This window comes from Microtus pennsylvanicus, chromosome 13 (genome assembly GCF_037038515.1).
Source record: "Microtus pennsylvanicus isolate mMicPen1 chromosome 13, mMicPen1.hap1, whole genome shotgun sequence".
NCBI lineage: Eukaryota > Metazoa > Chordata > Mammalia > Rodentia > Cricetidae > Microtus > Microtus pennsylvanicus.
The window spans coordinates 59,118,972-59,189,611 of record NC_134591.1 but is presented as its reverse complement, the minus strand read 5'-3'; the positions used below and the strand labels follow the sequence as shown (position 1 = coordinate 59,189,611).

General features: G+C 50.2%; 4 protein-coding genes across 5 annotated transcripts; all 4 read left to right on the top strand.

Annotated features, from left to right (window-relative positions):
* The first annotated feature begins 13,203 nt into the window (after positions 1–13,203).
* Positions 13,204–16,329, top strand: Gjb5 (gap junction protein beta 5). The gene is made up of 2 exons (XM_075945037.1): positions 13,204–13,365; positions 15,137–16,329. The coding sequence occupies exon 2, from the start codon at positions 15,161–15,163 to the stop codon at positions 15,974–15,976; it is 816 nt and encodes a 271-aa protein (XP_075801152.1). The 5' UTR covers positions 13,204–13,365; positions 15,137–15,160; the 3' UTR covers positions 15,977–16,329.
* A 1,153-nt stretch (positions 16,330–17,482) lies between these two features.
* On the top strand, positions 17,483–20,102 carry Gjb4 (gap junction protein beta 4). Its single transcript, XM_075945225.1, has 2 exons — positions 17,483–17,541; positions 18,719–20,102. Exon 2 carries the CDS (start codon positions 19,049–19,051, stop codon positions 19,847–19,849), a length of 801 nt encoding a protein of 266 aa, XP_075801340.1. The 5' UTR covers positions 17,483–17,541; positions 18,719–19,048; the 3' UTR covers positions 19,850–20,102.
* A 20,723-nt stretch (positions 20,103–40,825) lies between these two features.
* Gjb3 (gap junction protein beta 3) lies at positions 40,826–46,450 on the top strand. Its single transcript, XM_075946176.1, has 2 exons — positions 40,826–41,261; positions 44,904–46,450. Exon 2 carries the CDS (start codon positions 44,944–44,946, stop codon positions 45,748–45,750), a length of 807 nt encoding a protein of 268 aa, XP_075802291.1. The 5' UTR covers positions 40,826–41,261; positions 44,904–44,943; the 3' UTR covers positions 45,751–46,450.
* A 12,649-nt stretch (positions 46,451–59,099) lies between these two features.
* Positions 59,100–61,659, top strand: Gja4 (gap junction protein alpha 4). Of its 2 annotated transcripts, none has more exons than XM_075944958.1 (2): positions 59,100–59,178; positions 60,117–61,659. In XM_075944958.1, exon 2 carries the CDS (start codon positions 60,134–60,136, stop codon positions 61,133–61,135), a length of 1,002 nt encoding a protein of 333 aa, XP_075801073.1. In that variant the 5' UTR covers positions 59,100–59,178; positions 60,117–60,133; the 3' UTR covers positions 61,136–61,659. The 2 variants fall into 2 exon arrangements, with proteins under 2 accessions (XP_075801073.1, XP_075801074.1); XM_075944959.1 differs by lacking the exon at positions 59,100–59,178 and adding an exon at positions 59,197–59,385.
* The last annotated feature ends 8,981 nt before the right edge of the window (positions 61,660–70,640 follow it).

The following is a 70,640-nucleotide window of genomic DNA, read 5'->3' as shown; positions in this document are numbered from 1 at the left end:
TGAGTCCAGCCACTGCCCACGCCCATGTATTTGTGTATATGTGTATGTGCATATGTGTGCACACGCATGCATGTGTGTTTTCCTATGCACATGTTCATGTGTGTGCACCTGTGTACGGATGCATATGTACGTGTGTGATATGTGAACGTGGAGGCCAGAGGTCAGTGCTGGGTATCTTCCTCAGTCACTCTCTATCTTCTTGCCATTATTGCTGTTTTGGACTTGTTTTTTTATTTGCATGAGTGTTTGGTCTGCATGGTTGTCTGTGCACCATGTACATGCAATACCCACAGGGGCCAAAAGGGGGCATCAGATCCCCTGGAACAGGAGCTTCAGAAGGTTGTGAGCCACCATGTGAGTGACTGAACCCAGGTCCTCTGCCAGGGCAGCCATTGCTCTAAGACATCTCCCCTGCACCTTCACCTTGGTTTTTGAGGTCGAATCTCTCACTGAACCTGGGACTCACCAGTTGGGCCACACAGGCTGAGTAGTAATCCCCCAGCAGCTTCCTTTCTTCCTCCTCCCCTCCCCACAGCACTGAGATCGCAGTACTCCCTGGTGCGCACTGCTTTTTTTTATACACAGGGACTGGGGATCTGCTCCTAGGTTCTCATGCTTGCATGGCAAGCACTGGATTGGCGAAGCTGCCTGCCCAGCCCACAGTGCCTGTGTCTTATAGTCAGAAGTCCCACGGCTGCTCAGCTACCTAAAGAGACTCTCTCCAGCCCTTGTCCCATAGTGGTCTCAGCCCCACCCAAGACTAAAACAGAGACTCCAGACTGGGGGGAGGGGGACCCTGCAGTCTAAATTTCAAAAAACTCTCCTGCACAACAAGGAGTCTGAACCCCTTAGGCTCAAGATGTCTTTGAAGCCTCATATTTCCCCCTTAATAGTCGGGCCAGCTTGGCATTCTCTGCCATGTGGTGGCAGGGTTTGTTTCAATATAAAAATAATGCCTATTGATTGCATTTGACAAGGAACATGTATTACTTTTGTAATGTAAAATATTCAATTAATAAGTGAATATAGCGCTTCTAATTCCTTACCATCAGGTAAAATTGATGATCCGGAGAGATGCTAGGTTTGCTTTGGGGTTTTATGAATTCCCAACACACAGGAAGTCCCCAGCGGCATCCATAACTCATTCTGTCTCTCTTCCTCTCTGTCAACAAATATCTTTAAAGCATCTACTGTGGCCCACGCATGGGGGAGAGAGCCTAAGAATACAGAGATGAATGCTTCCTGCCTTCAGAGACCTTGCAGTCTGTTCTGGGGGTTCGGGTGTTAACGTGCACACACAAACACTCTGAAACACAACGGCAAGAATGATGAATGTGCCCGAGACAAAGCAAAGGGCACTTGGAGGAAGAATAATGGGGGTTAAGACTGTTTCCAAGGAAGTGGCATTTAAACCAAGGCATGAAGATGGGAAAAGGCTAGCCAGTTATCAGGAAGCACCTGGAGATGCCCCAGACCCAATAACATAAAAAAGGGGGCGGAGCACATACCCAAACCCTTCCGGAGGCTGGGCTGTGAATCCCCATAGGCAGAAAGCTTGGAGGCAAAAAACAGGAAAAAACTCGCTGTCGCCCACTCCCGAGGCTCTGGGAGGCACCAGGTGCTCTGCTAGCTGGAGCCCCTCTTCAGTCTCTGAGCACAAGACTGTGATCACGCAGCCACCTTCCGGCCTACAGCACGCAGGGGAAGGACCTGGGGCCTGGCAGAATGAGGGCAGAATGAGCCAGTGCTGTCCCTTCTGAGGAGGGGAAGCAGTGAACTGTGGTCAGGTCTAGTGTAAACCAGTCCTCTAGGTCTGCCTCCGTATCTGGTGACAGCACCTTTGCAACCCCTAGCCATGGGGTGGGGGGGACATCCTGTAGGTGTAGGGTAGGGCTGGCTGTCCTTCCTAGCCCGGGTGTGGTTAGAGATTGCCCCTGGGGCTGAGACCCACACATTTTGAGCTATAGCTATGGGCTCCCAGCCCCTGTTCTGATTCCCATCTTTCCTGGTGAATTGAGGACCACCCGTTCCTGCCACTCCATGGAGGGAACCTAGGCTTTGAGCCCAGTCCCTCCTGGGACAGCCTTGTATCCCAGTCATGGGTAGTGGCATCAGCAGTGTCTGGTGTTCTCGAGATGCCTCCTGTCCCTCTGTGGGGTCTTCCTGCTATCTACCATCCAACTAGAAGAATTCAGAAGTAATAATCACACCCTTGGACCCCCGTATCTTTGATCCAAGGGCCACCTGGCAGGAGGCGGAACTGGTAGCCCAACAGAGCAAGCCAGGGGTTTTGACTGCAGAAATTGGAGAAAGTAAGCTGCAGCCAAGCCTGGGCCTCTGCTGCCACCCAGAGGCTGAGCCAATCAAGGCAAGCGGGTAAACCTGTGGCCCAGCCTATCTCCCCCAGGACTCATGAATCCCTAGCACCCTGGCAGACAAGCAAGTGACAATCAAGAGAGACGCTAAAGGCACCGGCATTGGTGGACAGCGACTGTGTCATGTCCCAGCCTCATGGGTCCTGGGTACGCGACAACCGGGCACCTGGCATAACTGGAAATTTACCTCTTTCTAAATCTGACCCTCCTCCTCCCTTAACCCCCACAAGCCGGAGTCCCTGCTCACAATGTCAAGTCAGCCAGCCTCAGAGGGTCTCTCATGCTGGCCAGTCAGCTTCCTCTCTGACAGGACCTTCTCCTAAGTCCCCAGGTACAGAAACTAATTGTGTGTGACATTAGTCTCTTCAAATACTCCCCCCTCTGCCTGGGTGACGCCGGCTCACGTGTGCTCCTGTGTTCACCATTTGTTCACTCGTTCGCCCACCAAGGGCTTTATCAAGAGACTGATGGGCGTGAGCTTTGCACTAGGATCCTGAGGCTGCGGCGGTGAGCACAGACAGGCAGGCAAGGTCCTCTGTGCAGCTGACCGTGTACGTGGGGCAGACAGACAAGGAACAGGGCAGTTCCAGACAGTGGGAAACAGGGTGATGTCAGAGGGAAAGGAGAGGGTGGTGATGGGGTGGGGTGGGGTGGGGCTGGCTAGGCCAGGGAAAGTCTCCAGAGCGCTGGTAATTATGGTTTTAAAATATGCCCCCAGATTCTTTGAAATATGTATTATCTTCCAAAAATTAAAATATAACTGGGCTCCCTTAAGTCCCTGAAGAGAGGTGGTGTGTTTGGTGGCTTGGTTGGGAATCCAAAGCACGCGGCAGAAGCGATGGCGTGTAGATTATGTGGACTTCCAAGAAGGGACAAGACCAGCATTTTATTTTTTAAATATTTATTTATTATGTATACAATATTCTGTCTGTGTGTATGCCTGCAGGCCAGAAGAGGGCACCAGACCCCATTACGGATGGTTGTGAGCCACCATGTGGTTGCTGGGAATTGAACTCAGGACCTTTGGAAGAGTAGGCAATGCTCTTAACCTCTGAGCCATCTCTCCAGCCCCCAAGACCAGCATTTTAAATGGATTCCTTTCCTCTTCCTCTTCCTCTCATTTCTCTCCTGCTCCCTCTACTTGTGAGACAGACTCCCTAGCCAAGCTGACCTCAAATTCAGTACGTATCAAGACTGACCTTGGATTTTCCATGTTGTCTCTACCTCTCAAGTGCTGGAATTACATTCCCCACCCACTGTACCCAGTCCATGCCGTGTCGGGGAGTGAACCCCAGAGCTGAGCATGCTAGTCAGGAGCTCTGCCAACTGTGCTACAGATTCACAACTTGTTCACAGGCTCTCCCCACCCACCCTCCATACTCAGAGGAAGCCTGCTGACAATCCCGCAGACACCCGGGGAGCCCCACAGAGACACTGGATGGCTGGGAAAAGGGACCTTGTGCGGCTTGCCCTGTGCCGTGTTAGCAAGCCACCTTGGAGGGAACCTCCCAGCATCCCCCATGCCCTCAGAGGACTGCAGACTGGGCCAACGTTCTTCAGCAGTTGCAAGAGAGAGCCCAAGCCAAACCAGGCCACGCCACTCAGGACCCACCTGAGACAGGCAGGGGACAGAAAGTGTGGAGCCTACCCTGTCTTCACAACTCACAAAAATGTTCTCGTTTATTTTTAAGTTTTTAAGTTAGAAGAAGGGAATCCGAGTCAGATTGATTAATATATTTCTATTCCTCTCATATTTATAATATATTTGTACTTATAGCAACACATCACAAAAATGCAACTTTTTATACTCTGTTAAGAGATGAAGTCAAAACTACCTAAATCCCATGTGTCACAGTGTGTGCCTTGTCCCTGTCTCTGTTTCAGGAGTGCTAGCAGCCTGTCTACAAGAGACAGGCTGGGAGCAGAGGACATAGAAGTCATCCCTGCAGGAGATGCTGGGCATGGCACAAAGGATACTGGGCAACCAGCAGAGCCAAAGCACAAGAAGGAATGGGCATTGACCATTCTTTAGCCCTGAAGAGGTACCCTAGAGTTCTGGGGGGAAAGGGTGAGCTGATCCCCATCCTGTTGGGGGCCCAGACCTAGAAAACTGAATTCCTGCTTATCTCTGGTAAGCCTCCTTAGAGGAATTAGCTTTAGAAGTTTGTCCTGGTTATCAGAGAAGCTCCAGCTAAAATATGCTGTGTGACCTTGAGTAAGTTACCTAAGGTCTCCAATCCCAACTCCTACTCCACGACGTGAGACTTCACATGAGTGCAAATCAGTGATACGTGTGAAGAAGCAGTAGAATTCTGAGGGTACAAGCCTCACTTCTGCGTGACTCCAAGCAGGTGTCTTGACCTCTCTGGCCTTCCATTTCTTGGCTCTCGCCTTCCATCTCTGAGTCAGATTATGGTTTTCTAGCTTCTTCTGCCGGACAGACTCTACCTGTGTCTGATTCCTCTCCGAGCCTCTCCCAGCCTCTGCCCTTCCCCCATCCCAAACCCCTTGGAGTCCCATTAATTTTGAGAGGTTGTCTGTGTGGATGGCCTCCTGGCCCAGTCCTGGGGCTCTAAGAGCTGTAATTATCCACTTGGAGCTGAGGGAAGGTGATAAGCAAGCCCAGAGGAGCCTGTCTTCCCTGACTCACCACCTTCTACTTCGGCCCAGCCTCCCCAGGGAAGCTGGCTGTGGAGGGGCCTCTGGATAAATGGGGTGGGGGTAGCTCATTACTTTCTGGAAACTCAGAGAGAGGGAATTCAGGGGTCCCCCTCCAACCTCCACCAAACACAGGTGCCACAGGTAGGCAAGGACTTCCTGTCTACGACAGGCTTCTGAGCCACTGTCTCCATCTGGAAGACAGACCTGCCTGTACTCCAGACCTGCCTGGCTCACTCCTCTGGGCAGCTCCAAGCATGTCCCCCACCGAGCCTGATGCACCAACCCCTTATCACCCTTCTCCTTCTCTTCCCCAAAATCTCACCTGCTGGATCCGTAGGCGCCCAGGTCATCCCCTTGATTAAACAGCCACCAAGTCCCCAAGGCATCCCTAATGACCACCTAGTGCTCAGGTTATGAGTCCTGCTGGTTATCAGGCAGTGAGCTCCTCCCGGACAGCCCTGATCCCTGCAAACTGATTATCAGCTCTCTGCCTCAACCCAGTTCCATCTGCTTGGTAGGTGACCAGGAAAGTCATCAATACCAAACTGTCCTGTCGCCCCTGTCCCACATACAGCCCAACAGTCCAATCTGGGGCATCCTCTGCCCGTATGCGATGGGGCAATTACTTTACCCCCCGAGGCTCAATCTTATCTATATGATAGGACTGAGTAAACCCATTATGTACAGCCAAGAAGATCGGCCAAACGCACCTGGAGTCCGACCCCAATGACCGCATGACCACGCAAGTAGCAGATATGACAGCCTTGCAAGGGACTAGAAAACGAAAGAGGAATGTCCCAGAAGGGGACATCTGCTCATCACCTCAAGCTACTGATGGCACAGATGTGATAGTGTCCCCACCTTGCCAGACCCTCCAGTGTTTCAGAACACCCCCTCCCCTGGAAACCCATTTTCACCGGGATTCCCCAGCTTTAAATTGAACTGTTTCTTACGCACCACAGGCCCAGAGGAAATGTTTGCCTTGGGGGCAGAGGCCTGCATTCGGAGATGTGTGAGGGGGTGGGCCAGATGCTTGCCACCCAACAGACACTGGACATTCCTTCCTTCTTCTGGCCTTTGCATTGATTCTCTCAAAGGAAGGAGAAAAATAAAGCTCTCCCAAGCTGTACCCTGTTTCCATGCAGACCCGTGTCAGCATGGTCACAAGGCCAGGACAGGCCAGCAGCCCCCACACCCCACATCCTAAACTACTGAGTTCCTCAACCAAGAGGTTGATTCCCACAGTGCTTGGGTCTGACACTCGGAGTGGCAAAGCCTTTGCTAGGATTTGAAGGTGTCCTCCCAAATTCAAGGGTCAGGAAGTTAATCTGTAATGTCACAAGGGAGCCGGGTTTGGGAGGGGGGCTGTGGAAAGGTGCAGGAATCGTGAGGCTTCTACCCTCATGATATACACCATCATCGATGAAAGCTCTCCCCCCTTTTTTGTCCCTCCACCCACCCTACCCCATATAAGCACACAGTGGTCTCCCCTCCAGAGAAGGCAGCATCCAAGGGGCTGCTTCGGAAGCAGATACCAGACCCTTCCCAAAGTAACGCCTTATCTTCAGATTCCCAGCCCCCAAACTGTGGAGAAATGAATTTCTATTCTTTATCAACTACCCAGTCTGTGGCATTATGTTACAGCAGCATACTGGGATAGCCTGTTGCCTTTCACCATCTCGGTTTATCCATACAACACCCCTAGAAAGTGTTATTATCACCACCAACAGGCAATGAGAGAAGTGGGGAACATGGCTAAGTCTATCAACAAAATGCTAATGCCTGCCGTGCATGCAACAGCCACAACATGCAATGGTAAACCCAAGGTCACGCTGAGACACGGCATCAGCCATACCGTGCAGTGACAAAGCCAAAGTCACACAGAGAATTTCTGGCTTCACCCAGAGAAACAGACTAGCATGAAAGAATGGTATAGGGGCTTCCGTGCACACAGGAGAGGAAATAATATTGAGGGCCCCAGCCGGGCGGTGGTGGCATACGCTTTTAATCCCAGCACTTGGGAGGCAGAGGCAGGCGGATCTCTGTGAGTTCGAGTCCGGCCTGGTCTACAAAGGGAGTTCCAGGACAGGCTCCAAAGCTACAAAGAAACCCTGTCTCGAAAAACCAAAAGAAAAAAAGAAAAAAAATATTGAGGGCCCCAAAGATCAGCGGGGAACAAGCACACCTTCAGACTGCTCACTGATCAGCACCCTTTACGTAGGAGGGTCCAGCACACCTCAACTTTGACCCAGCAGGCCATCCTCAGGTCTAGAACCTTCCTTCTGCTAGCTGAAGACAGACACTCTCCATCCCCGGTTCGAAAGCCCCACAGAGGTTGTCCTGGCACAGCCCGAGGACTTCAGTGGTCGCACTGAACCCAGCAAAGCCAATGCATGCACTAGGCTTAGAGTCCCTTTCAGCCCAAGGACAAACCAGCCACAGCCAACTAGAAAGCAAGATCTGTGAGGAGTGGTCGCCGGTTAGAGGCAGGCAGGAGGGGTCCTGAGGAAACACTATGACTGCATTGCCCACCCCAGAGGTGTCTTACTGTAGGCCCAAAGCCAGGCTGAGACAGGTTCTATAATGGTAACCACTGTGGGGAATGGTGTGATCCCAGGGAAACTCCAGATGGAGATGGAGAAGGAGGCAGAGAAGGGAGCTAATGAAGAATGTGCTATGGCCCAAGAGAGTTTTTTCATAAGCAACTAAGTCTTCTCCTGCCAGGGACCTCCAGGGGGCAGTAAAGCACAGCCCCGAGATTCCTTTGAAGGAAAAGCAGGGAAGCTGGAGGTCTGGTCCCCTAATTCCCATCACTCAGAGCCTAAGGGTCTTCCAGTTAAGCTACCTGCAGCCTACAGCATTTGCTGGTGGTGAGGTTCAAAGAGTCCAGAGATCTCCGAGCAGTGAAGCTGACGGTGGCAACTGGATGCCTGATCTAAGTCGACATGTCTGAGCCAGGACCTGCCTTCCACTAGAGTAGCATATACAGAGAGATCTGGGGCAGGAATGGTTTGCATCAACCACTCATGGAACAAGGTTGACAACTCGGATCTGAGCTGGGGGGGGGGGGGAACACTCTTCAAAAACCTAGTACTCGGGAGATAGAAACAGGAGAGTCAGAAGTCCAAAGCTAGCCTCAGCTACTGTTTCAATTTTTTTTTTTAACTTTTTAAAGCGTAAGATCTGATTGTTTCTAGAAAACCATGGGATGGCATCATGGCTGTGAATGAGAAGAGACACGAAGCATGTAGCTGAGGAGTCCAGAAACTTCTAGAAGAGGCTCAGGGACACAGCCCAAGTTCCATCCCCATAGGTTATGCTCAAAGCAGAGTCAGAACTCAGGTTTTGTGGGGTAGATCCAGATAGTCCTAGGAGGAAGCCATCTGACCCCCACCTGCAGCCCAAGGGGAAAGCAAGAGCATCCCAAGCACAAACAAGAGCCCTGGCCCCAGAGCAGAAAGTTAAGGAATGACAAGGGGTGCCCTGTGGAAGCCCTGGCCCTTGTCTCCCAACACCCTCTCCCTGCCTCCGCTGCACCCCACAGAGAAGAAGCTGTGCCTGGAGCACACTCTGTGCAGGTCCTGTCAGTCACACCGTTCTTCCTACAGATTCCCGCCTCATCCCTCCTGCCCACTTCCTTCCTGAACTCTATACCCCCTGACCCCTGCCCTCCAGTGAGACAGCAGCCCTGCTGCCTCCCACCCACTTCCCCTGGGATCTCAGGGAAGTTTCTTCGCTCCTTCAGAGTCCAGGAAAAGCCAAATTGCCTCCAGTTCTAAAATGTGACCTCTGGAAGCCACCAGCCTCAGGATGCCAGAGGATATCAGAGGAGCGGTTCTTCCCTGTCAAGGCTCGGCTGGGACTGGGCTCTGGTCTTCCGAGGCTCCCTGGCTTAGCTCCAGGGCAGAAATGGGACTGTGAATGACCTATGGCATCCCATGCTCCCCCAACCCCAGTGCTGGAGGACTGGACTTGGACTACTCAAGCCTCTTGTCCTAGAACCCCACAGAGCTGACATGGGTCTGTTCCAAACCTCACCCCACACCTGAGGAAAGAAAAGGGAAACAGCCTCCCTCCCAGACTGTCCCCTCTGAAAATGATGTCAGTCCCCAATGATAGGCATGTGTGATCTGGGGGACCCCCATTTTGCCTCTTCCCACCCATTCCATCCTCACACTAACCCTACTGAGTAGAAACTAGTTTCCCCTTTATTACAGATAAAGGGACAGAGGCTCAGAAAGGCTGAGATGTTTGCAAGGATGAGCTGATAAGCCGGTCAGCAGGCAACACCCTTGCCCCAAAGCCTGAGGGTTCAGTCCCAGGAGCCTACTTAGGTGGAGGAGAGGACCAACTCTACAAAGCTGTTCCCTGACCTACTCATATACACCATGGTACACATGCATGCACACACGCATACATGCACATACACTCACACACACACCATGGTACACTGCATGTGCACGCGCACACACACACCATGATACACACATATGCGTACATGCACACACGCACTCCATGGTATACAAGTGTGAGCACACACACTCCATGGTACACATATACACATATGCAAGTAATAATAAATATTTTGTTTTATAATTATTATCTTATTTTTTGTTGAGAGTTTTATATGTTTTGATCACTTTCATCCTCCCTCCCCCAGATCCTCCTTCCCAGATCTACTCCCCATTTCCTACCGATCCAACTTTGTATCCCTTGGGTTTTTGTTTTGTTTTGTTTTTAATCCTTCAAGACCACTTTATGTTGCCCAAAATATCCGTGGGTGTGCAATCTTCAACTGGGGCATGGTTGACTCCCAGAGGCCACACTGTTCGGGAAGTCTCTCCCTCTCCTAGCAGCTAACCGTAGCTGCATGGCTAGAGGTGGGATTGTGTGCCCAAAATAAATTATTTAAAACCACAAAAAGGGATGTGCAAGGTGTTGCCCAGCCAGGAAGCAAGACAGCCCCCATGAGGACTCAGGCAGCTGGAAGCAGCTGGCTTCCAGAATACCAGCTCTGCTTATCTAAGGCCTCAGCACCCTGTGCTCAAGGCCTGCTGGATGCTGCAGCTTCTTGCCTCCTAAGAAACATTCATTCTTGACCATCCAGCGTTCACTAGCACCTGTGTTTCAGGTGCTACCCCTGATGCTGGAGACAGAATAGTGTGGTGCCAGCTCCTTCAGCTGCCAGGCTAAGGAAAGAGAGAAGACACTGACCACCCATGGATACCCAGGGCACTATAAGAGCAGTTGTGCCTGTCCCTTGTCCCCAGGGAATGCATAACAGAACCAGAGCCAGTTGTTCCTCAGAAAAGGTTTCCCTGGCTTTTCTGAGGCAGTTACACTTAAATAAGTCTCAAGGCGGAGTGGGCACTGTGTTTGGGAAAACAAAGAGCTGGACATGGTGGCGCACACCATTAGCTGGACATGGTGGCACACACCTTTACCCCCAGCACTTAGGAGGCAGAGGCAGGTGGATTTCTGAGTTTACATAGTGAGTTCCAGGCTAACAATAGCTACATAGTGAGACCTTGTCTCAAAGAAAATAAAAGGAAGAAGAAACAGGAAAGGAGGAGGAGAAAGAGGAAGAGGAAACTATAAACTGGAAAGGTACACAGGTCCTAGGGCCCCGAGGTAGGAAGGAGAGTCTGGTGGTCTGGTGGAGGAGAAAGTGAGCAAAGGGCAGGGTGCTGGATAAGGAAGACTGGAAGGAAGGGGCGGAGGGTGAAGAAGGTGACGGAAACTAGATTGTGCCAAGTGCTACAGGCCACATTAGCAAGATGGGCCTTTATTTCAAGAGCATCAGGAAGCCATCGAAGGCCTTCAACACCTTTTTTTATTTTTTGATATGATCCGTGTTTTCCTAGGACTGCTGTGTTGGGAAGCGGCCCAGAGAGAGAGGTTGCTACATTGATGATACATGTAGGTCGGTTGATGTGCTCTGACTAGGAGAAAAGAGCCCAACGACAGAGCTGATGTTATCAGTCCTTGTGGATTTCCAGCCCTGCCCCCTTCCTGAGTGGATGGAACAGGCACACAGAGCAACCGCTGCTGTCCTCGGGAAGCAGGGGTTATCAGGGTCAGCAATTGGGCCAGGGCACCCAGGCATTCCTGCCGCCTTATCAGAGGGGCCCCAGGTCCTGAATATCTCCAGAAGGCAACCCACCTCCCATCCACCCCCCTGCTGTTGATATCAGCTCCAGGAAGGAGGCCAGAAGGGATGACCCAGCAGGAAGACCAGGGCCACCTGGGCCAGGAGTGTGTGTGGAAGGTGGTGAAGCCAGATAACTGGAGCCAGAAAGAGCCCGTGGGGAAGGAGATGGATGAGGAGGGAGGTGAAGCAAGACCAGGTGCGAGTCACAGCCCTCCCTCTGGATAGGCATCTCTCCTGAAGGAGCAAACCCCACACTCCCTTCAGCCCTGTCCCTCCACCTACAGCCCCGCCTTGCTCCTTCCCTTGCAATCAAGAAAAGGGACCAATTGTGCTTTCTCCATCCACACCCTCCAGTTTCTGTTCCCACCCCACGAGTGAAATCGCTCTGGTGCAAGTTCCAGAGTGCTCTGTTGGCTTCCTTCTGGGATTCCCCTATCCCGCTCCTGCTGGCCCTATCTGGTTCTCTATCTGCTTCCTTCTCCACCGGTGCCCCTTCCTCTACCTGCTCTCTACCAGGCAAGTGCTCCTGAGATCTCTGCCTGGCCCCAATCCTCTGGTGCTGTGTCTCCAGCGGAACTCCCCAACATCAAGACCCCTGCAGGAAACCTTACACCTCGCTCCCCACTTGTTCCTCCTAAGCCCCTCCCCCACTCCCCATCCCACCCCACCCTCGCTCTCTGTCAGTGGCCTTGCAACCAAAACAGAACCCACCAAAAGTACCACAGTTGCTTACCATGTCCCAAATGCAACCCATGTGCCATAAACCATTGCAGAAGCTGGTTCCGACCAGCCTTTCTCCTCCATCAGGGGGAGCCTCACACCAGGTTTAGTCACGGAATTCACCTGCTCTTTAGAATGCGTGTGTCACACAAAAATCTAGACTAGGGCACCGTGGTGGCCACTCACACAAGGACTGATAGAAATGCTGAGCAACCCAGCGCTGCTTGGGCGGCTGAAACCAAGGGAGCCAAGCCTGCCGGCTTGCAGATCGCTCTCATCCTATAAACCCTGCACGTGTCTGTCTCATTTTTATGCTATTTGTTTTGTGACAGTTTCGTCTAGCCCAGGCTGACCTCAGACCGGTGACGGAGAGAGGAATAACCTTGAACTCTTCACCCTTGTGTCCCTAACTCTCAAGTGCTGGAATTCCAGGCACGCACCACCCACCACCACACCCGTTTTATGTCTTGGTGAGGATCTCACCCAAGTCTTTGCTTGCTAGGTAAGCGCACTGTTGACTGAGTTACACAAATGCTTCGTTTCCGTGGTGTTCGTTTGCTTGTTTTTTGGTTTTGTTTGTTTGTGTCTGGTAATTTGGGTGCTTAAAAGGTCTCAGAGCCTAGTGCCAAGATGCTGCCTCGTTCTCCAGGGCTCAAGACGGCAGTTGGGAGGGAAAGTATTGTATGGCAGACACGCTTCATCCAGGCAGGAGCTACAATGGGCTGGGTGTGTGGTCAACATTGAGCACTCAAGAGGCTGAACCAGGAGGATCCAGAGCTGGAGGCCAAGCTGGGCTGTATCTGAAGGCTCCATCATACCAAAGCAACCAGGAGCTGAAAAGGGGGAGTGAGAGTCAAAACCAGGGTGTGAGGCACAGACACGAGGATACAGGACGTGAATGCAGGGGTGTGGACTTCTGCTGCAAGAGAGAGGAGGCAAGAAGGAAGGAGGGGGAAGAGAGGGGGAGGGGGGCAAGAAGGGAGGAAGGAGAGAGAGGGGAGGGGGAGAGGGAAAGAGAGGGGGAAGGAAGGAGAGAGAGAGAGAGAGAGAGAGAGAGAGAGAGAGAGAGAGAGAGAGAGCAGAGTTGGTCCTGGGGAATTCTGGAAGAATTTAAAGAGGGCAGGGCAACGATGAAAAGATGAGAGTGTAGAGATTCTTCTAGAGGATGCCAGGATTCTCACTCCGAAAGGACGAAATTCCTAGGTTTCTCAGCCTCCTGGGAGGCAGTCTTTGAGAGGCCCAGGACCTAGCCAATGACTACGCAGTCCACAGCTCCTCCCCTCCCCCCCATCCCTCCTGGCCAACAGGACGCGCCTGGGCTGCTCAACAGCCTCTGCCCTAAGTATGAGCTTCCCCAGAAACCCTTCCCTGATTCTGACATGAATTCTGATGCTTGCTGAACCTCAGCTGCTGGCTTCCAGGAGCGGTACTAGGGAGCCCTGAGGAGTCGCTGCTCAGGTAAAGGCCTCTATACTCAGATGTGCCCAGGACTCGGCACGCCTCGTAGGGAAAAGCATACCAACAGGGACGGGTTCTCTGGAGGAGGCTGGAGGGAGGTTGCCTGAATGAATGGGCCATCCCTGGTTCCTAGGGTGAAGGGAAGCCCTGCTCCCTCTGTTCTGGGCTCTTCCTCCTGCCCCCAGTGGGCAGAGGTGACAGAACCGGGGGCCTGGAGCTGAGTGGGAAAGAGGCTGAGCAGGGCGGAGCTGGGCTGCAGACCGAGCAGCAATGCCTGAGCCTGCAGAGCCCTGGGGTTAGGGCTAGGCTTCCCTGGGTGTTTCCTAAGTCTCTGCCAGCTCCACCCACCGGAGACGGGACTGGGCAGAGGAGCCAGTGACTCAAAGCAAGGCCACCATGTGGCCAAGTGGTGAGTGATGTAGACAGATGGCGTGAGGAGTTGAGACACCCCCAGACGCTCTCACCCCAGACCAATCCGGCAGAGAAAGGAGATGAATCGGAAGAGCAAGCAGTCCCCTAATACTTAAGGAAAGGACCCCAACTCAAAACTGGACAGTTTGCAGAGTGAACTTGGGCACCAGCCTGCCTAGCAGCGAGTCCTGACTCTGTTACTTACTAGCTAGGTAAGGCCAAGGAACTGCTCAACCTCTCTGACCTCCTCTAGGTAAGAAAAACACCATAGCCCTGGCCATGGAGGGAATAATACTGGTTTTTGCAAAATGCTTTGAGCAGTGCCCCTTACTGCATAAACACGATCTGAGTTGGCTGTGGCCACACCCTGCTTTGCAGCTGCCCCTTCAGCTCACATGGATCGTGACTTTCCACCCAGGCCAGTGTGTGTGACTCCCTCCTTTAGTCAAAACTTCTTAGAGTGTGCCCACTGTGCCTTGGCCTCGGTGGACCCCCATCATCTCCCCAAGAATCAGAAAGAGAGTGCTCCCTAGTGGAGAAGTAGGAACGCTTTGGTTCAAAAGATGAATTGGCTTCCGTGGGTCATTCACGCCAAGTTCACCAGCAGAACCCACCCAAACACCATTTTCCATGCTGGTGTTTGGACAAAGCTGTCCAACAAGCTGATCAAAGCTGTATCCGGATGAAAGGGGGCTCTGTGGTCAGAGGAGTTTGGGTAATGCTGCCTTGTTTCATCCCTCTGTGAGGGAGTCACAAAGTGAATTTATTAGCATGGGTGAGTAAAGGGACCTACTTAATTTTGCTGAACCCAGCTATTTGCCAAGTTGCCTTGAACACAGAATCGTTTTCTCTCGCAACGCCTGTTGTCTGCCTCTGGACCAGGGTGCCATGAAACAATAGTTGGCATTGGCCCATCTGCTTGCTCTGGAGAACCTCTGGTATAAAGAGCACCGTGGTTCCCTATTTTAATCTAAATTGTCCTGCCTTCAGGTAAGTGGCACCTAATTGCCTGGATATTTGCAGTTCCGTCCCCTAAACCAGCAAAGGACAGAGAGTAGGGTCCCCGGGGGGGATCTAAGGGGGACTATCCCAAGAATCAGGGACTCAGGATGACTGGTTCCTGGCCTCAGCACACACCCACTTTTATGAGCAGGCCTGCTCTGATTTAATAACCTATGCCGCCATGCCAGCTCTGCATCTAATAGTCACGAAACTTCATAAACGCCTCTAAACCTCAGTTTCTCTCAGCTGTAAAATGGGGGGTGATTATGGTACCCAGTGCTGTGATGACCCATTTCTGTGAAGTGCTCAGACTGAGCATTCCATAACGTGGGAAATTCACATTCTCGTTCCTCTGCAGGAGCAGCCCACCCTTGCGTCCATCATGAACTGGAGCATCTTTGAGGGGCTCCTAAGTGGGGTCAACAAGTACTCCACAGCCTTCGGTCGCATCTGGCTGTCCCTGGTCTTCGTCTTCCGAGTGCTGGTATACCTGGTGACAGTCGAGCGTGTGTGGGGTGAAGACCAGAAGGATTTTGACTGCAACACCAGGCAACCAGGCTGTACTAACGTCTGCTTCGATGAGTTCTTCCCTGTGTCTCATGTGCGACTCTGGGCTTTGCAGCTCATCCTGGTCACATGCCCCTCCCTGCTTGTGGTCATGCATGTGGCCTATCGCAAAGCTCGAGAGAAGAAGTACCAAGAAGAGGTAGGCATGGGACACCTTTACCTGTACCCTGGCAAGAAGCGGGGTGGACTCTGGTGGACGTACGTCTGCAGCCTGCTGTTCAAGGCCAGCATAGATGTTATTTTCCTCTACCTGTTCCACGCCTTCTACCCCAAATACACCCTCCCTTCTGTGGTCAAGTGCCACGCAGCACCGTGTCCCAACACAGTGGACTGCTTCATCTCGAAGCCCTCAGAGAAGAACATCTTCATCATCTTCATGCTGGTCACGGCCGTCATCTGCATCCTGCTTAACATTGTGGAGTTGGCCTACCTGGTGATAAAGCGGTGTTCTGAGTGCATGGCTTCGAAGCGAGCACTCGCTGCACACCCAGAACACGACCCAAGCTGGGTCAGCTCTCCAGGCAAACAGAAGGACCTCCTAGCAGGCGACCTCATCTTTCTGGGCTCAGACTCTCACCCACCGCTCTTACCAGACCGTCCCCGTGCCCATGTGAAGAAAACCATCCTATAAAGGGTCCCTAGGCTGGACTGGCAGGGTGGGCATGAACTGGAAGGTTCCAGTGTCTCTCATGGGTGTATCTGGTGGGGAGAAGAGCCGAGTTGGAGGCAGGTCAAAGGATGGACTCCCACAGCTTGGGATGCACCCGTCCCTCAGCTCTAGGCCACTTGTCCTGGCTGAGTGGCCTTCACTGAATTACCCCTCTATTTTGTACCTCAGTTTCCTTTTCTGTTAAATAAACACACTGAGTGCCACTTAACTGGGCTTCACAAGGGGGAGGAGTTTCATGAGGGCACAGATGAACAAATGCCTTCCACGTGTGTGGCCCAGGGTGAGAAATTAATAAAGATAAATGTGTTCACAGATTCAAGGCGCCCTTTGGTCTTGGCCTTCATGGAGTCGAGGGGTCATCCTCTCCTCCAGAAAAGGGGTCTCTAGCTTTTCCTGGGGACTGTTCCAAAGCTAACCTTTTGCCCAAGCTGGAAGCGTGGGCTGTGGGTGTCTATAGAGATGATGGAGTTTTGGCTCATGAAGAACTGCATGTTGCGATGCAATGCGCCTAGACTCTGGAGTCGGTGTGGCTGCTTCAGAACGCAGACAACTTCAGCTCCTCCTCAAAAGGAGCTATCAAATGCATAGCCTGTAGGGGGTCACTGTGAGCATCGACAAGCTCCTGGCAGTACCAGGGTTAGCCAGCCAAGAAAGGCCACATCCATGTGAATCATCGCTATTAGGAAGTGTTCAATAAATGCTTGTATGAAATGAGGCAGGGGCCCCTCCCTGGGTGCACACTAACCTTCACTGTCCCTGCGGGACACGAGCCCAAACCCTCCGCCCCCCCCCTCCCCACTGTAAGCGCCTGCTGGGTGGCACTCCGGCTTCCCCAGGGACATTTCCAACAGGCAGGCCTAGGACACAGAGGGCACACAACAAGCCTACATGCTTGGCCCCAAGCCAACAGCAGCGCTTCATGTCACCAACCTGCATTCCTTGTCTTCAGCAGGGCAGTAGGTGCCCTGGTCTAGAAAAGCCAGGTGGCTTGTCTAGTTTCCAAGACAGAGCAGCCTAAGATCCTGTCCCCAGATACAGCCCCAGCAGGGACAGGGATGCTCACAGTCCTGGGCTGAATCAAAGGTGTCCCTTTCCATAGAAACCAGCTGCTGAGGACCTCAGAACCAGTCGCCTGAGGGCTGGGCAAAAGAGAGAGTTGGGAGCCAGGGGACAGATAGGACAAGCTGAAAGGGGCAGGCACAGGATCCGTGACACTCGTACCATCCTGCCCCTGGACGATTTGACAACAGACTCTGCCTCCTCCATCACTATAGTCCCACCCACATACCTACCAACCCAGACGGGCTGGAGGAGCAAGGTGTGAGCCACAGGTGTTCGCTCTGCCTTGTGCCCAAGGAAGTCCTTCCGCCCAGCCTGCCTACCCACCCCAGCACTCTCTCTCGGCTCATTGGCTCAGAAAGCCCCACCCTGCTTGAAAATAAGGAACAAAAGCTGCCTCCAGGAGGCCCTCGGGCAGACAGACAAGCCGGCACCGGAGAGTGAGGACCCACGGGGACCCAAGAAGGGTGAGGATCATAGAGAATTGCAGACATCTGGGGGAAAGGTCCCAGGGAACCTAAGCCTGGAGACTTAGCTCCACAGAGGGGGCAGGAGAGGGCAGGGTTCCTGAGGGAACACTAGGAAGCCTCCACAGAGGGGAAGAAATGTTGTGCTATACTAAAGGGAGGCCAGAGGACTAGAGAAGAATCTAGAAGCGGTTGGGAAGAATGAGGCTGCAGTTGGGTTTAACAAGCATCCATTGAGAGTGCAGGAGACCAGCCAGAGAGCTGGGTCCCAGGAGGCAGATGTACAGCTTGGCTTCCAGCCGCTTGCAATCTACCAAGGAAGACATTTGACTGGGCCACTGGAGTACATGGGATGTACCCTGCAGGGGAAGACGGAGGGGGTTCAGCACGTGTCCCAGGGATACACGGCTGCAGAATCTAGGAGCTGAGTCAGGAATGGTGCAAGGAGGGCTTGAGATGGAGCATCCTAGGAACTTCATCCCGGGGGATGGCAAAGTTAGGGTACACAGAATATGCCTGTCTGAAAATAATGGGAGATGCTATTATCAGACAGCCACTAATTAGGCAGTCAGAGAAGAGGAGTGTACCTGGGAACAAAGATCAATGACAGGGCAAAGACCACACTAGGACCCAGCCCCTGTCTCCTCCCCATCTCTTACACACACACACACACAAACACACACACACCAATAAAATGGTTGGAATTCCAGAGGAACCCACTGTGACCCAGATTTCAAGACAATAAAAAAAAAAGATGAATAAGTAAGTGTGACCATCTGCTTTGCTCGGACACGGCAGGGAGGGAAAGATGCCAAGCCACAGAGAGTGCCGAAGAGCCCGTGTGTAGTCTGGGAAAGGATGCCGCTGAGAGATCTCAGAGCTACAAAGGAGTGAGGAGGGAGGAGGGAGGCTGTTCTGAGATATAGATCACAGAGCCAGAATGGGCATTCCCAACACAGGGCCCTGCCCGGGCTGGGTCTGGGTCTGGGAAAACTTCAACAGTTCTGACCACCAATAAAGGCCTTCCTTGCCCTCATCTAGTCCCCAGAGCTAATGGGAGAGCAGACAGTCCGATGCTAGACAGGGAGCCTCTATGGCTGAGACCTGGGAGGAAAGGGGCTGGCTGGCGTGTGCATGTGTGATGCTCATCATATCCCATGTGCTTGTTCGTTTGTAGAAGGAAAGAGACCCTGACTTTTGGAGTCTGAAGACCAGGGCTCAAGACCATCTGTGCTACTTGCTGCTGGGAGATCTTGGGCAGGTACCTGCCACCTCTTAGCCTTAAGACACTTTTGCCGTGACATGGGGACTGTGGCCATCCCTTCTCTGAGTCATTGCGAGTGAGGACATGATGGCCGAGTGGTTGCGGTGAAACAGGTTCTGGCTTTGGCATCACCTCTAAGGACTCCCATTCGCGTGTTCTCCCAGGCCTTGTGACTCCCAGGGCCAGAGAGGTTAGCATACTAGTGCACACACATCCACGTTAGACACCAAGGGCACAGCCAACATGAACTGGGGGTTTCTACAGGGACTCCTGAGCGGCGTGAACAAGTACTCCACCGCCCTAGGCCGCATCTGGCTGTCGGTGGTTTTTATCTTCCGAGTGCTGGTGTATGTGGTGGCCGCCGAGGAGGTGTGGGATGACGAACAAAAAGACTTTATTTGTAACACCAAGCAACCAGGCTGCCCCAACGTCTGCTATGACGAGTTCTTCCCGGTGTCCCACGTGCGTCTCTGGGCCCTGCAGCTCATTCTGGTCACCTGTCCTTCCCTGCTTGTAGTCATGCATGTGGCCTACCGGGAAGACCGGGAACGGAAGCACCGCCGCAAACATGGGCCCAACGCCCCAGCCCTGTACAGCAACCTGAACAAGAAGAGGGGTGGCCTGTGGTGGACATACCTGCTGAGTCTCATCTTCAAGGCTGCTGTGGACTCGGCTTTCCTATACATCTTCCACCGCATCTACAAGGACTATGACATGCCGCGGGTGGTGGCCTGCTCTGTGAATCCCTGCCCCCACACCGTGGACTGTTACATCTCCCGACCCACGGAGAAGAAGATCTTCACCTACTTCATGGTAGTCACGGCCGCCATCTGTATCCTACTCAACCTCAGTGAGGTTGCCTACCTGGTGGGCAAGAGATGCATGGAGGTCTTCCGCCCCCGGCGACGGAAAGCCTCTCGGAAGCACCATCTACCAGATACGTGCCCGCCATATGTGATATCCCAAGGAGGTCACCCACAAGACGATAACGCTGTCCTCACAAAGGTTGGGATGGCCACAGTGGATGCAGGTGTCTATCCGTGACTTGCAGGTAGGCTTAACTGATCACTACCTGTTCACTGAAGTCACCCAAGAAACTAGGCAAAGGGGGTGTAGTCTTCTGCAACAGGTCAGGTAGGAAATATGGCCTTGGGGGTTCTGGAAGTTCATCTAAGGACTAGTGGAAGATGGGAAACACCTTTGAGTTGTCCCTAAATCTTGAGCCTCCAGGGACTTGATGGCTGGTGGGGATTTTATATTTGTCAATTGAGTACTTCAACTCCTTAATAAATACAATGTTCTCAGTACTTTGAAGACAGGCTGTGTGTGATGGCTGGAGAGGTGTGGGGGTGATGTTTCAGGTGGGCCTCTTGGGGGAAGCCAAGCCACTAGGTGATCATCCAATCCCCAACCTCACACACCATACCACACACACACGCCCACCAGGACATGGAGAAAAACAGCAAAGACAGGGCCTATACCAGGGGCCTCACAGCTCTGAGGCAGAAAGACAGGGAGCAATGGAGACCCTGATCTGGTTCTCAGAGAGTGTAAGTACCTCCATACATTGTGACTCCCTAACCCTCCTCAATGCAGGTCCCATGTAGGGAGCATCTTGGAGGGTGGGAGAATGGTGCTGAGAGCAAAGGCAAGATGGAGTCTCCCCAGGGTCTAGAGGACATGCCCATCGATCCTCAGCCTTCCCTGAGTCACCTCATCCTCCCCTGCCCTGTAACCACACATACCTTGACAGTCCCTTAAACATGTCCTTATCGTGGACCTGCCTCTGAGTCTACAAGTTGCCCTTGGGAAACTCCCAGGGAAAACCCTTCATAATACAGCTAGCTCCTCATTGGCTTTGCCTTCCTCCCTTCCAGCTGCCCTCCTCACAGAGACCCTGTCCCCTTTATGTAGGGCACTGCCATTGTCAAGCTGTCCAAACCAGGAACTGGCCTAGGATCCTCACTTAGTCTCTCCCCTGCATCAGCTCCTCGTGGCCCACATCCCAGCACAGCACCACAGAGCCCTGATTCCAACCTCTCTGCCCTCCTGAGTTACCTCCTCTGTCACCCCACGACCTTCCATCAATCCTCCCACAGGGCCTCTCAGGTCTCCCCCCCTCACCTGGATAGAATGATTGATTACTCAGTCATGACTGCAACCACGCCATTCCTTCAGGTTTGACATTTCTTCCAGCACACCCACCCCTAACCCCATTGCCCCCAAGTTGGCTCTGCTGACCTCCCTATTCCTCCATGGCTTCCTCCCTCAGTTTATGACTGATAACATCTAGGTATTCGTGATGCTATGCTTGTGCCTCCAATCCTTACCATACGGATCCCTTTGCTTGGAATACCCGACCTGCCTCCTCTGCGAATGTCCTCAACCCAAGGACAGCCTTCACCACCACTTTGTAGGCCATAAAAGCTCAGGCCTCTCTCCTGTCATACTCTCTGGGATGGATTAGCTAATACCCATGAACGATACCCGGCAGTCTGTGAGCCCACGAAGGACAGGATGCTGAGTCACCAGGTCCTCTCAGCATTCAATAAATGTTTGTTAAATGAGTAAATTGGCTGTGAGCCTCATGGAGAAAAACCGTGTCTTGTTTATCTGAACCCCCTGTCACACCTAACCTGGGAAATCAGAAAAGTGGTTTTACCCTTGTTGGCTTCTTATGGTTGACTAAATCCAGTTTAAACATCCTGGTTAAAAGTAGGAAAAATCTCCAAGCCCACTGGATGGCCTCTATGCTTTATCCTGATTGGGAACAAGATCAAAGAGTCAAGCTCCCTGGAAGCAGAGCTACAGACAAGGATTTGGTACCTAAGATGGGCAGAGCAGGAAAACAAGGCAGGAAGGGCTGGGCTAAGTTGTCTAAGCAGCCAGGGCCCTAGAGCTTGCCAAATTTGTAAGAGGGGGTCATAAATGCCACCACAGAGTGGTCCCCTTGGATACACAGTACTGGTCCTTTGAACTCTCCTACAAGCCACTGGTTTGACCCCACTCTGGAACTAGCAGGAAGCTTTGGTTCAGTCAACATCTCTTCTCCGGGAGCTGCTAACTTGGAAGATAGGGATCGGTGTTGGGACACCACCACCTCCTGGGTGGCTGACTCTAGGACACAGGGGTGGCTCTAACCATCATCAGCCCAGAACTGTAACCACCCAGCCCAGGCACCCTCAATAGAATCAGATGGCCCTACACTGTTGAGACCAAGACAGCTGCCAAGTCCAGACCAGAGCACAATACCCCTGAAAGGCTAGAAGCCCACTCCAGGAGTTGCTGTCAGGTTCGGCATGTTGTGAACTCACCCTGTGACCTGACCATTCCCATAATTCCCTCACATTCCAGAGATCTCCTGAAACACTAGCCAGATGGAGAGCAACTATTGTCTGACCAGCCAAAGACTCCAGAGGTGATGGAGATGATCCTGGAGGTACTCCCTGGCCACTTGGATGTCTCATCCTGTGTCCCCCACATTCTCAAGCACCCCCTACCATTCTTGCCTCCACTCAAAACTCTACCTACTTGAGAAATCCCCATGTTTCCCTTCTGTCTTCTTACCCACTCTTTCCTGTTCCCAATGCTGCTACGCCCTTCTCATTCATTCAAGACTGAGCCCGTGTCCAGAGATCTTCTCTTCCTAGCCCTTGTCAATGACCCGGGGCCTCATGGGCCACTTGTGCTTCACCCTACCCTCTTCATCCCTTGACTTCCTTGTCCTCTGAGACACTCAGCTTCCCACTCAGAAGATGCCAGACCTTGGCATCACCCACAGGGGCTCCACCCTTAGGACCTCCTCTTGGATTCAAGTCTACAGATATAGATGGCTTAGATTTATGTCAAATCTCCACGCTGGGTTTTGGGAAGAATCAAACCTCCTCCCTGGGTTCACACAGCTTACATCCTAGAGGGAAAAGATGACGACCAAACGCCTAGTTACCTGGGGAAGCATCAGGTGCTGGGAGGCAGAAGAGGAGGGCCTGGCATGCAGGCACCTAGGAAAGACCTCCCTGGGTCTTGGAGACCCATAATGGCACTTGGAGAAAGTGAGGGTTTTGCCAAGTGCTGGAGAATTGGACTTTGGATAGAGAGAGATAGCACTTGTGAATCAACAGAGGGCAAATCCGAGGGTCGGAAAAAACCCAGGATGGCTGAGTCAGCTGAGGGGCTAGGTGTTTGGCATGCAGCTGAGACGGACCAGGAAAGATCATGTAATGCGTGCTTTGTAAATCCCTGCTAGTGATCTTGGACTTCATCCTAAAAGCAAGAACAAGTCCTGGAAAGATTTATCTCGGGGGTGACGCCTGTGGTTGCAGCGTGGAGCGACTGAGGCAGGGCTACCAATTTGGAGTGTGATGCAATGGTCTGAGAAACCACAACGAAGCGAACTGGGCAGGGTGTGCTCCGTGGGCATGGAAGAAAATAACTGGGCTTTACAAGATAGAATCAGAGAGATCTGCTGATTTGCTTGGGTGTGGGGACCGAGCACGGAGAAGAACCGAAGTGACACTCAGTCTCTGAAGGGCAATGTCATTGGTGATTCTGGAGCCCCTGTAGATGTGCAGGTTTGATGGAGCAGAGATGACTTCCTTTTCAGACATGTTAAGTCTGAGATACAAATAAGAAAGCTGGATATTCCCCATCCTTCCTGGGCGACCGTGACCCCACCCCTAACTCCTCGTCTTTCTCTGTCCTGGAGTAGCTGCTATGGTCCTTGGTGTCTTCACAGCTAAAACATCTGACCCCTCAGTTCTTTGACTCCTTGCTTCCAACAAGCTTTTCCCTCCCACCAAACCTTACCTATCCTTACCTCCCACGCCTTGTCTGGACCAAGATCAGCCTTATCCTGTCTTACTAACTCGCTCAGCCTGGCCCTCACTAGAGCAATCCCTCTTCACTGCCCATCGTCCCTCCTCACGGTCTCCCTCCTCTCAGTTCCAGCTTGGACTCGCCCGCCCGGCTCTTATACTCACTGCTGCCTAGGAACTCCCCACCCCTTGCTTTTGCATATGTCTCTCTCACACTTTACCTGGTGAGATCTTATCCAAGAGACAGCTGTTGCTGGGCCCTCGGAAGAATCACGCAGCTGGACCAGCTGATCTCAGCCTAAACACCTGACGGTGAAGCTCACGTCGGGTACCCAGCATTTCTATGCAATCCTACACTTTCCTGAAACTGTAGCCCAACCCTCCAAGGCTACTAGAATATTCCTTTTCTTTTCTCACCCTCCGACCCTCATTCTCACAATCCTAGAGCTTGACTGACAGACAGACATCCCATGTCCCTGAGGAGCAAAAACAGGAAGCAAATTCCAGATCGTCCTAACACGTCTATCATCTCCTTAGTATGCGTGTCCAGTTCCTCTGCCTTCTCCTCTGCAATGTGGAGGAAGCATCCCTGTGTCTGGCACGCCTTTTCCAGCCGACTGGCAGACCCCATCACCAAATCTCTACTCCAGACTCTCTTTCTCTCTCTCTCTTTCACAAATCCCCTTTCTGAAAATGTTATAACTCTCTCTCAACACCGCCTCCTCCAGTTAGCTACCATTGATGCAAAGCAAAGTCTTCTAAGAGCTTTATGTGTTTGCCTCCTCTTCCCCATCCCAGGGGTCCCCAATATGCCAAGTCCAGGGGTCAGTCTTCCCATCCCATCTCACTCCCTCGCAGTGTCTGGCCATTGAGAGTCCCCTCTCTAAACTCTGTCTTCTGTTGGTCTCTGTGCATCACCCTCCCCTAGCTCCCACCTCACACAGGAGTCTTTGTCACCTCTGGAGGTTCTTCTCTAGTCTCTAAGTCTCTAAACGTAAGATGCCCAGGGCCTAGTTCTCTGTGTTCTTTCCTCCTCTGCACACCCTTTCCCCCTCACTTATGTCACTCAGGACCACAAATAAAATCATCTATATCCCGCTGACTTGTGTGTTCACCGCCAACATCCATGAAGGACACATGTGCACGTCCAACTTCCTGAAAACAGCCTCACATTCTCCTCATCCTGCCCTTGGTGGAAGATGACCTCCCCACCCAGTCACCTACCCAGTCAAAAACTCAAGCCCAGGAAGATGGCTTACTTGGTATGAGTGCTTTTTGTGCAGGTATTAGAACTGAATTCAAACCCCAGCACCCACGTTACAATCTGGGCCTGGCTTCTGATGCCCATAACTCCAAGATTGGAGAATGAGGAAGGAGGAGGATTGTTGGTACTTGCAGGCCACCCACCAGCCTAGCCCTGGATTTAATGAGAGACCCTGTCTCAGATGAATTACGTGGAACATGACACAGGAAGTCATCCTTTGGCCTCCACACATGCATGCATAAGTGCACACACACACACCATATACACAAGTACCACCATACATAGAACCACGCACACACACATCCACAGAAGAAGGGGGAAATTACCTAGGAGCCTCTTTCTTCAGAATCACACCCACACCATTGGCAAGTCATGTTGGAAGTAATTCCAAAATATATTCAAAGCCCAAACACTTCTTTATATCTCAAAGCCTTTCAATCCCAGGCCAAGACACCTAGTCTTGACATCTGGACGCTTGTAGCAACTGGTCTCCCTGCCTCCCTTCTTATTCTTTCGGACAGTGACCCAAAAGATTTTCTAACCTGAGTCAAGTCTAATTTACCCACTCTTCCTTTTTTTTTTTTTTTTTTTTTTTTGGTTTATCGAGACAGGGTTTCTCTGTAGCTTTTGGTGCCTGTCCTGGAACTAGATCTTATAGACCAGGCTGGCCTCGAACTCCCAGAGATCCACCTGCCTCTGCCTCCCGAGTGCTGGGATTAAAGGCGTGCACCACCACCGCCCAGTTTACCCACTCTTCTGATTAAAATTACACCTAAGGATGTAGCTCTGTTGGTAGAGTGCTTGCCTAGATCCAATCCCCACCACCTTACAAAACTGGGCGTGGTTCCAAATAACTGTGATGTCATTCAGGGATATAAAAGGATCAGAAGTTCAAGACCACCCTATCTCAAAACAACGACAACAACCAAAACTTTCATTAAAGCTGTCTTCCAGCAGCTTCCCATTGTGGCCAAAACAATTAAAGCACATCAAACTCTGCCATAGTCCACAGGGCCCTTAGATGGGGCCTGGACCGCTCTCTGGGCCTTTTCTCTCCTCCAGCCCTCCCCTCCGGCCACCCCCTATCCTCACCACCTCGGGATCTTTGTTCCTGCTTTGTCTGGCCACTCCCTTCTTCTAGAACATCACACGTCTGTCTCCTCAGCACCGCTCACATAGCCCCGTTCCAGGAGTCTCTCTCACACCCTCCCCAGAAGCACACACCATGGGTCACTCTCACAGATGGGTTTCTTCTGCCTTCCTCATAGCACTTAGCTGGCTTTGGAAAAATCTCTGTTCTGACGGTGTCTCTACACCTGCCTGGGCTCTGCTGAAGCAACCCCCACAGGCTGAAGGAGGCCTTATAGGCTCTTGCCCTTCAGCCCACCTTGATCTCTAGTTGTCGGCCATGGTATCAGCCTTCTCGGTTTCTCCACTCTCACATTTTCTATCCCTCTCCCTGTGTTTACATTCTATTTCTCAGAAGTAAAACCCTTTTTGCCACTGCCCCCAAGCCTCCAGACTACCCTGCCTTCCTTCATCCCTTTCCTGAGTACGGGGAATAGGTGGGCCTGCACCTTCTAATTGTCCAAGCTGCGTAGGTCCATTTCTCTGGACTGTTTGACCCCTATCTCTCTGCCCATTCAAGAGTTCTCAGATCCTTCCCACCTCACAAAAAAAAATAAAAAATAAAAAAGCAGGCCCTCCCTTGACCCCATGTCCCCTGCAGCTACCTCCCTACCTTTTCTGGCTTTCACAACCGTTCATCCTTCCGCACCTCCCACTCCCTCCCCTACTATCTGTGATCTGTCTCTGCTCCATCACGCCTCGCAACCTCCCTGCCCATGCCAGTCTCGCCGACTCTTTGTCGTTCAGCCCAGTGGAAGCTCTGCAGGCCCTGTCTTGCATGACAGAGCATTCAAGGATATGGGGCCTTGCTTCTGGAAATTCTTGTTCATGCCATGGGTTCTCTCTTTGTTCTATCCACCCAGCCCTGTTCCTGTCCCTTTAAACTGGGGTTTTAAAGGTCACAGCTAGCCAAGTATCCTGGCCCCTTATGTTCAAATGAAACCAATCCGATTTCAGTCATGTTTTCGATGGTGTTAAAGAAAAGCATGTAATGGCAAGACTTAGGAGATGGCTGAAAAGCTACTGTGTGTTGAAAAGCCTCATGCAAAATCTCCCGGGTAACAAGAAAAGGTGAGAGCCAAGAGTCTTAGAGTAGTAGAGGCCAGCAGCATGCAGAAGAGAGATCCTAGACACTCTCCAGACTTGACTCCGATACCACTGTAACCTCGAGGTACCCTGCCCTCCCAGTACCCCCACAAACCAATAAATTCTCCTTCATGCAAAACACATCTAAGTTGTATCTGTCATTTGTGATGGAGAGTCTTGACTTAGGGGCTAGAAGGATGGCTCAGCGACTAAGAGCACCACTTGCTGCTCTTGCAGAGAACCTGACTTCAGCTCCCAGCACCCACATCAGACAGCTCACAATCCCCTGCAGCTCCGGCTCAAGGGCAGCTGATGCCCCTTTCTGCCCTCTGCAGGCACCTACATACACATGCTCGCTCTCTCTCTCTCTCTCTCTCTCTCTCTCTTTCTCTCTCTTTCTCTCTCTCTCTTTCTCTCTCTTTCTCTCTCTTTCTCTCTCTTTCTCTCTCTCTCTATCTCTCTGTCACACACACACACACATCAGCAAATGAATAAATACTAAATCAATGTTTTTAAGTCCTGACTGGGGCTGGGAATTGTAGCTCAGTTGGTAAAGTACTTGCCCAGCATGCCCAGAGCCCTGAGTTCAATCCTCACCATCAAATAAACCCAGCTTTGTTCGAGACAACTGTAATCTCAGCTCTTAGGAGAAGATGGAGGAGAGAAAATTAGGGTTTAAGGTCATTCTTAATTACATATCACGTTCAAGGCCACCCTGGGATATAGAAGACCCTGTAACGAAAAGGCGGTTGGAGAGACAGCTCATTAAGACAGCTTGTTTGAGGTTGGGCCCCACATAAACCCAGGTATGAAGTAATGGGCCACTAAATAAAACCCTCAATGCCAAACGTGGGGTGTTTGCATAGGAGTTATTGGTCAGGAAGAACCCCAAAGCCTCCAAAACAATACAGACTCTTCCCATTGCTCCTGGCTGCCCACTAGAGCAATGGTTCATGGCTGATTTGGCAAGGCCCTATTTCTGAAGATATGTAAGGTGAGAGATACAGAGGGATCAAGTTGGGATTGAGCTGGAAGCTTCCAGCTGCTAGCTCGCTTGCACAATGTCTGGTGGTACTCTGTGCAGTGTCGGGGATAAAAGCACCTACAGTCTAATGAAGCTGTGAGACTCCATGAGATACACCAACCCGCCAAGCAAGCTGTGCCCACTGGTGCCACAGTCAAATGAGGTTGTACTTAAGGCCCACTCCACAGAAACCAGTAAACCCAGTCAAAAGTCCATGACTGAAAATGGCTCAGGTCTAGGAAGGAACCTGCCACTTCAACCTAGCAGAAATTACCATAGTATCAGACCATCTTCTTAGTATCTATGATGATGCCCACAACAAAGGCTGGGGGCTCAGCTCTACTCAGAGAAGCCTGTCTGTGTACTGAGCGGAGGTGAATGCAGTAACCCCATGGCTGCACAAGATGCTGAGAGAATGAGGGTTGGTGGAGGGCTCCCTCCTAAACGAGACATTTAAAGCATCCCCATAAGGCCCAGCAAGCGCTTCGGGAGAGAGACAAGAGAGTGTACGAGCTGGAAAACAGGAAGAAAGACCGCAAACTTCCACCTTCTAAGCATGATGCAGCTATGACAACAGTGACAGCCGTGCCTACGGGCCTGTGACCCACACAAATCAGGCCCACTCAGCAGTCAGCCGTGACTGGGGAGGGGCCCACAGATCACTACCATTTATTGATCTGTATGCTCCATTGATCTATTTAAGAGAGGGGGAGACATGGTATCTAATCCTGTACCCACTGCTGAGCCCTTCGGGTCTAAAGAACAGTTCCCAATCTGTGGGTGCACAGTTGATCCTAATCAAACTCTGTGGGACACAAATAACACAAAACGTCATGAATATGAAAAGGATATTTGTAGGGAGAAGGAGGGCTCGCAGGAGTAGGGGAAGACAGGAGAAGATATGAGATGAGAATAAGAACACATTACATACATGTTTGTATGTTTATGTGTACAAGTATACATGAAATTAAGACAAAAATTATTAATGCAAACAATACTTTTAAAAAGATAGGCATGGGCCCGGAGAGATGGCTCTGTGGATAAGACCACAGGCTGCTCTTCCCAAAGACCTGAGCTCAGTTCCCAGCGCCCATGTTGGGCCTCCCGTAACCACCTGTTAGTTACTCCAGCTGCAGAGGGACCCATCACCTGTGGTCTCTACACACTGCATTCAAGTGCTCAAGCCCACCCACAGTTACACACAGAATTAAAATAAAATGGAATCTTTTTACTATTATTAAAAACCAGACATGACCAGGCGCACACTTGTAGCCCCAGGGTTGCGATGGCCACCAGCCTAGCTCCGGGTTGAGAAGAAGCCCTATCTCAAGGGACAGAGACAGAGAACAGAAAAACTGACAGATATCCTCAGGTGGCCTCGCCACGCACACAGAAGGCCACACACACCTTCATACAGACACACAGCTGCCGTGGGCCGTGCCAGGGGAGCAGCGAGTTGCAGTTGACGTTCCAGGCGTCAGCCCAGCAGAAGGGAATCCTCTGATGGGCCAAGCTCATTCAGGCAAGGCCACGGGCCTGCAGACCCTGGAACGTCTTTTGCTTCTGCTGTGCCTTTACATGTTTGCTGTAGTTCTCTTTCTCTGGTACCCAGCATGGGGTGAGTGGATGTGGGGAGTTCCACTGCCTGTGATATAGTGTGTTTATCTCCTGGAAACATCCATTCTACTGGGCATTTTAACCTATAGATTGTCAAGAAGATGATCTCTCCCTAAGCTGTACTGTCTAATTTGATTTTTTAAAAAAAGTTTTGATGAATAGAAATAAATACAAGGATGTGCTTCACACTCAGGGCCTGTGAGCTCCACCTAAGGAGCTGCATGGATTGCAGTTCAAGTGAATTATGAACAGCTGAGTCCCAGTAGCCCAGCTAGTTTAAATTCGTTTAACGTTAATGTCGGGAAATGTGTTCACAGGTCTCTGAGTGCGTCACGGTTAAAACAAAGCTTTGAAAATAACAAAGTTAAACTAGGATGATTTTGTTAAATAACTTTGAGGTGGAAAAACCCAAGAAGGCAATCTAAAGTTTCAGAGAGGCCCATAGCCGAATGAGGAACTCATTAAGGTCAGGGAACAAGAACAAAGCGGCCCAATTATTACTGGCTGACGTACTCTCCTTGCTAAGTTTGGTTGGTGACCAAAGGTGATGATTAATTCCTTATACCCATTTCTGCCCTCAGTCTCCTGATATTAAAAAAACACACTATTAATGAATGGATATGGACCCTAAAGATTTAAAGTAGAGCTGATAGATTCTTTTCATATACGAAAGTTTAGGTTTGTGATTTTTTTAAAATTCCTTATGAGATTCCCTTTTAAGATCAGTAATAAAGTGATTGGTCCTTTCTCTGTAACTGCAAGATGCAGCCTGCCAGTAAAAGACCTGACAAGAGCACCTTGCTTGCCCACACAGTTATTCTGTAACAAGTTGCTTGGGTATGAATGCATGTAGCTTCTTGGGATAATGTGTCTTTTACCTGTAATACATACAATGTTTACTCACGCGAGGAAGACGGAAAACATGTCTTTCCCTATAATCATTCGCTTGAGAAATGAGATGCAGCTGTTTTGATTCTTGTACTGCCTGGAAGAGTCTGTTAGAGTGCAAAAGCTATAAAACAGCATGAGAGGATGGAGAGAATAAGAGAGAGAGTAAAGAAGAAAACCATCGAGAGAGTTCAGTGAGCGCCTTTTTCCCTAACCCCCTCAGATAGAAAAATCTAGCTTAGCAGACTCCGTGGATTCCTACCAAAGCCCTGTGCTGCTGAAGGCTGGTCCCCCAGAGAGTGGTACACAGACACACAGACACAGACTTACACACACAGACACACACAGAGAGACACACACACAGACACACACAGAGAGACACACATACACAGACACACACACACAGAGAGACACACACAGAGAGAGACACACAGAGACACACATACACAGACACACACACAGACACACACACACAGACACACACAGAGAGACACACAGACACACACACAGACACACACAGAGAGACACACAGAGAGACACACATACAAAGACACACAGACATATACACACATAGACACACACAAAGGCACACATACACAGACACACATACACAGACATACACACACAGACACACACACAGAGACACACAGACACACACACAAAGACACACAGACATACACACACATAGACACACATACACAGACACACACACACAGACACACACACAGGCACACACACACAGACAGACAGACACACACACACACACATATACATGCTAGTACCCAGCCTTCTTTCTGTGACCTCACTCATCCTTCTCCACCACTTGTCCTGCATCTCCACAGCCCCCCAGCAGGGAAAGGCTCTGTCCCTGGTCCCTGGCTAATGTTGTCCTCTCCTTCAAGCTTGATTTCCTTGACAGTCGTCAGGACACTTGACTCTCAAAACTATATTTTGAATTTTTTACTATGATAGAGTATACATCATATTAAAACCACCTTCTTGGCTATTTTAGCATAGCATGCAGCTCCATTAGTTAGGCTCCCAATGCTGTGCAGCCATCACCACTATTTCATTCCAGAACATTTTCATCATCCCTAGCAGAAACTGTACCCATTAAGCACTAAGCCTCATTCGCCCCTCAGCCCATCCACTGGTCACCTCTAATCTAGTACCTGTGTCTACAGGTTTGCCTACACTTGACATTTCCTAAAAGTAGGGCCATACAGTACGTGCCCTTTGACAGGTCCATTTGACTTAGGGCCTAAGTCTTAGGCAAGGCCTTCACAATTCCTCCACACTGTAGCCCATAGCAAACCCTGCTCCCTTGGTACTGATGCAGCAGTGGTTGGTCAGATCTGGAATCCCAGCCCTCAAAAGAGACTGGGGTAAGACTGCTACCCTCTGACCCAGATCAGCCTGGGTTACACAATGAGATTCAGTCTTTAAAAATCCATTGCCTGTTTATACCCAATTTTGTTTCTTTACCCATTCACCCTTTGGCAGACATTTGGGTCGTGTTCACTGTTTGGCTACCATGAGCGGCATTGCTGTGGAGATTCCCATACAAGGGTTGGTTTGCATCCCTGGGTTCCATCCTCTGGGGCATACACCTAGGAGAGAATCTGCTGGATCCTGTGGGAAGCCTGTTTACCTTTGGAGGAGCTGCCAAACTGTCTTCCGCAAGCACCGCACCCTTTTAGATTTCCATCAGCAATGCAGGAGGGTTCTAATCCTCCATTTTCCCACCCAGAGGCCTGGTCCACCTCTGCAATTGTCTCTGAATGTTCCCACACAGGTGTCCTGCAGGGAGCCCGGACCTAGCAACAGCAAAGGAAGATTTGGCTATGTTGAAAACAGTCTTGAGCCAAATCCCATGCCTGATGGGGGCGGCTGGGGATTAGGGTGACTGGGGTGCGTGTAGGATTGGGATGAAGTGCCTATTGTGTGCTTACATCCTTATACAAAGGGATCTTTTCAAGGCTACATCAGAACATCCCAGTACCCGTTCAAAGCCACTGTATCAAGCCTGGCCTTTGCATGCTTGAGCAACACATGCCCTTACGGGTCAAGGCATCTCCCCAGCCTCCAACACTACACAGTTGTTCTTTTAATACAAGCATGTTCTATATCCTGGCTGAATTTCGAATTTAGTTTGATGTCTTGATTTTTACCTGTTTTTGCTTTTTTTTTTTTGAAGGAGGTGGGTTGTTTTGTTTTTGTTTTTGCTTCTAAGTCTGGCAATCTTAATACATAAAGGGTTGAGCCAGACATCATGGCACAGTGGGATTTTTAATCCCAGTACTTGGAAGACAGATGCATGCGGATCTCTGTGAATTTAAGGCCAATCTAGTCTACATAGAGAATTCCTGGACAGCAAGAGCTACATAGTGAGACCCTGTGTCAGAGTTCAAAAGAAAAAAGGAAAGAGGGGGGGAAGGGAGGGAAAGGAGGAGGGAGGAAGGAAGGGGAAAGAGAAGGGAGGGAGAGAGAGAGGGAGGGAGGGAGGGAGGATGAGTTTAACTTGGGAGGGTGAATTTGAGATTCCTAAGCATCCCTGGGGAATAGATGACTAACATCTGGGTTCATGGGCACAAGGTTCAGAGAAACAGTCTGGGCTGGGGTAAGAATCAGAAGTTGTCAACCTATATCTGATGTTTCTATTCTTTTTTTTTTTTTTGGTTTTTCAAGACAGGGTTTCTTTGTGGTTTTGGAGCCTGTCCTGGAACTAGCTCTTGTAGACCAGGCTGGTCTCGAACTCACAGAGATCCGCCTGCCTCTGCCTCCCGAGTGCTGGGATTAAAGGCGTGCGCCACCACCGCCCGGCTTGATGTTTCTATTCTTACCTTAACATGAAGTCTTGTATATTGCCCAGGCTGGGCTTAAAATCTAAATCCTCCTGCTTCCACCTCCAAAGAGCCAGGAAATAGACACCATACCTCCTGACTTGACTTTCAGATTTGGTGTGAGTGTGTGGGCAGGTGAGTGGGTGCACACACACTTGTGGAGGCCAGAGGTCAACCTCGGGTGTCATTGCTCAGGACACTGACCGCCTTGTGTTTTGAGACACGGTCTATCACTGTCGTGGAACTCACTACTTTAACTAGGCTGGCTGGCAAGCCAGCAAGCCCCAGGGAGGCCCCAGTTTCTGTCTCCACAGGGTTGAGAGTACAAATCTGCATCACCACATCTGGGCTTTGTTATGGTCGCCATATCGTCAGCATCATCATTACCATCCTTATGCTCTGTGTAGGCATGTGCGTGCGTGCGCATGCGTGAGTGCGAGCGAATGAAAGAGAGAGAGACAGAGACAGAGAGAGAATGTGAGTGCAGGCGCCTGTGTGATATGGAAGTCAGGGACAGCTTTCAGGAACCGGGTCCCGCAAGGTCGCTTGTTCCTGCTGCACTGGTACTCCAGGTGAACTAACCTTCAGCTTCTGGGTGTTCATGCCGTCTTCACCTCCCATCTTGCCGTGCGAGTTTTAGAGTTACACCACCATGTTTTGACATAGCTTCTTGAGGCTGAACTCGGGCTGTCAAGCTTATGCGTCAAGTGCTTTTACTACTGACCCATCTTCCTGGCCCCACACCCAGCTTTCTTCCATGAGTTCTAGAAATCAAACTCTGGTCCTCCTACTTGCAGAGCCAGCAGCATAGCGATGGAGCCGTCTCCTCAACCCGACTGTTCATATTTCAACCCCTGATGCAGGATGGTTTCACCGAGCAAGTGGGAGGTTAGAGAAAATTAGGAGCCTGGGGACTGACCCTAAGGCACCTCAATGCCTCAGAGACAGCTGCGGTGACCACAAAGGAGGTGGAGAAAGAGTCCAGACAAGAAGGAAAAAGTCAGAGGAGTGTGACATCCCAGAGGCAAGTGAGCCCAGTGATTCAAGGAGAAAGGAGCCAACTTCCCTCAGTGCTTCAGGGAGGGAGTTCCTGCCATGGGGTTTATTATAAGGACCTGGACAAAAACTGTTTGGATATAATGTGGGGACAATATCCTGACTAAGATACCTTTAAGGGGGAATAAGGCAATTTTCTTTATTCTTTTAGCCTTACTGCATAATATTGTATTATACCTTTTTATTTTATTTTTTGAGACAGAGTCCAACTATAGGAGGTCCTTCTGTTTCTGTGTTGCTTTCTTTGGTTAATGAATAAAGAAACTGCTTTGGCCCAGTTGGTAGGGCAGAACTTAGGTAGGCGGGGAAGACAGAACTGAATTCTGGGAGGAAGAAAGGCGGAGTCAGGGAGAGCCACCATGGAGCCGACGCCAGAGTAAGACATGCCAAATTTTACCCGGTAAGCCACTGCCACGTGGTGATACACAGATGAATAGAAATGGGTAAAATTAAGATGTAAGAATTAGCCAATCAGAAACTATAACTGGTGAGCCAAGCAGTGATTTAATTAATACAGTTTCTGTGTGGTTATTTCGGGGCTAAGCTAGCTGGGTGACCGGGACAAACAAGTGGCCCACTCCCTACAACAACCCAGGCTTTCCTGGAACTGGCCATGTAACCCAGCTGCTCTCCAGCCTTGGTTTCCCATATGCAAGGACATGAGCCATAACACCTGCAAGAATTTTTCCATAAAAGGGTGAAACGAAGTCAAGCAAATGCTCAAAGAATTACAATCAATGAAGATATGTTCTTTTTATCTTATTTGTCTGTGTGTGCATGCATGTGCACATGAGTGTGTGTGTGTGTGTGTGTGTGTGTGTGTGTGTGTGTACACCACAGAGCACAAATAGAAGTTTGAAGACAATTTTGTGAAGTAAGTTTTCTCCTTCCACCTGGATTGCCAAGCTTGTGTGGCTAAGCACCTTTACCCACTGAGGCATCTCAACAACCCCTTTTATTTTGTTTTTTATCTGGAGGGCCAATGAGATAGCTGAAAGGTAAGAGTGCGTGCAACCAAGCCTGACCTCCTGAGTCAAACCCTAAGACCTACATGATGGAAGGAGAGAACTGACTCTTCCAAGTTGTGCTCTGACCTTCTCATGCACACAGTAGCACATTCACCCATATACATACGCACATACAAATAAACAAATCTGATTTTTAAAAATTTTTTAACTGGTGAAGCCCTGGAGAGATGGCTTAGTGGTTAAAGAGCTCTGGCTGCTCTTGCAAAGAACAGGAGTTTGGGTCCCAGAACCCACATCAGGTATCTCAGAACCATCTGTAACTCCAGTTACAGAGGACCCAATGCTCCCTTCTGGTCTCCACAGATGTCTGTGCCTATGAGCACATACTACAGGTGCATATATACATACATATATACACATACACACACATGGCAAAAAACTGTATGGGTTTTTTTGTTTGTTTTCTTGATGTTGTGGAAATACTATGTCTGTTGCAATAAGGAATATTCAGTAAATTATCAAAAGTTATAGGGTATGGTGGCAGACACCTATAATCTTAATGTTTGAGGAACAGAGAAAGGAGGGTTGCGGGTTCAAGGCCAATCTAGACTACATGGGGAGATTCTGTCACAAAATAAACAAGCAAAAAAGAATCAAAGACTGAGGCCTGGTATAAAGGCCTGTGCCTTTAGCCCAACACACAGGAGGCAGAGGCAGGCAGCTCTCTATGAGTGTGAGGCTAGCCTGGTCTACATGGTGAGACCTTTTCTTGAAAGTAAAATAATGTAGATGCGAGGCGGTGGAGCCAGATTCTGGAGAAGTGAGCAGAAATGTTTACACACAGTGACTGAGGCCTGACAGCAAATCAAGGAAGACAAGCATCCACTCTACTAGAAGGTAAAGGGATCTGTGCAGAAGGTCTCAGCAACTCTGAGTGTCGCAGAAGCAGTGTAGAACTCCAGCTGGAGTTGCCTCTTGCCTGGTTGCAGCCCCAAGCCAGCTGGAAAGTCTCATCCTCCAAAGAACCCGCTCCCCAGTGCCTTCTCCCAGCCCCACCTCTCTGTTGAAGGGAGGAGAAAATCTCTGAGCACACACCAACACCAGGGCAGCCCCAGCCTGGGAATGAAGGCCTGACACTTCCTAAGAAGCCCTTGCTTGAGGCTGGGACACAGCTCTAGACAGAAGGAGTGGCCTGGGAGTAGGGCAGGGCCTGTGCTAGAATCAGAGCAGTGGCTTTGGGCCTGCCACCCCCAGATGCCAGGTGGCAGGCCTGAGGGGTATGGGGGTGGCAGAAGATGACTGCCAAGCCCTGGCGCAACCCAGTCTTGCCCTGAGGCAGAGGGGTGGCCTAGAAGACTTCCCACACAGTACCCAACTCAAAAAGCAGGAAATTTAGGGTAACAAGACCTCAAAGTTCTCAAAAGCGTTTTCTCCATGGGAATGGTGAGCTCGCCCAGCTCACTCTAAATGAGGTTAAGGCCAATGGCGGGGCGGGAGGGGGGGGTCTGTCAGGTGTCAACAGGGAGAGCCAGCCTTAGTGGGGTCAGAATAATAGAACCTATGTGTCAAAAATATCTGGTGACCAGAAGAGATTAACCAGCTGCACCACAGACAGGATCCTGCACCACCACCTCATGCAGCCATGGGGGCACACAAGCTCCAGACCACATGGCCATCTCCACAATCCCACACCTTTACATGCAGCAAAACCCACACACACAGCTAGGTGTGGTAGCTAGCACTCCCAGAGCCAGAGGTTGAGCAGGAGTACTACCACGAGTTAGAGTCCAGCCTGAACTACAGAGTGAGATCAAACAAAACAAAATAAACAAAAACCTACCTTCATAAATAGCCCACACTATACCCAAGACACAGCTACCCAGGGTTGTGTGTACATGCATGCACACGCGTGCACACCCACAGATACACAGACACACGGTGTGCACATATATCCCTGGGCCCCAAGCATGTCATTCACAGGCAGTAATCGAGGGTCTGGAGACGTGGCAGGGATATGGCCCAGGGGCTCCCTGCTTCTGTGGATGACCTCAGAGGACTTTAGAACAGGGACTGCTGAGGAAGGGGTAAGCAAGGACACTCTAGAGAAAGGTGACTCTCCAACAAAGAGGAAGAGCCGTGAGCAGCACATGAGAAAACCAGAAGATGGGTGTGAATGCGGCTTGTCTAAGGAATCTCTACATCACTGGGTCCCACCAGTGTGACCAAGGAGGTATGATCAAAGGGACAGTGTGAGACAGGAGACAAAACAGCAGCTTATTTGTGGCCTTGGAGAGAGTAGGTATTAGTCTCAAGCTAATGACAGTCACTGCGAGACTTCAATAGATCTGATTTATCTCCTTAGGTCACTGACTTGAGGAAACCAGGGCAGATACTGTTATGCCCACTCTCGGAGTGGCAAAAGCATTTCTAATCATGACCAAACCCAGAGACCTTAAAAACGTGCACACATACACGGACTTTTTGTTTCATTTTGGCATTTTTTTTGTCTTATTGGCCTTTTGCTTATTTTGATTTTCATTTTTGAGTTTTTGTAGGGGCTTGTTATTTGGGGGTTTTGTGGGGTTTTTTGTTTTTGAAAGAGAGAAAAAAAGAAAGAACATAAAGTTGAGTGGTCGAGAGGTGGGTTGGATCTGAGAGAAGTTGGGGGAGGGGTATAACATGATCAAATATATCGCATAACTATTTTTAATTTAAGAATGCATATGCAAAGTCAAAAGACAGTTCTCTAGTAGAAAAAAACCCTATCTGTGTCACAGACAACATCTCCTTAATACGCAAAGCATTCCCAAGAAGCAAATAACAAAAAGGCAGTTGCCTGTGGGAAATGGACTAAGGCAAAGGAACGTTTACAAGAAGAAAATCCAACAACAAAATGACTCTTCAAATACTCTCAAAGACTAGGATCTCTTAAAAGAAGCAAAAATGCACATACAATGTAGCAACAATCATAAAATTTGATAATGCTCTCTCGTGGCAAGGACTGGGGAAAACCTGATATGTCATGGTAATGCCAACCAAGGCATCCACAGAAGGGACTCGGCAATATCTACCAAAACATTAAACAGCGCATCACCTTAACCCACAAGCGCCACTTCTGGGAACATACCCTACAGACATCATCTTAAATGAGTTAGGGCTGAGGACATGCTCAGTATGGAAGGCACTTGCAGAGCAAGCGTGAGGACCCTAGTTCAGATCCTCTAGACCCACCCACGGTCAGACGCAATAGCTCACGTCTGGAATCCCTGCACTCCTATAGTGAGATGGGTGTGGAGGCAGGGGACTTCCTGAAAGCTCGGGGCCAGCCATCCTGGTTACAAAGCAGTAAACAAGAGACCCTATCTCAGCCACCTGGTGGTGGCACAGGCCTTTAATCCCAGCACTCGGGAGGCAGAGGCAGGTGGATCTCTGTGAGTTCGAGGCCAGCCTGGTCTACAAGAGCTAGTTCCAGGATAGGCTGCAAAGCTACAGAGAAACCCTGTCTCAAAAAACCGAGAGAGAGAGAGAGAGAGAGAGAGAGAGAGAGAGAGAGAGAGAGACCCTGTCTCAAACAAGGTGGAAGCTGAGGACTCACACAAGATTGTCCTCTGACCTAGATTCAGGAGCAGACATTCACTTTCACACACTCGTGCATGCGTGTGTGCGTGCACACATATGGAGAAGAAAAAGATAGGTCAAATAATATTGTTCAAGGAGATTTGTTGCAGTGGAAGGAGCAAGACGGGAAGGAATAGGTGGGGAGGAGAAAGAGGAGGGAGGGGCCAGTAAGTGCTCTGCCAACTCTGCCATGCTTGCCTAGCCCTGAAAGAAAGGACTGGAAGCAGCCTTAATTTCCATCTGTGTGCGACTTCTAACATGATAGTGTAAACGCAATCCGCCTCTTGAAAACAGCAAAAGAAAGCACCCTGTCTGCTGAGAGGAACAAATCAAAGCACTCAGTGGTACACATAGCACCCCGCAATGGCTTCTCTATAGTTAGACAGACATGCGCAGGTTGTTCTAGAAGGAGAACCAGAACCTATTAGCTGGGTGGACTTGTGGGAAGCCTAGTTATGCAATCTTGTGTGTGTTAGCGTCAGCCATGAACATGCGAGCTTGTCGGTGAATGGGTGGTAGGACTGGATGAGTTCACCTGGGATGGGAGATGCTGGGCCTGGCCCAGAGCACCCACAAGAGAGACCTGAGGAAAGGCATCCCAGGGACCAGGAAGTTGGGACAACGTCAGGGAAGCTGGGGGAGGAAGGTGCTCTGAGCTGCAAAGGCTGCTTCAGAAGGTCAAGGATTTACGTGTGTGGGATTTAGCCTGATGGAGTCCCAAGTGACCTTGACAAGCCTTTCCCTAGTGACGCAGCACTGACACAAGTTCGGAAATGACGGCAGGAGTGTAGCTCTGACGTAGGAGAGTAATAGGTGATAAGCAGTCGGTGGCAGGGTCAGGGTCCCCCCATGTCACACAGTGACATTAGCAGAGCCATCCAGAAACCCCCAGCACTGCTCAGTCACGGTATGATAAGGGCCGTGCCCATAGCAAGTACAAGATAGCCTCATCCAAAGCCATCTTTACTGAGCTCTCTGGAGCCAGCTGTGTGACTTCTTCCATGTGGACCTGAGCACATCACTCCGTTTTCCTCCTTGAAGTACAGAAGCAACCGGAGATATTTCATTTGTATGCTGCCAAAACGGCATAAAGCACGTGGAGGAAGCAGCCTTGTCCCAGAAAGCACAGCTCAGGAGCACAGGAATCCCTCCGGGTCATAGGAGAACACAGTAGCGGATCCTCCTAACAATGGTCGCCTTTTGTAGATTAAAAGCTGGCACCAGTGGATACAGCAAGTGGAATGAATAGTCACCAGGGTCGGGCAACAGTCATCTCTGTCTAGACAGTGAAGCCTCAGGCAGGGTTGCGACTAAGATTTGGGGATCCCCGGGGGAAAAAAATGGGTTTCCATTCCTGGGATTCTAGGGGCTTTCGGGATCCCAGTCCTGACACACAAATAATGCTAAGTGTCCCTGGTCTCCAGAGCCCAGTTTAGGAGCCCCTCAAGGCCTCCGCCCTTCACAAGCTCTGCCTCCCATGCGGCTCCACACACCCTTCGACAGACTGGGTCCTCTGAAATCGCTCCAAGCACAACCACCCTTGCTCCTGAGATTTCTTTTCCGGGTTGTGTCCCTTCAGGCTGCCAGCCCAGAGTTGTGAGCCCCGCAGGACTGTCACAAAGACACATCTGCCTGCCTGGAGATTGTCATCAAGGACGCAAGCAGGGCAGGAATCCCCGCCCGTCCTGCGGTGTTCCAACGCAGGGTTGAGACCTTGTGGCAGGCGGTGATCCAGAAGGGCAGGGCGCAGACCGGGAGTATCTGTGGTAACCACCACTGTGGGCTGGGCCAGTCCTTTATTGCCATCCCTCCTGCCAAGGCACTTAACAGTTTGCAAAGTGTTTCACGCCCTCATGTCATTGTAGCCTTTGCAACAGCTCTGTCAATGGCCATCAATGCCCCCATTCCACGCCAGCAAGCCGAGGCCCTGCGAAGCAGCCTGGGGCTCCCGGGTCTGCAGCTGCTTCGGGATTAGAACTCGGACCCCTGAGGCGACTCCAGGCTCCTCCTCCAGGCCGCCCCTCCTCCACACCACCTCTATCCAGGAGCCTCACTAAGGCCACAAAGCCGGGCTTGGCTCCCACCTCGTTCCTCCTCTGCCGTGGGTCTTGGGCACTAGGAGCCACCCAACGGAGGCAGCGCCGCTGACCGTAAGTACCGGGAAGGGGCGGCAACAATTCTGGGCACTGAACACCCCTCTCTATAGAGATCTCCTGGTGGGCTGGACCGAAGCCTGCCCACGCGTCCAGGCTGAGGATAGAGTGCTGCAGAAGGGCAGTGGAGAGACTGCCTTGCTTCCCCCCAACGCACACACACACACACCACAAAGCATTTTGGACCCGGTGGCGGTACTAGCCGCTGGAAGGCTGCCAGAAGGACGCCCCCTTCCCAGGTCCACAAGCTCCCAAGCTACCTGGAATAGAAGGAAACTAGGGTCCCAGGGCCCAAGTGGGGAGCTCTACCTTTGGAGTCAGCCACAGTGAGGGGTAGAAAGCAAGAGACGGAGAGGTTCTGTCTTGCACCTGGATAAAAACGATTTTTTTGGCAGCTGGAGTTAGGGGGCGACGGTGGATCCAGAACCGGCTCCACCAGTCCCCAGCACGGGCTAGGCGGGAAATACTTTGCAAGTGAGTCTGTCTCGGGTGTGTCTTAGGAGGAACTGGGCAGCCTGCGCGAAGAATAGGGAGCTCCAGAGTGGGGGAGTTGCTGCAGTATTAGAGAGTACCAGTAAAAGGAACCCCCTCTCCTCCCCCTACCTCTCCCAGAGCACGCCTTGGAAGAGCAGGCCAGAGAGGGAACAGTCGCAGATTCTTGCAGCAACCCAAGATAGGAGATAAGGAACAGGGTTAGCGACATTACAGATCTCTCGGATGTCCCCTAACTAGTAAGCGACAGTGGGAGATCAGAATCCAGGTGCTAATCCATGGCCCCTCCGTAGAGGCCAGGGCTTAGACAGTATCCGGAGCAAACCCTTGAGGGTCCGAATACTAGGGCTTCACGGTCACCCCCATCTTGTCCAGAACTGAGGTTCTCAAAAGACAGGTCCTGTGGAAGGCAGCGATACTGAGGAAGCGTACTGCCTTCTAACTCCTCTGCAGTCCCGGCCAGCCCTTCCACCGCCTCTCTGAAAACTCAGCTTTCCCCATTCAGCGTGAATTGAGCGCCTACTGTATGTTGAGTTTTGTGTATCAAACTTAGAAGCAGCCAGCCAGTCAAGCAGGCTTGCTAATTGGACAGACAGATGATAAATGAGAACAAAAACAAACAAACAAAAAGAAGACCAAGACTTAAATTTCAAACTGAGACTGAGGGCTTAGGAAAACAAAGGGAACTGGAACAGACTAGCTGGAGCAGGTTCAAACTTGAAGTCCTTTGAGAGGAGACCCTAAGGGGATGTTGTTGGAGCCAAGACACTTAAGTAGTGATTTAGGGTCCAGCCACTTAAGGTTCTAGAGGAAGACCATTCCAGGCAGGAGCAATCAAGGCAAGGTCTGGGCAGAGAGAGGCAAGGTGAGTGTGCACGTGCGTGTGTCTGCACGTGTGAGTACGCATGGGGGGGGCGGGTGACAGGGCTGTAGACTCTTGGGGTTGTGATTTAAGCACAGTGAGAGGGAGCGAAGAGGTTTAAGAAAGGGAAGTGTAATCATTTGTGATTTAATGGGCTTCAGGAGGCAAGGAATAGCTCCCAGGCCCATGAGGAGACTGTGGCAGGAATATGGATAAGGATAATGACAGCTCGGGCCAACGTGGTGGTCCAGTAGTCGTCCGGAACAGCCTCTGAAGCACTCCCGTGCACACTCAGGTCCACGTGGGCTTGGGGAGAGGTAAATACTCTCACATCCCATCAGCATGCCAACCCCAGGTACACTCATCTGACCCACCTGTCTACACCCGCTGAGTCACCCAGAACTGGGAGAAAGATGAGCCAGCCTGATCAGTCTCTACAAAGCCGGGCCAACAGCAAACCCAGGGGTGGCTAGGATCCCCCAGGCCCTGCTGTCTCTACATAGCTTCTGAGATGAGTGCCGTCCTAGGAAACAGACCCAAACCCCTGTCTTTACTACCACTGACTGCAATGTTGGCAGACCTTGGTGATGGGGCGATAACCAAATCTTTAAGAGCACTGGCTGCTCTTCCAAAGCACCTGGGTTTGATTCTGAGCACCCACGTGGCAGCTCACAGCTGTCTCTAACTACAGTTCCAGGGGATCTGATGCCCTCTTCCTGCCTCCATCTGCACCAGGCACCCGTATGGTGTATAGAAATACATGCCAGTAAAATTCACACACCTAAAAGTAAAATGTCAATAAAAAGAAAAATTATTACCAGGTCCTTTCTCCTCTTCCAGCTTCAGTGGCCTCTTTGTAGAATAGGTTCACAACACCGTGCTGTTGAGACATCAATGAGGGAACCGTTTTCAAAATTGTGACTTGGGGCTCAGTCAGTACTGGCCTAGCATGCCCGAGGCCCTGGGGTTCCATCCTCAGTACCACATAAAATGGGCATGGCATTACACTCCTGCAAAACCAGCACTCAGGAAGCAGAGGATGGGGGACTAGAATTTTAAAGTTATCCTTGGCTATACAGAGAGTTCAAAGCCATTTCGAGATGCTGTCTGAAAAGGGAAAAAAAAAAGGGTCTGAGGTGGGCATCCAGGAAGGGAAGGAAGAACATGGGCCTAAGTCCAGTCCTCTTCATGCAAATTCCTGGCCTGCCTGCACCCTGCAGTCATGAGTAACCAGCACTTATCGGACACTCAATATGATCTGTAGTCATTTGATTATCAGCTTCTCCATCCATTAGCTGGAAGGGGAGCGGGCACCACTCCAGGGTGCCCTCCGAAAGGGTTAAATGAGGGGAGAGGGAGAGAGAGAGAGAGAGAGAGAGAGAGAGAGGGAGGGAGGGAGGGAGGGAGGGAGGGAGGGAGGGAGGGAGGGAGAGAGAGAGAGAGAGAGAGAGAGAGCGCGCAGGAGAGAGCTTGTGAGCACCACGGTAAAGGGTCATTGTCTGCAATACACTCTAATGCTGACTGGGCGGGTTGCCTATTACTCATGAGCTCCACGTCTTATCTGTGTCTTGGGAAGGGTCACCACCTCTTAGATCCTTGTGATGACTGACCAGGTCCACCCAAGGAAAAGCTCAGTGAGTGTGGGCATGGAGCTGCACACCTTTACTCCCAGCACTCAGAAGGCAGTCACCAGTTCCAGGCCAGTCTAGGCTACATTGTGAAACTTGTTTTGTATTTAAAAAAATAAAATGCAAATGGACGAGGGGTGGAGAGATGGCTGAGCCTGGGCTACATAGTGAAATTTGTCTTTCTTTCTTTCTTTCTTTCAATCCAAGGTCTTGTGATATAGTCCTAACTGTCCTGAAATTCACTGTGTAGACCAGGTTGGCCTCAAACTCATGGAGATCCACCTGCCTGCCTCTTTCTCATGAGTGCTGGGGTTAAAGGCATGTGCCACTGTACCTGGCTTATTTTGTTTTGTTTTGTTTAAAAAGAAAGAAAGAAAAAAAGTCAGGCCTGGATTGATGGCTGAGCAGTTAAGAGATCTATCAAAGGACAAGAGTTCAGTTCCCAGCACCCACATAGTCTGGTGGCTTACAATGGTCTATCAATGCCAGCTGCAGAGGATCCCACACCCTCTTCTAGACTCGGTGGCATGTGCACATATATAAACAATAACACACATATCCATAAACAAAAAATAATAATTTTAATCATTATTTAATTACAATTAATAGTCATCAAGCGAACCATTAGCATAACGGTTTTCTCCATCGTTCCCTCAGGTGGGTACAGTGCCCCTCTCCCCAGCCGTGAGCTGGCGCCATGGACTGGAAGAAGCTCCAGGACTTGCTGAGCGGTGTGAACCAGTACTCTACAGCCTTCGGGCGCATCTGGCTGTCGGTCGTGTTCGTCTTCCGGGTGCTGGTGTATGTGGTGGCAGCTGAGCGCGTGTGGGGTGACGAGCAAAAAGACTTTGATTGCAACACCAGGCAGCCTGGCTGCACCAACGTGTGCTATGACCACTTCTTCCCTATCTCCAACATTCGCCTCTGGGCCCTGCAGCTCATCTTTGTCACGTGTCCCTCTATGCTGGTCATCTTGCACGTAGCCTACCGCGAGGAGCGGGAGCGGAAGCATCGCCAGAAGCACGGGGAGCAATGTGCCAAGCTGTACAGCCATCCTGGCAAGAAGCACGGTGGCCTGTGGTGGACCTACCTGCTCAGCCTCGTCTTCAAACTCATCATTGAATTCGTCTTCCTATATGCCCTACACAAGCTCTGGCACGGCTTCACCATGCCGCGTCTGGTACAGTGTGCCGGCGTGGAACCCTGCCCCAACACCGTGGACTGCTACATTGCTCGGCCCACGGAGAAGAAAGTCTTTACCTACTTCATGGTAGGCGCCTCTGCTGTCTGCATTATTCTCACCATCTGTGAGATCTGCTACCTCATCTTCCACAGGGTTATGCGAGGCCTGAGCAAGCCTAAAAAGAGTGGCATCTCCCCAAAGTCCTCCAGCCGAGCCTCCACTTGCCGCTGTCACCACAAGCTTCTGGAGAGCGGGGACCAGGAACCAGACCCAGGCGATGCCAAGCCGCAGGCTTCAGCTCCGAATCTGACCCCCATTTGAACCTCAAGCTGGAGAAGTGAAGCAGGGAGGTACTGCGGGTGGAGGGGTCCTTAGCGGGGCTCGGTGCCCCCCTTTGAATTCACTAAGCAAGCCAGTTTTGTTTGATACAGATATTCTGGGTTCTGTGCTGGCTACCTAGTATAGGTAACATGGCAAACCCAGCTTCAGAGAGACATTTAGATTAGCAGATTAACTACATGCATGCAAGGGTCTATTTAGCTGAGCTGGTAAGCAGTGCTTCTACCTACCCCAGGGGACTGCCAGGCCAGGCAGCCTCGCAGAAAAGCACCATGGAAGAGAGAAATGGAGGGGGCTTTACAAAAGAGGTAGCAACAGCAAAAAGAACTGGGGGTCTCAGAGGAGGGGTGCTGGCTGGGGACAGGGGACAGCCAGCCAGAGAGAGTGTTTAAATCCTCACCCCCATGAGAAGCTGCTCGGGTTCCTATGTGGAATGTTCTAGAGGCCAAAGAACGAACGTAGAAAGTGGTAGTAAGTCTTGTCATGTCAACTGCTGTTTGGGACACCCAGGGGTCCTCAGGATCACCCTCTCCAACCTCCATCTTCAGGCAGCAATACTCTTCTTCCTCCTCCAGGGTGCTCAGTCCACTGCACCCTGTGGCCAGGACCTTGGGCGCATGCATGGAACCTGTACATCCTAGTCAGTTTCCTTTAAAGCAATAAAGTTTTGTTTTATACAGTTTGCGTCTCTCCTCCATTCTCCCCAATTTCCACCCAGTCCCAGGGATAGGAAAGAGCCCTTGGACTTGGGGATGAAGCTACTTTCGAAGTGTGACATAGGCTGAAGCTGAGGTTGAGAAAGGGTGGGGTTGCTGGTGGCAACTGTTGTCAGGAAACCATGGGTGTGGGGGGGAGTGCTCACGTTAGGATTCTACTTGTAGCCACCAGAGGGCGCCTCCAGCCTTCTTAAGTTAGACTGGTCTGAGCACACACAATCACGGTCGCTCATAACAGACATATCACACTCTCTCCTTGGTCACTCAGCCCACGTCCCCACCCTGTGTTCACACAAGACCTGCTATTCATACGCTCACTCATGCACACTCATGGTAAAGTAAGTATATAGCCACTCTAGAGACTGCTCACATCCCAGCCTCACCCAGCAAGCAATTCCTTCAGCTCTGTCCAATCCCCCCCCCCGCCCCAAATTTTTTCACACCAGCCCTAAGAAAGATGCTGGGACACCCTAAGTGGACCTAAGCCCAAGGTGCCAGTCCTGGGGAGGCAGAAGCACAGACTCAGCATTAAGGCTCTGCTCACAGCCCCGATCCAAGTGCAATCGTCACCTACAGTTGAAGGGAAACCAATATCCCAAGCCACACCAGAATATGAAGCGGAGCCTTGTGCAAACATAGACGAGTTCTTGGGAACATTTAGTGACCATTAAAACCAATGCCAAGAGCTAGAAAGTCAGGAGTCAGTGGGCTGACAGCCAATGAGAGCAAAGAGGGGTCAGGGTGCCTCGCAAACACAACAGGCTGTGGTTCACCTTTGCTCCCTGTGGCCGTTAAGGGGTGGGTGAGTCAGCCCAGTTTAACGGCTCTGGGGTAGGCTGATCACTTCCTGAACCATCCCGTTCCCCTGAATTAAATCACTGCCTCGTCATTTCACAATACACTTTCAACACACACTTCGATTCAACTTTAAGAACTTCTGCCGAATCATCAATACAATAGGACCTGTGTCAGCCCAAGTCCCAACAGAAAGAGCAAGAATGGGTCATGCTTTGTAAGCTACGCAGGGCACAGAACCAGCCAGGAGACCCGCTTCTGGCCGAGTCTGTGAGGGACTGTCTGGATCAGGCTAATAGCAGGCAGCCCCTCAGAGACCGAGGTCCTGGACTGAATAAAGAGGAGAGAGTAAACTGAGGAACCAGTTTTGAGCTTCCTAGCTGAAGTCCTCATGTCCCTGCTGCCCATGTCTTCCTTGTCGTAACAGATCGCAGTCTCAAATTGAGACAATATAAACCCAATATAAGCCTTTTCCTCCTCAGGTTGCTTCGCAGGAAAAGCCATGTGAAAAATACCTACTACTGTACCTAAGGAATGGTAATGTCACCTGGGGTGAGGGATGGGATTAGTACCAACGTGAGAATGAGATTTAACTAGAGGATACATTTCACACACACACACACACACACACACACACACACACACACACACGAGGCAATAATCCCCCACCCCCACCACTACACTCTCCCTCCGCCTCTGGTTCACGGTTCACCTGCCAGTGGCTCACACTGACCCAACCCAACCGGAAGGCAGTGCACAGGGGGGCCTGCTGAGTCTGTGGGTGCAGGTGAGCCTCCCAGGGCTCAGAGCAGGGTGGGGCAGGGTGGAGAGTCGCTCTGGGGGGGCAGAAGGACTCAGCTCTGCGCTTGGAACTGTTCATTCTGGGAAGACTGCTCGGGAGATCAAAGGAGACAGGAGGTGAAACATTAGCGCACTGCTGTGAGGCCAGGAAATGCGTAGGAGAGACTCTAGTGATTGGGCTCTATCCACACAGCTCTCGGCCAGGGCTGGGCAGTTACAAAGGTCTCTGCCTGTTACTACAGATTTCAGGATTTTCCCTCTTTTTTTCCCTTCCTTTAATTTATTTTTTTAATTTTTTAAAATATTTGTTTATTTATTATGTATACAATATTCTGTCTGTGTGTATGCCTGCAGGCCAGAAGAGGGCACCAGACCCCATTACAGATGGCTGTGAGCCACTATGTGGTTGCTGGGAATTGAACTCAGGACCTTTGGAAGAGCAGTCAATGCTCTTAACCTCTGAGCCATCTCTCCAGCCCCTAATTTTTGATCATGTTTATATATGTCGGTGTGGAATGTGTTTGTTCATATGAGTGCAGGTGCCCACGGAATCCAGAAGAGGAGGTCAGATCCCCTGTGAGCCTCCTGATGTGGGTGCTGGGAACCAAACTCGGGTCCCCTGCAAGAGCAGGAGGTACTCTTAACCACTGAGCCACCTCTCCAGCCACGCCCCACTAACAAACAAACAAACAAAAACAAAATAAAACAAAAAAGCATGGTTTCAATAACTTGTTGGCTAGGAAGCGGTGGTGTCCCCTTCTCCTCCTCAGTGCTGGGACTGTGTCAGGCTTGAACCTGTGCAGTCCGTCCTTGTGTGTGCTGTCTTGGTCTCTGTGAGCTCATATGAGCACCAGTCCTCTTGTGTCTGGATGACACTGTTTCCTTTGGAGTCCTCCCCCACGTTTCCTCTAATTCTGCATAGATCACTAAGTCTCAAAGGGAGGGTTTAATAAAGACATACCTGCTGCGTGAAGGAAAATTATGTGTTCCAATGGATTGTCACTGGGCATATCTACCACATTCCGAGACAGCCCCAGGCCCAGGAGGAGTTGGCCAATACAAAAGGAACTCCGTGCTTTTTGTTTCCTTTTGGAATTTTTGTCCTAATGTTTTGTTTAAGCTTTCTTATTGTTTGTTTGTTTGTTTGTTTGTTTGTTTGGAGAGAGGAAGAACATGACTTTGGGTGGGTAGAGAGATAGGGAGGATCCAGGAGGTGTTGGGGAGGCTAGTCTTGAACTTGCCATGTGGCTGAGGATGACTTTGAACTTCTGACCCTCCTGCCTCCATTCCCTGAGTGCTGGGTCACAGTTGTACACCATCACTCCCTGAGTGCTGGGTCACAGGTGTGCACCATCGTGCCTCGCTTTTGAAATGCTGAGGATTAAGCCGAGATCTCTTTGCTTGTTAGGTGTGAGGGTCTGAATGAGGATAGCCCCCATAGGCTCATATATGTGAATGTTTGGTTCCCAGTTGGTGAACTGTTTGGGAAGGATTAGAAGGTGTGATCTTGTTGGAGTAAGTATGTCACTGGGGGTCCAACTCATGTCATGCCTGTCTGCCCCCCACCATGTTTCCCACCATGATGATAATGGACTAACCCCCTGAAACTGTAAGCAAGCCCCCAACTAAATGCTTTCTTTTATAAATCGCCTAGGTCATGGTGCTTTGTCACAGCAATAGAATAGTGGCTAAGATACTAGACAAGCACTCTCCCAACTGAGCCTCCTTCCTAACCCCTCCAGCATCTTCCTGGGTGGTGTCAGATGTCTGGCAAAGGCTGGCACAGAAGTCACTGCAACTAGAAAACATCAATTCTTCCAGGGGGGAACTGAGGGAGGGCTCGGTAGACTGAGATCTTGGCCCTGCTCACATTTCTCCAGGATGGAAGCCAAGTCCACGGGGGGGGGGGGGGGGGGGGGGATAGCCATTGCCTGCCTCCTCTGGCTCTTGCTGGCATAGAGCCAAATTCGTCAGTATTTTAATGCACACTAAAGACCTACTGAGATGTCCAGCCTTGTGGACTAGATCATTAGATTTTCTGTTGGCAGATGGCCATTGTTGGGTTAGCGGGACCACAGCCTGTGAGCCGTTCTAATGAATCCCCTTTCTATACATAGATAGATTCGTTCTGTAAATTCTGTTCCTCTAGAGAACCCTGACTAATCCAGATGTTGGTACCAGAAATGGTTCTAGAGCAATAGAATTAGAGGGATAAATTTTTCTTTAAGTTTCTGGAATAAACTTTCCAATTTGTTAACTTTTTGTTAACAAATTGGAATAACTTTATAAGTAAATAAAGTTATTCCAATTTGTTAACACCTACAGCTAACAGTTCCTGAAGCCTTTCCTGGGATCTCAGAGAGTACCGGAAAGTCACAGTGTAAACTATGTTACAAACTTAAGGAGGCAAATGCATTTGGTTCTCCTGACTCACCAACTGTGAGGAGTTATATAAAACTTCTGGCAGTTTGCAAAAGTACGAGGAAAATGGTGTTGATGTTGGTTGCTCCTACCATCTCTGGATTAATTGACAAAGGAAAATAATGGGCTCCACAGACTCAACGCAATGCCCATCAAAATCCCAGCAAAATTCTTCAAAGACCTCGAAAGAACAGTACTCAACTTCATATGGAAAAGCAAAAAACCCAGGATAGCCAAAACAACCCTGTACAATAAAAGAACTTCTGGAGGCATCACAATCCCTGACTTCAAACTCTACTACAGAGCTACAGTACTGAAAACAGCCTGGTACTGGCATAAGAACAGACAGGAGGACCAATGGAACCAAATAGAAGACCCGGATATCAATCCACACATCTTCGAACACCTGATATTGGATAAAGAAGCAAAAAATATCAAATGGAAAAAAGAAAGCATATTTAACAAGTGGTGCTGGCATAGCTGGATATTAACATGTAGAAGAATGAAAAAAGACCCATATCTATCACCATGCACAAAACTCAAGTCCAAATGGATCAAAGACCTCAACATAAAGCCAGCCACACTGAATCTTATAGAAGAGAAAGTGGGAAGTACACTTGAACGCATTGGCACAGGGAACTACTCCCTAAATATAACCCTAGCAGCACAGACACTGAGAGAAACAAGTAATAAATGGGACCTCCTGAAACTGAAAAGCTTCTGTAAAGCAAGCTTTACAGACAAGACAAAACGACAGCCTACAGAATGGGAAAAGATCTTCACTAACCCCACATCAGACAGAGGTCTGATCTCCAAAATGTACAAAGAACTCAAGAAATTGATCACATAATCCAATTAAAAAATGGAGTACAGACCTAAACAGAGAACTCTCAACAGAGGAATATAAAATGGCTGAAAGACACTTAAGGAAATGTTCAACATCCTTAGTCATCAGAGAAATGCAAATCAAAACAACTCTGAGATTCCATCTTACACTTGTAAGAATGGCCAAGATCAAAAACACTGATGACAACTTATGCTGGAGAGGTTGTGGGGAAAAGGGAACACTTCTGCATTGCTGGTGGGAATGCAAGATGGTACAACCCCTTTGGGTATCAGTGTAGCGATTTCTCAGAAAATTAGGAAACAACCTTCCTCAAGACCCAGTAATACCACTTTTGGGTATATATCCATCCAAAAGATGCTCAATCGTGCCACAAGGACATGTGCTCAACTATGTTCATAGCAGCTTTGTTTGTCATAACCAGAACCTGGAAACAACCTAAATGCCCCCTCGACTGAAGAATGGATAAGGAAAATGTGGTACATTTACACAATGGAGTACTACACAGCAGAAAAAAATAACGACATCTTGAATTTTCCAGGAAAATGGATGGAGCTAGAAAACATTGAGTGAGGTAACCTAGACTCAGAAAGACAATTATCACATGTACTCACTCATAGGTGGTTTTTAAACATAAAGCAAAGAAAGCCAGCCTACAAACCACAATCCCAGAGAACTTAGACAACAATGAGGGTATTAAGAGAGACTTACATAGATCCAATCTACATGGGAAGCAGAAAGTAGAAAAAGACAAGATCTCCTGAGTAAATTGGGAACATGGGGACCTTGGGGGGCGGGGAGGCTGAGGAGGGGGGGAAAAGGCAGGGAGGGGAGAAGAGAAAAATGTAGAGCTCAATAAATATCAAAAAAGATATATATAAATAAAAAAGAAAGGATTGATATTAAAACATGAAACCATCACTGATTTTAAAAAAAAAAATGGGCTCCATGATACAATTAACCAACTTCTAGCATCTCAAAATACAAGAAAAATAAACTCAGGGAATATTGACCAGCTCCAGATTGGAATAAATGTCTAAATCTTTCTAAGTGCGCCCTGGAAGGGGATCTTCTCTCCAGCAGCCCCGAGCTCAAGTTTTAGAAAATCAAGCCAAAGCCTTCATTCTGAGTTATCGACTGAATCACAAAGAAAAGTCAAGTCTCAGCCTCTGCGGGTGCTAAAGAAGGGACACTGCTTGGTACAGAATGGGACCCTGTAACTTGGAGTAGAGATGTGTGGGAGGATACTACTGAAGCTGAGCACTTCGAACCCTTAGATCTCAAGGGATTTTCTCACCTGAGGAAGAGTTCTCTCTGCCCTGAGCAGACGTACTCCCACCACCACCCCCGGAAATACTGCCTTTTCTGCCCTTGACTGAGGAAATTAATCCTTCATTGTCTGCTAAACCAGCAATGACTTTCTCTGAAGGAGATGCCAGGCAAGACAATACTGATGTCCCTCAGAGCCCACCAAGGGCCTCTAGACCTATAACCAGACTAAAGCTTAAGCAGGCTCCCAGAGGGGAGATTGGAAGCGTAGTCTTTGAGGAAGTGCACTTCACTACTAAAGAGCTCAATGAGTTTACTAATTCATTCAAGCAGAAGTCTGGAGGACATGTGTGATGGATTTTAAGGGTGTGGGATAATGGTGGAAAGAACATAAAACTGGATCAGGCTGAGTTTATTGATATGGAGCCTCTGTGTGGCGAGTCTAGGTTTAATGGGAACTTGCACAGTTTTTAAGAACTGTCAAAAGTTTGCTTGAATGGTCAGATAAAACTTTAAAGAGTTGGAGATTCCTGAGATCCTGTGGCTTGGTGTTGATGGCGGGATTTTTAAGGCTCAGGGAAACCCCAATGCTAGAGTGGGTAGGCTGTGCTAAACCTAGTCCTCCACGATGGAAAGACCCAGAAGACACGCCCATCACTAATCCTGTGAGATGCAAAATGGTGAGAGGGCATCAGCCCAGTTGAAGGACTTGTTGTCACCCTTTCCCTTGTGCCAGACCTTAGGGTTAGAGACGCCGCTGCTCAATTGGATAAATTAAATACAACGAGTTTCACTGGGACCCAGGCGGCAGCACCGCATCGCCAAAGGCAATGTGATCAGAGTTCTCACCATGGGCAGCATAGACAAAGCATTGTTCACAATGGCCTGACCTATAATAGACACCCTAGGTAAAGGGATTATTTTTTACAGAGGCATGACTTTTGGTACTGGCTAATCAATCGTAGTGTTTCCAGGCATGAAATAGATGAGATGCCTACTGAATTCTTGCCCAGTCCTGGACATCGAGCCTTTGACAGAGAGGCTCTGAGCCATTCTGCACACTGATCTACTTGGAGCTTGTGTAAATCCCCAGTAACAATCACTCTTGCCACCAGGTGGCACTCATATCCCCTCGGAGGGCCTCTCCCCATCAGGCCTCCTCCTTCATTGCAGCGCTCATTCCATTCCAGCGCTTCATTCCAAGCCGGCTCCAAATCCCGATCCACTGTCAGCACAGCCCACAGCCCCAGGTGAGCAAAAGGGCTTCTTACCTTCATTCCTTCTAGAACAAACCCCTGTGTTGTGTGTGGACTGAATTTGTGGTATCTTCCCCACCCCCCAATTTCATGTACTGAATTCATACCCCTGGTATGATGGTTTTAGGTAGTGGGCCTTTGGAGATGTTTAGGTCATGAGGGTAGAGCCCTGTCAAGAGGGATTAACATCCTTATAAAAAGAGACAAGAGCCAGGCTGTGGTGGCACCCACCTACACACCCAGCACTTGTGGGGCTGAGGCAGGAGGATTATCAGTTCAAGGACAGTCTGGTCCACGTTGTGAGACTCTCTCAAAAAAACAAACGAAACGAAAAGGTGTGGGATGAGTTGGAGGTATAGTTCACTTGACTGAGAGTTTACCTAACATGCATGAAGTCCTGGGCTCCACCTCCAGCCCCCCCACAAAACTGAGTACAGCGACACTCCCCTGTAATCCTAGTATTCAGTAGTAAAGGATCAGAAGTTCAAGGTCATCCTCAGCTACACGGAGTGTGAGACCAGCACAGCCACGGGAGACTGTTGAGAGCGCAGGAGAGGAAGAGGGAGGGGATCTTCCTGTGACGTGAATATGTAAGTCGGCTGTCCTTTACCAAGAATCTAGTCATGCCACATGGCACCCGATTTCCCCTTCTAGCTTCCAGACCTTCATGGAAGGAACGGTTTGGTTTGAGCCACTGAGGCTCTGGTCTTCTGCTTACAGCAACCCCAGATAGTTAAGATGACACCCCTTGTCTCCTGCTCTTGATCCCAGGAGGCAGACTGAAGAAGAACTGGAAACATAAGAGCATTGGGGAGTCATGTCCACAGATGGGAAGAGAGGGAGCTCAATGGAACCAAGACCCCATCACTGCTGGGAATTACCCTAGGATGATGTCACCAATGGGACAGCAGAAGCAGACCTGTGAAATTGCTGCCAGCTGACCATCTACACAGTCTGCATGTGTCACCCCCACAGTTTATTCCCAACACAGCCTGGGGTGGGGGACATGCTGCAAAGCCAAAGTGAGGCCACAGCATTCCTCTGCCCCAAACTTAGATGACTCAGAGAAGTCACCTCTGACAGGGCCTGTGTATCTGCCCCACCCACAACTTACCTCTCCTCTACCTCAACTCTCTCCACCACCTGCCCCAGCCACAGACTGCCTCACTGCACCTCAGGGAGGAAACCGCAGGCACACCCCTGCCTCAGGGACTTTACACCAGGCTCTCTCTACCTGGACCGCCTAGTCAGCCACAGGACCTCCGTCTTCAGTCAAGGCTCTGCGGCAATGGCAGCTGTCTGGTACAAATTTCTCTTCTACCGGAACTTAAAACTGGATGCTCTGTGCTCTGTCTCCCTGATGTATCTGCCCCTCAGCGTGAACTACTAACTCACCTTTATCTTATTGTCTTTTCCATCTTCCCACAGCTAGAAAGTAAAATTCAGGAGGCTAGGGATCTCTTGTGTCCTCCGGTTGCTCGGTGTCTGGACAGTGTTACAGCATCACAAGGCGCTCAGCATGCATATGCTGAATTGGTAAATACATCTACAGGCCTGCTGCCCTGCTTTGTGCTGGCGACCTGCCCTTAAGAAACTCCTAGTGTAACAGGGAAGGGGGAGGAAAGAAAAAGGAAGGCCTTCAATGGGTACCACTTCACCTGGCACAACAAAAAGTTCCGGAGATCTGTTGCATAGCAACCTGAATATACTTGATACATGTTGAAGCTAACTCGGTTGAAATAGCAGGTTTTATGGTGATAGATGTGTGTGTTCGTGCGTGTGCATGCGTATGTGTGTGTGCATGTGAACATGTGTGTGTGTGTCTGTACAACGAGGCCCTCTTACACACACACATACACACAAATACACACACTGCATCTTTGGTAAAGATGTCCTACCAGGCTAACTGTCTAGAATTGTGATTGTGGGGAGCTGAAATGTTAGAGGTCTCAAGTCAAATTATCTTAGGTTATCTTTAGCCCTTCCCCCCCAAAGTCATGTATTGCCCACCTCTGCATTTGCCCTAACACCCTGTGACAATTAGGTAATATAATTGGAATATACAGACTCCTGGCTTCCACCAACCCAAAGGCTAAGAGCATTCTGATTGCATCTGGGGCCTGTAATACAGAATGCCCTGCTTTGTCAAGGTTCCGCTGCCTGGTGCTTCTACCAATGTTTTCTTAAAACACTTTGTTCCATTACTATAAAAACTTCATGAAACTGTTGCCTTGCTGGAACATGATATTTGGGGTAACTTAAATGTGTGTTCCCAGGCCATGGTCGCTCATATTTGGCTCCAGGATAAACAAACCATCTCTTATTCTCTTTGAAATAAGAGCTGTGTTTTGATGGAGACAAGAGCTCATATAGTCTAGGCTAGCCTCTGAATGACAATTCTCCTCATGAGTGCTGGGACTACTGGTCTATACCATCGAGTCATATGTGTGTGTGTGTGTGTATTTAAATCATATGTCATAAAAATTTATATATCATATATATTAACTACAACTAAAGAACTTCAAGCAATGAATTGCAGGGCAGAGGGACACCTACCCCAGCGGAGGCCGGCAAGACTTCTGGGGAGGATGGCATCTCAGCGAAGACCCGAGACACTGGAGGGATTTGCATGGGAGGGTGCTCCAGGGAGACACGATGCCATGGACAAAGGCAAGAGCACAGAAAACCATATAGCTAGAATAACTGGACAGGCTGACGACAGAATCACAGAGCGCTAAGGGCACAGGCAGTGGCCAAGGCCTGGAAAGTGAAAAGTGCAGACCTTGCCCTGAAGGCAGGAAGGGCCGTAGCAGGGTTTGAAACAGGGCAACTTTATAGCCAAAGTCCTATGAAAAGTGGAGTCTGAGTGGAGCAAGGGCCTGGAGGCTAGGAGACCATTCCCAGGTCAACTGAGTTGGTGGCAGCCTGAACAGGGCCAGGACAATGGAAAGGGAGTGGAGGGAGTGAGGCTCTAAGGACATTTCCCTCAGAATGGCTGACTTGGTTGGTCCTTGCTTCTTCCTCCATGAAAGCTCATCTTGGAGTTCGTAAGGAACAGGTTGGGGGTGGGTAAGGCAACTTTGGCATCACCCCCATGCTCCTCAGCTAGCTCCCTGCCCCCCCATTTCCCAGGGAACAGGATGGGAGCAAAACCTTCAAAAGAGCTGGGCCCAACCCCAAAGGCAACTCAGCAGAGCAGCTACAGGAGCACAAGTTGTCTTAGGGGCGTGGTAAGAGCAGGCCAGGCCCAGTTCCCAGGCCCTCAAGGGTCAGAACTAAGTGGGCACTGTTGTCCCCTTGGGAATCCTAGGAGGCTGGGTTTGGCCTGGCCTAGTCTAGCCCTGAGGGAGAGGAAGGGAAAGGTCCTAGAGGCCCGGAAGGAAAAGCCAGCTCAGTCTGGTCCTCAGGCAGCAATCCCTCTTGTCTGAGCCCACCCTCTGGCTGAATCCTGTTTGGGAACTGGGACTCCCACCAGCTCTGGGTTGCAAACCCACCTGCCACCTTCCTTTCCCTTAGCCAACCTAGACCCTGCCAGTCCTCCGCTCTGACCTCCCTTGGCTTTCCTGGAACAACACAGATCCTCTCTGGCAGGTTTTGTGATGATTTTGTTTGTTTGGTAGGTTGGTCATACTTGCAGTTAGAGAGACTGAAACCTTAGGCCCTCGCACAAACCGGGAAGCGGGAGACAATGGTCTTTCTAAACTGCTCAAGCTGCTCTCTCTCTCTCTCTCTCTCTCTCTCTCTCTCTCTCTCTCTCTCTCTCTCTCTCTCTCTCTCTTCTGTTGGTCTCTTGTATCCTAAACTGGCTTAAAATTCACTTTGGAGAAGAGGATGGCCTTGAACTAACTCCTGACCCTCCAGCCTTCACCTCCTGAGAGGTTACAGGCGTGGTTCGCCACACCTGATCTACAGGGCTTTGTAAGTACTGGGTGTGCACTGTACCAATTGAGCTACTGCACCATAGCCCTGAAATTATAATCCCGCTGCCTCAGCCTCTCAAGTAGCTAGGATTACCAGCCTGTGCCACTATGCCGGGTATTGCCTTTGTTATTAGTCAGTTGGTTGGTTTGTTGTTGGTGTGTTGGTTTGTTTGTTTAGACAGGTTCCCACTATGTATTCCAGGTTGGTCTGGAACTCTCGCTCCGCCTATGTTAGCGTCCCAAGTTCAGTGCTTCCAGCACAGAGGTTTCAGGTACTCCCTCAGACCTTGTGGACCGATGGCGCACTACAGGCTTTGGCTGAATTTCCCATCCGCCTTCCATAGCAGGCATGTTTCTATCCTTATTCTGTCGAGGAAGAATGGAGACATGCCTAAGGGCGGAGGAGGCAACAGAAGTTACCTCTCTACTCTGACAAGGGTCACGTCGGAGTCTCCGAACTCTTCTGGGCTTTAGCACCAGCACCAGACCTGGTCGCTCCAGGATGGGCCAGTGGTGCTATTCTGTGTTGTCTGGCTTACCCTGTGATGCCCCAGTTCTACCACAGAGGACCCCACATTGTGTATTACACTTTTATTTACCCAGTGGCTTACCTGCTCCATGGCTGCACCTAGTAGGAGGTAGAGCAGGAAGCCAGGCCTGGCTAGTTTATTGTAGCTTTCCCAGCTGCGAGGTGGGTACCATCCTTAGTCCCACGCCCGCCCGTCACTCACAGTGCCGCCAGAGTGAATGGCAGGCCTCTGCTTGCCTCCAAATTCCCTTAGAAGGCCTCTCCCTCTCCCTTTCGGAGTCATCAGCTGGGATCCAGGTAAACGACAGGAGCTTCTATCCACCCCCTGTCTTAAAGGACCCTACAGAGTTCCTAGGTGACTTCTGATGGTATAACCCTACCGAAGATTGGCAAAGTCGAGATCCCTAGATCCACCGGAAGGGGGGAAGTCTCAGCCCTCTCCAGTGTGGGTTCAGTGTCTAAGAAGCCTGCCACATTGATGAGCCTCGTCTTCTTACCCCACCCACTCCTCACAGCCTCGGGTCCAGGTGTCAGATCTACCGGCTCTCGCTAAGAACCCGCGGCCTACAAAGGACGGGTACTGAACCCTGGGAGATGGCAGTCTGGAGGGTCAGCGCGAAGAAACAAGGTTTCCTTCTCCCGCAACGTAAGAAGCACAATCTGGGCGGGTCCTGGGAGTCTGTCCCACCCAGTCCCCGCCTCTGTTCCCCAAAGCCCTCCCGCTGGCGTTTCCTGCCCTAAGCCCGCAGCTGCGCTCTATTTAAGGCGTCCAGTGGGAGGCGCGGTCCTGCAGGATTCCCGCAGGCGCAGCTTCGGCCACTGTCGTCCGCTCCACCTGGGCCAACCCCGCAAGCAGGCGGTGAGTTTGGGGAGCCGGGAATACTGATTACTCCACCGCTGGGGGCTGAGGCTTGCTTGTCCCAGGGCACCGGACACGATTGGAGCCCCCAGCGGCGCTCACCTAGCCTGCCAGGCTCCCTCCATGCTCAGCGCCCTTCCCTCTTCGTTCAGTGAACCCTTAACGGAGAGATTCCCAGCTAATGAGAGAAAGAAGCAAGATTTGAATGTAGGTCTGGTAGTAACTGCTTTACTTCTAGGAAAAGCACACACACGCACACAACACACACACACACACACACACACACACACACACACACACACACACACACTAACCCATTTTCACACCCAGCCTAAAATGCTCTGGGAAACCTTGGGACCTCCACTCTGCTATGGTCATTTCTTTTAAGGGTCTAGAATGACCACACCAGCCTTGGAGGGAAATGGGATGGAGGCCGAGGCTTGGACCAGGTGTGTTCACTAAAGTCGCAGATGGTCTTTTTGTTGGCAGGTGGATCAAATGCCTTGGGCTTCTAAGCCCCTCACCCCATCCTCCCTCACCCCCAGCCCCATGCAAAGATTAAAAAACGAGGCCCTCTCATTTTAAATGAGGTGCGGGAGGAAGGTGGGAACAGGTGGGAACCTGAAGATGACGTCTCGCGCCACGGCGACTGTCTTGGTGTAACTAGCCTTGAGCTAAAGGGAGGAAGGGCAGGGCACAGCTGTATGACCTTGGACAAGTTCCTCCACTGGTCTGTTTCCATAGGAACCTCTAGTTAATCCAGACCTCTTTGGGATGTGGTCATCCTTGGGCACTGGCCTGTGAAAGAAGGCACAAATGTACGATTAGACAGGGACCCCCTCGCACTGGCAGGCCTCCTGTGGGCTTATATCTAGGAGGAGCGGAGAAAGGTGCTATGCTGCCCAGCTGATGGCTGTCTGACCCCTGTCTTCCCACAGAGAGAGGCTCTGGAAACATGGGTGACTGGGGCTTCCTGGAGAAGCTGCTAGATCAGGTCCAGGAGCACTCGACTGTGGTGGGCAAGATCTGGCTGACCGTGCTCTTCATCTTCCGCATCCTCATCCTGGGCCTGGCCGGCGAGTCAGTGTGGGGCGACGAGCAGTCCGATTTTGAGTGTAACACAGCCCAGCCCGGCTGCACGAACGTCTGCTATGACCAGGCTTTCCCCATCTCCCACATCCGCTACTGGGTGCTGCAGTTCCTCTTCGTCAGCACGCCCACCCTCATCTACCTGGGCCATGTCATTTACCTGTCTCGGCGGGAAGAGCGATTGCGGCAGAAAGAGGGAGAGCTCCGGGCACTGCCCTCCAAGGACCCACATGTAGAGCGGGCCCTGGCTGCCATAGAGCACCAGATGGCCAAGATCTCAGTAGCAGAGGACGGTCGTCTTCGGATCCGTGGGGCGCTCATGGGCACCTATGTGGTCAGCGTGCTGTGCAAAAGCGTGCTGGAGGCAGGCTTCCTCTACGGCCAGTGGCGCCTCTACGGCTGGACCATGGAGCCCGTGTATGTGTGCCAGCGCGCGCCCTGCCCCCACCTCGTGGACTGCTATGTCTCTCGACCCACAGAGAAGACTATCTTCATCATCTTCATGCTCGTGGTGGGAGTCATCTCCCTGGTGCTCAACCTGCTGGAGCTGGTGCACCTGCTGTGTAGGTGTGTCGGCCGGGAGATAAAGGCACGGAAGGACCACGACACATCCCCGGCCCAGGGCGCTGCTTCAGACCCTTACCCAGAACAGGTGTTCTTCTACCTCCCCATGGGCAAGGAACCCTCGTCCCCACCGTGTCCCACCTACAATGGGCTCTCATCCACGGAGCAAAACTGGGCCAACTTGACCACGGAGGAGCAGCTGACCTCCTCCAGGCCTCCCCCCTTCGAAAATCCAGCCCCTCAGGGTGGCCGGAAGCCCCCTAGTCGCCCCAGCAGTTCTGCATCTAAGAAGCAGTATGTGTAGGGAACTGGGGCTCGTGTCACTCAAGGAAGGTCCTGAGAAGGGTGTCTACCTTAGATGCCTCTCAGGCAGCCCCTCCTCAAAGGCACTTTGGAAACAACTAGGCCACAGAGGTGGACACTTGCTGGGCAGAGGACCTGATTACGGGTGGTTCTGAAATACTTGGAGCCTTCGTGATGAACCAAGGGACACTGCGGCTTTCTTTCCAGAATGTGATTCTGCCCTGATGTGGTCATACAGGTGGGGATGCTCCTGGCTAAGGGTGCTATGGGACCTCTGACCCTTTTCACCTAATCCAGAGGGACCCAGAGCCAACTGGACTCATTGGGCCTCTTAGACCACACACTGAGTCTTCATCACTCCCTGTCCTCCTGGAGAAAAGCTGATGCAGGCTGCTGGCTCAGCTTCATCACCTGGACAGACACGGCCTGCACTGGATCTGGCCCTTTCCGGGGGAACTGGTTGGTGTCTTGTTTCTGTCGCTCCCCATCCCAATGTTTATGCTTCTAAAATAAACAGGACTCGATCATCCATCAGGTGTGTACTGATGCTGTCCTGGGTGCCTGGGACAGGGGGAGGAAGGCAGTTATTCTGCCCAGACTTCCTTTTTTTCTAGTCTTCTATCACCTGTCTTTCATCTCTACAGCCCAGCTCCGGTCAGCACAACTCAAATCCTTCCTCTCAACACGGAGCCCTCACCACCCTGGGTCCTGGCTTCTTTTCACCCACTCCCGTATTCTATCCAGGGTTCTGTTCATCAGCCCATTAACTGGTGGCCAAACAGTCTCTTTTCCCATCCTATTCCATGCCTGTCTGGTACCTCAGTCTACTGTCCCCTGCAATGCGCCCGAGCATGCCTGTCACCAGGACCTTCGTATTCTAAATCAAATTGACCCCAGATGTCCTTCCCTCCTCACTGTGGGCACCTGAGGACTTCTAAAAGGAGGGCTAAGGGTAAGTTGTGTGTTTTTCAAACCCTTTCTAGTGTGCCTATGAGGAGGAGCAAACCAAGGGCTATGTCTTAGCTCCTGTCCATGTACCTCACTGGGGAGACTAGCCAGTAGCTGTGCAGAAGGCCCCCCTTCCTCCTCTGCCACTCCCTGAAGGCTCTCAGTGTCTATAGAGCCCTGAGAAGGTCACAGCAAGGTACAGGAAGAATAAGGGCTTTCACACCTGGCTTCTAAGTTTATTGCTCCCACCGGAGCCAGCCATGCAGCCTGGAATCAATTAAGTCTAAGTCACCATTTTTCTCACCTTTAAAACAACATAACCAGGCTGAGGATGGGGCTCAGTCGGTAGAGTTCCTGCCTGGTGTGAACAGCGCCCTGGGTCAGGTCACCAACGTCACATAAATTCAGCATGGTGTTGCATGTCTATCCTCTCACCCAGCACTTGGGAGGTGAAGGCAGGAAGACCAGAAGTTCAAGGCCATCTTTGGCCATGTAGTGAGCTTGGGGGCCAGCCTCGGCTTCCTCACAAAGCACGTGAAATAAAATAAGCGAACGTAGGTGGCTGCCTGGCTTGGCAGAGTCAAGCAACAAAATTCATTCCATCTCACCCTTTCCAGCGAGGCCAGGAACATACCATCCGTCCTCCTCCAGGAAGGCCTCCCTGACTTCACCACCAATGGCCACTACCTCTCAGGGTCTAGACCACTGAGTCTCTAAACGTTGACATGGAGACACTTGTACGCCCTCCCCCTTCTCTCCAGAGGCCCAGATCTGACAGTGAAGTAAGAGATGGAGCTAAACTGGGCACAAAGAAGCAGGCATGAGCCAGGAGGCCGAGACCCTTCTCAGTTGAGAGGTGAAAGGCTGTAGGCTCTCAGAGCCACCCTTGTCTGAGTCCCGGAAGCCTGTTTCTGTATCCTCCACCTGGCTCAGCTGGGGAAAGTCATGGCAGAGGTTTAACGAACCTTGAGCTCACTTTCTCTGAAGTTGGTGGGGGCCTGGGGTGCAGTTGGGGCTCAGAGAAACAGGCATTGGGGCCTACACTGGCAGCTACAGAAACCCAAGGGCAAAGGAGCCCGGGGTGAGGAGGGAGCAGTGGCATGGGATCCTGTGGTGTGGGGAGGGGCGGTGCGCAAGCTTATGATGTGGGGAGGGGCGGTGCACAAGCTTGTGGTGTGGGGAGGGGCGGTACACAAGCTTGTGGTGTGGGGAGGGGCGGTGCGCAAGCTTGTGATGTGGGGAGGGGCGGTACACAAGCTTGTGGTGTGGGGAGGGGCGGTGCGCAAGAAGACTTTGCAGTGAAGAGTGTGGAAGGCTCCATCCCACCTGCCTAGCATTGTCAAAGCCACTGTAACCACGGTAACAAAATACTGGGAAAGGGTGGCCAAGAGATGATACAAATGTATCCTCTCACAGCCTGACCTGGAGGTCCAAGCCCAGAAGCTTCCAAGGCTCTGTGCGAGAGATCCCTTCACACCTTTCTCCTTCTGAATCCTGGTAGTTTTCGGAACATCTTTCTGCATTTTTTAGGATTCTAGAAGCATCACCCCCATCTCGCAGGCCATTCTCCCTCTCCTTACGTCTCTCTTCCTGTGCACGTGTTCATATTGGATTTGATCCAAAGACGTCATTTCAATTTGATTATTTCTAGGAAAGACCCTATTCCCAAATAAGTTTTCATTTTGAGAGCCTGGGGGCTAAAGACTTCAGCATATCTTTGAAGGAGGACACAATTTGAGTCGCACCAATACCCTGTTGATCCCCTCATTTCCAAACAAGGGTCCAGAAGGCCAGGTAGAATGTACTAGCATATGCAAAACTCAGTGGTCTCCTGGGGGGCACGGCAGGACAGTAACTTTACATCATTTGGGTTTTTTTTTTTATTCCTTCTTCCCACCCCCAGAGTCCACCAAGACCTAAGTAGTTCTGAGTCCCAGAAACAGCACCACCCAGGGGTAGGAGACTTGGCATCTGCCACCCATCTCTCACGCTCACCATGGTTCTGTCCATTCTCTGGGCCTCAGTTTCTCCCCTGTGAAAATGGCTGGGTCGGGTGAGAAATGGGACAATTAGACACAAGGGATGTGTCACAGCCCTTGGTCTGAAGATGATGAGTGATGTGTTATTGTTTGTGAATCAGAACAGACTCAAGGTTGTTTTATAAAAGGATGGGTTCCAGGCATTTGGATTCGCCACTGCCTTCCTGGGTAGCCAGAGAAGGGCAGGGTTATACCGAGTACACATAAACAAAGCAGGGAGCCGTGTCAAGCTGGGTGATATCAAAACCACTTCCTGATTTATTCGTGTTGGCTGACTGGACACCGGGTTGCTGATCTGTGATTCTTCTTATTTGTCTTTGATTTTTGTTGTTTGGTTTGGTTTCCGTGATCCAGGCTGACCTGGATCACCCATGGTGATCCACCACTGAATTAAAACTAAGTATAAGAAACGTGTAAGAATTCCACAGTGAAACCCACGAATTTGTATGTTAACTTAAAAAACAAAAAATATGACTGGACACGGTAGAACAACACGGTTAATCTGCTCTCTCCTGGCAGAGGCAGGCAGATGTCTGAGAGTTCTAGGCCAGCCTCGTCTACAAAGCAAGTTCCAGACCAGCCAGGTTCAGCTCCCAACACCAACATCAGGCAGCATGGTGAGTTCAAGACCAGTCAGGTTCAGTTCCTAGCATCCACATCAGGAAGCTCACAACTTCGATTCCAGGAGATCTGACCCCTCCCTCTGGGCTCCACAGGTACCCACACACACAAATAAATAAATAAACAAATAAAATATATATTTAAAGTCATTCCTTTTCATATTCTTTCTGCTTATGTTCAGATAAAATCAGAATAACAGTGTAGCCCTAGGCCTGTGTTCTGTCCTTTATCCATTTCCCCTCTTATCCTGAAATGCCTTTGGAAGAACAGCTTAGGTCGTGGGCTCTATCAGTAGCCCCTTAAGCAGGACCCCAGAATTGGACCTCCCGATGCTCCCAACTCACCCCCTTCTGTGCTAAACGACACTGTGACTGTGATCCTGCAGACACGCTTTCCCAGTCCCTATTTCTGTGAAAGAAAGATGTTCCAAGAAGTGCAGGGGAGGGAAGGGCCAGAAGCTCTGAAACTGTAAACTGAAAGAAATTTAGGGGCTTTCTTTCTGGTAATGAAAGTAAGTCATTGTGGATGATCCAGAAATACGGACACACGATAATTACGGGAAGTGACAACAGTGACCTCCAAGTGGGTGGACACAGTGCTGTCCCAAAGGAGAGTAAGCCAAGGGAGCCAGGGATCCCCTTCTCTATGGATCCAGAGTGGCTGCTCCTCCTCCACACTAAGGAAAACTGGACATTCGTTCTCTAAAGGGGATAAAGCTGGGAGAAGCACCGTGGCTGTGAGGATGTGAGATAATAATGTGCCCAATGGGGAGACGTCACCAGCCGTGCTCTTTTGATCACAGAACATTGGTTGAGGAACAAGGCTAAAGGTAGGAGAGCTAACCCAGCCTGGAGGGTGCAGAAGCCTGCTGAGAGGTGGGGGGGTTGGGGGTCTGAGAGGAGCTGGGGAGGGCATTCAGGACTTGTGCCCTGAAGAAGCAGCAAGGTTGATAGATTTCTTGTTCAGAATTGTGTTTTGCTTTGAGTTTGGGTGGGTGTTTTGTTTTTAATCTGTCATGTAACCTAGACAGGAGGCAGCTTACTATTTTGTTGAGGGTGACTTCAAACTCCTGATCTTCTTACCACTGCCCCCCTTCCCAGTGCTAATATGATAGGCATGCTATACCTATATCAAGGTTGGCGGTGATGGTGTGTGCATGTGTGTGTGTGTGTTAATTTTAAATATGTATATTGAAACTTTCACTATGTAGCCATTAGCTAGCCTGAAACTCACTCTGTAGAACAGGCTGGCCTCAAACTCATAGAGATCTGCCTGCCTCTGCCTCCCAACAGCTGGGATGAAAGGTGTGCACCACCATCTCCCGGATAGTTTTTTTATATTATTTTTAATTTTGTGAACGCATATGTATTTGTGTGTGTCCATGTGCCTGTATGAGTACAAGCACGGTAGAGATCAGCGGGGCCAGATCCCTTGGAGCTGGAGTTATAAACAGTTGTGTGCAATCTGCCATGGCCTGGATTTGGAGACATATCTACATCTATAGATATATAATATGTAACGATTTATTTTAATTGTTTTTATTGAGCAATATATTTTCCCCCACACCCATCCCTTCTTCTCCCCTCCCCTTCTACCCTCTCCCATGATCCCCATATTCCCAATTTACTCAGGAGATCTTGTCTTTTTCTACTTCCCATGTAAATTAGATCCATGTATGTCTCTCTTAGGGTCCTCTTTGTTGTCTAGGTTCTCTAGGGTTGTGAATTGTAGGCTGGTTTTTCTTTGATTTATGTCTAAAAGCCACTTATGAGTGAGTACATATGATATTTGTCCTTCTGGGTCTGGGTTACCTCACTCAATATGATGCTTTCTAGATCCATCTATTTGCCCGCAAATTTCAAGATGTCATTATTTTTTTCTGCTGTGTAGTACTCTGTTTTGTAAATGAACCACGTTTTCCTTATCCATGCTTCGGTAGAGGGGCATTTAGGTTGTTTCCAGGTTCTGGCTATGACAAACAAAGCTGCTATGAACATGACTGAGCACATTGGACTTGGATCTTCTGCAAGAGCAGTGTGCTCTCTCAACCGCTGAGCCATCTCTCCAGCCCCCAAGGTTGTTTTTGATATGTTCTGCCATGTGCTTTCAAAAAACTATATGTGTGTGCATATGCACACGATGCACAGACATCCATGCAGACAAAACACCCAGATATATAAAATAAATCAATTTGAAGAATTCTGAAGCTGGGATCCTTCATTGCTTCCATGAAGAAGCACTAGTTGAGAGGACAGAGTCCTCACTAGTCTCAGAATTTTCTGGTGTCTTGATCTTGAACTTAAAAGCATCCAGAATTTAAAAAAAAAAAAAGTTTGTTTACAAACATCTACCTTACGGTTGCTTGGTTCGGGTTTTGATTTTGAGTTTTTTGAGAAAGGGTCCACACCGCAGTCCAGACTGTGTAACCGTGCATCTGTACGCATGCATCTGAGTGTGATGACCACGGAGAGCAGAGGTTCTGAACCCAAACCAATTCTCTTGCCCCAGCCTCCCCAGTGCTGGGAAGTAGGCATGTGCCCCCACACCCAGCCAGTCTGTGGTGCTTTCTTCTGGTATATTCAGTATAAAAATTTTCTCATTGTGCTCTTTTGTCTCAAGATTTAATTCGTGTGTAGCCAGATTTTATTAGTTTTGTTCCAATAATTTTATGACTTAGCAATGTACCTGACATCTATCTGTGTGTAATATTAGGTGAAATGCTACGTTTGCCCCTAAATAACTCAGAGTCCCAGAAGTAATTACTGGGTAACTTTCTGCACTGATGTGTGATGTCTACAGTACTGCAGTGTGTATATGTGTGTGAGTGTGTGTGTGTGTGTGTAAGGTTTTTGCTACATTTACTTATTTGTGTGTGCACACACATGCACATTTATGAGTAGGGGGAGGCAGTCCTGCCGGACACCAGGGTGTCAAAGGGTGACTTAATGAGAGTCATTCTCTCCTTCCACCGTGTGGCTTGCAAGGCTAGAGACCTAAAGACATCAGACGTGGCGGCAAGCACCTTTACCCTCTGCTGCACCTGTAATCTATATTTTTATACATAAACTAGAGCTCTGCCTTGCGGATCTACCACTGTATTCGCCACTCGTTCTCTTCACTGGTGTAAGGCGGCGATGCATCTAATAAACCCCAGGCTTCATCTGAGTCATTTGAATCTCCAGAACAAATAAGATGCCGATTGGCATCAGAGCCTAGGCAGCCTTATCTCATCACACCATATATCCTTGTTTTGTTCAGGTTCAATTAAAAGCCGTAAATAAAGCTGTTCCCTGGCTTCTGTGTGTGCCCCGTTGGGGAGGTTCGGTAGCCAGGACCTCCCTGGTTCCCAGCTGAAATCCCTGAGGCTTTCACAAGTAACCTGTGCTCCGTGTGGGCTGGTGCAATCTGAAATCTGAGTGAGGACACCTGCAGCAATTCGGCATCCTCACCTTGGCTTCAGCTCACAGGTCACACTGACAAGAGCTGTCCTCTTGAATCGGGACCCTGCCAGTCAGAGCATGCGCTAAGAGCTAAAGTGACCTTTGCTCAGTCAGGTTTGCCCTGCACCTGGAGAATCCAAGGAGCTTCATTCACTTGCGTGGCATCCCTGGTGGGGATGGTGCCGAGCTCCTAGCCTGTATGGTAGAGGTCTTTGAGGGTTGATCCTCTCATGCTCTACTCAGAGGAAGGGGCAGGAAGGTGTGTGTGTGTGTGTGTGTGTGTGTGTTTCTGACAGGCTCTCAACCAGGCTGTGAGGCACACCCCTTTAATCCCAGCACTTGGAAGGAAGGAATTCATCTAGGAAGCGATGGCACGGAAAAGGGCAGGCGACAGGAGCTTACACACCTTAGGAGTAATAGTGCAAAAACGACCAAGGCCCAGGAGTCCGCTCAGTCAGCAGAGTGCCTTCCTAACATGCATGAAACCCAGGGCTCGATCCACAGGACTGCATAAAACCAACCCTACAGATCTGTCACCCCAGCACTCAAGAGGCAGAAGCAAGAGGATCAGAAGTTCAAGATCATCCTCAGCTACAAACTGAATCTGAAACCAGCCTGAGCTACGTGAGACCCTCATGTGGCTCCTCCAAAGATGAAAATCAAATGTCACATGCCCTCCCCCAACAAACACCCTCAAAATGGCTCATATGCCTACAATAAAATGTGAGGCACATTGATTTGTTGTGATCTTGGATTAAGCAAAGATTTCATTTAATATTAATACAAATTTTCTGGAAAAAAGAGAAAATGTTGTGAAATATACCTTCATTAAATTTAATGTGATTTACTGGGGCCTGGCAGTGCAGGACTGTCATACCAATAGCTCAAGAGGCTGAGGGAGGAGGATAGTAACTTCGAGACCAGCTCAGGCTACTTAGAATGACCTTGTCTTAGCCAGGTGGTAGCACACGCCTTCAATCCCAGCACTCAGGAGGCAGAGGCAAGTGGATCTCTGAGTTCAAGGCCAGCCTGGTCTACTGAGTGAGTTCCAGGACAGCCAAGGCTACACAGAGAAAACCTAAAGGAAAAAAAAAAAAGACAGGGTTTCGTGTACATCAGACTGGTCTCCAATTCATCCAGGACAACCTTGAATTTCTGATCCTGCCTATGCCTCCTGAGTGCTAGGATTAGGTGTGGACCACCATGCCTAGTTTATGTGGTGTTAAAAATGGAACCCGAGGCTTCACAGCTGCTGTGCAGGCACTTCACAAGTGGGTCTCCATCTCCAGCCCTGGTTTCATCTTTTGAGACAGAATCTCAAATGATCTTGAACTCACAATCCTCTTGTCTCAGCCTTGTAAACACTGGAATTATAGGTATGTAGCACCACATTGAGGTAGGGTTTTTTTTTTTTTCCCAAGGCAGGGTTTCTTTGTAGCTTTGGAGTCTGTCCTGGAACTAACTGTTGTAGACCAGGCTGGTCTCAAACTCACAGAGAAAGGGAGGTCTTTATTGAGGGGGAAATACCTATTTCAAAAAGACTATAGGAGCTGGTAATGTAGCTTTACTGGCAGAGAACCTACCTAACATGTGCAAGGCCCTGGGTTTGAGCCCAAAAATTAGGGACATGGAAATAAAATAATAAAACACTGGTCGGTAGTGGTGCATGCCTTTAATCCCAGAACTTGGGAGGCAGAAGAAGCAGGTCTAAGGTCAGGTTTAAGTTCTGAGTTTAAGGTCAGCCTAGTCTACAGAGTGAGTTCCAGGACAGCCAGGGCCACACAGAGAAACCCTGTCTTGAAAAACCAAAAAAAAAAAAAAAAAAAAAAACCAAAGCAAAGCAAAACAAAAAGAGTAAACACCTCGTCCTCTGCTCCGCCTCACCTCACACAATGGGAAGCAGATGAGCAAACGCTGGTAGAGAGCAGAGGTTGTGAGCACCTGGATGTGCTGAGCTCCAGAAACCCCATCAGTCCAGCTTGGCCATGACCCAAGAAATCTCTAAAATCAGAAACAAGAACTCTCCAGAGGCCAGAGGATGAATCCCAGGCGGGGGAGTGAGGGCCACAGTCAGGAAGCCAAGCCCAGTGCAGGCCTCATAAAGCTTCCCCGGTGGGGCTGCCCAGGAACCACACTGGATCATAGGGACAAAAGCCAGGCTCTAACCGTGCAAAGGGCAGCTTCAGTCCATGGTGGCTGATCTCTGCCAAGAGCAGAGCACTAAACCAATAATACTGAAAAGCTCAAAGGCCCCAGAAGGACAGAGAGATAGCAGTACCTGCCTAGAGTAGAGAGGGCAAATTCTCAAGACTGAGAACTCTATCACCAGCGCAGCCGCAGCCTCAGTAGAACATCTGCTATCGTTTCCCAATGGTGCTACACATACAGTTAGATTTCAGTATTATAAAGTGTTTGCTGAGATATCATCTACCGTAGCCCAGGCTAACTTGAAGCTTGC

Excerpts from the sequence above, each read along its gene's own strand:
- Gjb3 (XM_075946176.1), top strand. The coding sequence starts at position 44,944 with ATGGACTGGAAGAAGCTCCAGGACTTGCTGAGCGGTGTGAACCAGTAC.
- Gja4 (XM_075944958.1), top strand. The coding sequence starts at position 60,134 with ATGGGTGACTGGGGCTTCCTGGAGAAGCTGCTAGATCAGGTCCAGGAG.
- Gjb4 (XM_075945225.1), top strand. The coding sequence starts at position 19,049 with ATGAACTGGGGGTTTCTACAGGGACTCCTGAGCGGCGTGAACAAGTAC.
- Gjb5 (XM_075945037.1), top strand. The coding sequence starts at position 15,161 with ATGAACTGGAGCATCTTTGAGGGGCTCCTAAGTGGGGTCAACAAGTAC.